Source organism: Aquarana catesbeiana, linkage group LG06 (genome assembly GCF_042186555.1).
Source record: "Aquarana catesbeiana isolate 2022-GZ linkage group LG06, ASM4218655v1, whole genome shotgun sequence".
Taxonomy (NCBI): domain Eukaryota; kingdom Metazoa; phylum Chordata; class Amphibia; order Anura; family Ranidae; genus Aquarana; species Aquarana catesbeiana.
Genome location: NC_133329.1, coordinates 230,673,865 through 230,745,953, shown reverse-complemented (window position 1 = coordinate 230,745,953; position 72,089 = coordinate 230,673,865). Strand labels below are relative to the sequence as shown.

Here is a 72,089-nt window from a genome sequence, read left to right as displayed (position 1 = left end):
GTTAAAAGAAAAGCACAGGGAGCAGCACGAACGTAATAAACATAAAAAGAATAGGAACACAGCACAAATACTGACTTTTTTGCAGCACTCTCCAGATCTTTCTGTACTGCTCATGCTCTCTTAATTTCAGGTCCGACCACCGCTTCCTGAGCTGATCTTTCGATCGTCGTACCCTGAAATTCCGGTGCAGACTTTTGACCACTTTCGCCATGATCTTGGCCTTTCGGACATTGGGGTTGGGGTAAGGTCCATACTTCCCGTCATAGTCGGCACTCTTCATTATGTCGACCATCTCCAACATCTTCCCAAAGGACATATTTGATGCCTTTTATCGTCTCCTTCTGGATCAGGACGTTTCTGCCTCCGGGCTTTCCTCCCCCTCCTCCTCGTTTCTGTAATTAGCACGCATCTGCTGTGTCTCCGCCATGTGCTCTTCCCCCACTGCGCCGAACGAGAAGGGGTGGGGAATAGACTAGAAAGAACGTCAGGGGCGGGCGGAGTTACACGCATGTGCAGTGTCTATAAAGCGTAACACGCCTGCGTAGTACGTACGATCTGTGAGCGGAGGACGGAGTAACGGAGGCGCCGATCGTGATAACGAGGGTAAGATCTAAACTTGGGCCTATACTGCTTCTAGATTGAGGCCTATATTGTAACAAGACTAGGAGAGTTTTGCCTGAAATTAGGGTTTGTCTTGTGTTGTGTCTTGCAGATAAAATGGGTGGCTTCAATGACCACAATTTCCTCCCCCTGTTCATAGATAAGTACAGGGAGCTGCCCTGTCTGTGGCAGGTGAAACATCCACATTATAATAATAAACAAAAGAGGCAGGCAGCGCTGGAGAAACTGCTAGAGTTGGTGAAGCCGGTGGTCCCCACAGCAACCATCCCCTATTTAAAAGCCAAAATTGGTGGCCTTAGGATCACTTATCTTAGGGAGCACAAGAAGGTCACGGATTCCCAGAGATCCGGAGCTGCAGCAGATGACATTTATGTCCCCAGGCTGTGGTACTATGAGAGACTTCATTTTCTGTCAGACCAGACTGAAATCAGGGAATCCCTCTCCACTCTTCCTTCCATTCTTCCTTCCACTCTTCCTTCCACCCCAGCTGAGGCTTCCGATGTCCAACCTGGGACTTCCAGCCAGGAAGAAGTGGAGGAGCCCAGCTTGAGCCAGGTATAGCATTCTTCTACAGATTTCTGGTCAATAAATAAATGAGGTTTACTAGATGTTATTATTGATCACTAATTGCTGATTTAATAAAGTTTTTTACATACATATCAATAGACAGTAGTGGGCAGAACTAATTGGGACAAGAATGAAAAATGCTGGGCTCAGAATGATAGTCTGTTATGTTTGTTAACATTCAATTTGCAACAGTCATGAGATGAAAATTGTGTGTGACTGATGAAGAAGAAACTAAAACTATGTCCCTTTTTCATACACAGGAAGACCTCAGCCAGGACGAGGCTCTGGAATGTGGCACACAGGAGGAGGCTGTGGAATGTGGCAGCCAGGAGGAGGCAGGGCTAAGTGGCAGCCAGGAGAAGCCTCGGCCCAGTCAGAGCCTGACCGAATCGCAGGTTCCTCCCCTCCGCCTTCCAATCAAAAAACCCTGGAAGGGGAGTCACTTTCAGGATTCAGCGCTCAGGCTCATTCAGGAGGCTTCTGCGTCCCTCAGAGCCTTACCCACTCCTGAAGAGGCTGCCACCAAACTGCAGGGCATGCAGGAGGGTCAACACAAGCTGTGTGAGGACCTGCTTTAAAAAGTCCTAACTAAGGGGGTGAGTGGCGAAATCACACCCAATACCCACCTGAGTGAGTTGGCCCATACCCCTCCTTCTCCTCCTGCCACAACTCCACCACCAGAGCCACAGCATGGAAGGAAGCGTGGAAGGAAGACCAGAGAGTGATGACCTGGGTTCAGTCTGGTCTGACAAAAGATGCAGTCTCTTGTATGACCACAGCCTGGGGACACAGATGTCATCTGCTGCTTTGCGGATCTCTGGGACTTCTGGACCAGACTGCACTCCCTTAGATATGGACTCCTCAGGCCACCAATTTTGCGGGAAAAGAATTGATGTGTGCCCTGGGGGCCAAAGGCTTCACCAATTTCTGCTGTTTCTCCAGCGTTGCCTCCCTCTTTGTTTGGTTCTGAGCCCTTAATAAAGGAATTTTTGGTTCAATTATACTTGCCTATGTGTGTTTTCCTTCAAAAAGGACAGTTTGTTGGTGAGGAGGCAGGTACAGTTCAAAAATACAATGTGAAATTAACAAGGGACACCAACACCAAACAATCTTCTTGAGATTAAATAATAAAAGATAATAATGGTGTTGTGGTAACTTGACACACAAAACACACACAAAAATATTATGGAGTAAAACCAAAAAAAACAAAAAAAAACCATCAGCCTTGAAAAAAATACAAACCCAAAAAAAAAACCATCAGCCTTGAAAAAAATACTAACCCCAAAAAAAATAAAAAAAATAACAGCCTTGAAAAAAATACAAAACAAAACTATAACAACAACAAAGAAATTTGGTCAGATGTGACAAATCAAAATATATTGAGGGAATCACGAAAAATAATAAAGAAAGAAGTTTGGGAGAAGTCTGTGTAAATATGAGCAGCAAAACAACTTCATTCTTCTCACATTATAAAGAAGAAGAGAGTGCGCTGTATTAAACAATTTAAAACATTGCAGCATGACGAAAGTGCTGTATCCATTCCGAACGCTAATTTTACCAGACCGAGCTGTTCCGTCTCAGAATTTTTTTGGAGCAGGCGTGGCACTTTGTGCTTCGGAACTGGCCAACACAGTCGTAATTGATGCAATCGGATTTTGTTGTCGGAAAATTTTATAGCCTGCTCTCAAACTTTGTGTGTCGGAAAATCCGATGGAAAATGTCCGATGGAGTCCACACACGGTTGGAATTTCCGACAACACACTCCGATCGCACGTTTTCCGTCGGAGAGTCCGACCGTGTGTACGAGGCACTAGAAATAAAACATGTTTCAAATCATTCCGACAGACTCGAGTCCGGTCGAAAAGTCCGCTCGTCTGTATGCTAGTCCGACGGACAAAAACCGACGCTAGGGCAGCTATCGCCTACTGGCTATGAACTTCCTTATTTTAGTCCGGTCGTACGTCATCACGTACGAATCCGTCGGACTTTGGTTGATCGTGTGTAGGCAAGTCCGTTCATTCGAAAGTCCGTCGAAAAGTCCGCCGGACCTAGTCCGTCGAAAAGTCCGCCCGTGTGTACGCGGCATTAGAAGACGAAGGTTGCTTACCACCTTGTTTGCGAGGAGGAGATGGTGAGTGTATCCGACGTACCTTGTGAATTCTGCCCCTGGAAAACACTGTAGGGGGAATAGAGCCAGAGCCAGGGCGAGAAGATGGAAGGAAGGAGCGATGGGAGGAATCACTTCTAAGATCCTCAGAAAGCGGATGCAATGCAGCATTGACAATATGATGACAGCTGTCCCCAGTGAAGGAATCCTGCATCATGCAGGCGCCCTAAGCAGATACAGACTCCGGTCTGATTAACAATGCAGAGACGTCAGAGGAGGATAGGTAAGAGGGAGGAGGAAACTGCACAGATGAACTGGAAGAGGAAGTACGCAGGTCAACTAGTGGAGGAAACTGCTGTGAATCTTGGGTAGCAGAAGCAGTGTAAGAACGGAAATTGGAAGAGGAAAGAAAGCTGACGTAGGTAGATGAGAAACAGCATCAACATCAGAGGAAGAAAATGACAAGCAGTTCTTCGTCCATGCATCTCCGTCAGGTGCTCCGGCCCTCTCCATTATCTGACGCAGCAGGGTCTTCATGGTAAGCAACAATCTCAAATAATAACTGATGCTCCTTCTTCTTTCTTGATCCGCTGCTGAATGTTGCCTCCTATGCACTTTAATTCCTTATATATAAGGGCTAGCTCGTGCCACTTTAACATGTGACCTGCTTTTAGCCAATAATAATTTCACTACTAACTGCCAACTTAACCCTTAGTCTGCCCCGGTCTCATAGGTGGGAGGAGCAAATTTCTTTGCTCCTCCCTTTTCCCTTCCCGACATCCCTGACCTAGTGGTTGTGGGGGCCTGTGGGCAGGGGTCTCATCTGAATCTAGAAGTCACCATTAAAAAATAAGGGGCCCCTGTATACCGAGAGATCATGTCATTCAACGATGCAGATCCACATTAATCAGGATGAATGGAAAAAAACAGATAGCCAACGGACACATCCAATGCCATCGCTACACTTCACACGAATGGCAGCTCTGGTCCCTGCCACTTTGTAAACAAGTGGGGGGGTATACCCGGTGATGTGAATTTCTTTACCAAAATATTCAGTGAGGTCAGTGCTGTCCCTGGCACATTATTTATATGCCAAGGGTTTTCCAACCAGCAAATGAATGGCGCTGGGTGATGTCACTGGTTGCTAAGGACATGGTGCTGGTGCCCACTACCATATTTGGTCAATGACATCATTGGGTATACCCCATCCCTTTATTTACAAGAAGTTGGGGGACAGGTGCTGTCGATCACGGCAAGTGTAGTGACAGGAACATTGGTCAGTGTTTTTTTTTATTTCAGCGTGTTGGACATTGTTCATCATGATTGACATGGATCTGCATCACTAGACAACATGATTGACAATGGATGTACAATGTGAATCTGTCAAAAAAAAGTATGTCTCTTTATTTATCTATGTGAATGTACTAGATACCCCTTACTCATTCACCTGGGTGGGACAGTATCTGCCCTCCCCCTATTTTTAGAGGGGGCTTTCAGATTCAACCTCACAACCACTGGGTCTGGCTTGTGGAAAAGAAGCATTTGTCTTCTTCAACATGGGGCAAGGTGCTTTGCTGAGGAGTAGGGATGAGCCGAACACCCCCCGGTTCGGTTCGCACCAGAACCTGCGAACGGACCGAAAGTTCGCACGAACGTTAGAACCCCATTGACGTCTATGGGACTTGAACGTTCGAAATCAAAAGTGCTCATTTTAAAGGCTAATTTGCATGGTATTGTCCTAAAAAGGGTTTGGGGACCCGGGTCCTACCCCAGGGGACATGTATCAATGCAAAAAAAACTTTTAAAAACAGCCGTTTTTTCGGGAGCAGTGATTTTAATGATGCTTAAAGTAAAAAAAAAAAAGTGAAATATTCCTTTAAATATCGTACCTGAGGGGTGTCTATAGTATGCCTGTAAAGTGACGCGTGTTTCCCGTGTTTAGAACAGTCCCTGCACCAAATGTCATTTTTAAAGGAAAAAATCTCATTTAAAACTGCTTGCGGGTTTAATGTAATGTCGGGTCCTGGCAATATGGATGAAAATCAGTGAGACAAACGGCATGGGTACCCCCCAGTCCATTACCAGGCCCTTTGGGTCTTGTATGGATATTAAGGGGAACCCCGCACCCAAATTAAAATAAGGAAAGGTGTGGGGCCACCAGGCCCTATATACTCGGAACAGCAGTATACAGGCTGTAGGTTTGTTGTTAAGTAGAATCTCTTTGTAATTTTGAACGGGTACATTTTTAACGTGTTTAGCTCCAGCCAAAAAATCTTTTTTAAGCTTTTTGGAAAACATAGGGAAGGGTTATCACCCCTGTGACATTTATTTTGCTGTCTTTCCTCCTCTTCAGAAGATTTCACCTCACTTTTTGTCCCAATGGATTAGAAAGCATCAGTGGAAAGGAGAAATGTTTTTCCCATATTAACTCTTACAGGAGAGAATTTCCCTTCCTAGGGGTAGATTTATTCTCACTTCCTGTTGTCTCCTTCCGTTTGCAAGTAGGAGTCGTTTGTAAGTTAGTTGTTTGAAAGTAGGGTCCTGCCCTATATACTCAGCAGAAATTTGGGCCTTAGGTGTTGCTGTGGCCACAACACTGTAAGCCCTCACAGGGCTCTGCTGTGAAATATTAGATCAAGAATTGTAATTACATGCCCCTGTTGAACAGGAGCTGAAAAATTAGGCCTTAGGCACTGGTGCTGGTGCCACAACACTGCAACCCCTCACAGACACTCTAGTTGGAATGCAGGAACGAGCCCTGCTGCAAAGTATTGCATTAAAAATTGTAATTACACGCCCCTGTTAAACAAGGGCTGAAAAATTGGGCCTTAGGCACTGGTGCCACAACACTGCAACCCCTCACAGACACTCTAGTTGGAATGCAGGAACGAGCCCTGCTGCAAAGTATTACATCAAAAATCGTAATTACACGCCCCTGTTAAACAGGGGCTGAAAAATTGTGCCTTAGGCACTGGTGGTGGCACCCAGAACCAAAAATGTTCTTACAAGCTATCAGCGTGATGATTGAGGAGGAAGAGGATAATTACTCAGGGATAGTCACTCAGCATCAGCATAGGCAGTCTTTGAAGGGATCTGAGATTTCAAAAAAAATTATTCGGTTACATCAGCATCAGGTGCTTGGTAGCTGGTGGTGATCCAAGACTCATTCATTTTTATGAAGGTCAGTCGATCGACCGAGTCAGTGGACAGATGCACCCTGTGATCGGTTACCACGCCTCCAGCAGCACTGAATGTGCGTTCCGAAAGAACGCTGGATGCAGGACAGGCCAGTAGCTCAATTGCATACTGTGCAAGCTCTGGCCAGTGATCCATCCTCAAGACCCAGTAACCCAGTGGATTTTCGGTGGGAAAGGTGTCCAAGTCTGATCTTGCCCCTAGGTATTCCTGCACCATGTAAAACAGACGCTGGCGATGGTTGCTGGAACCGATCATACCTTGGGGCTGCGGACCAAAAAATTGTCTGAACGCATCGGTCAGACGCCCACCTTCTCCACCGCTCCTTCTTTGACTGACCGAAGCCTCAGCAACACGTTGTCCAGAAACAGGAGTTTGTAACCTCCCAGTCTCTGGGAACGCGTTGCACAGACCTTTCTGCAAGGCCTCCCGAAGATGTTTCATCCTCTGCTCCCTCTGCGATGGCAAGATAAGGTCTGCAACCTTACCCTTGTAACGTGGATCAAGGAGGGTTGCCAGCCAGTATTGGTCCTTCTCCTTGATACCACGAATACGAGGATCCTTACGCAGGCTTTGCAGGATCAGGGAGGCCATGCAGCGTAGGTTTGCTGAGGCATTCGGTCCGGAGTCCTCTGGGTCACTAAGGACGACATGGTCCGCAGCCACCTCCTCCCAGCCACGTACAAGTCCATGTGTTTCTTGGGACTGATCCCTTAAAGACTGCTGCTGATGCTGAGTGCCAGGCTCCACCTCCATACTGACACAATCTTCCTCCTCCTCCTCCTCCTCTTCCTCCTCGTCCTCTTCCTGTGTGATCGGCGGGCACGCAGGAACACTGTCTGGATAAAGGGGGCCTTGAGAGCTAAGGAAGTCCTCCTCTTCCTGCCTCTGTTCTGCCTCAAGTGCCCTGTCCATTATTCCACGCAGCATGTGCTCCAACAGGTGGACAAGGGGGACAGCGTCACTGATGCATGCACTGTCACTGCTCACCATCCTCGTGGCCTCCTCAAATGGTGACAGGACAGTGCATGCATCCCTGATCATGGCCCACTGGCGTGGGGAAAAAAAACCAAGCTCCCCTGACCCTGTCCTGGTGCCATAGTCGCACAGGTACTCATTGATGGCCCTCTGCTGCGTGTGCAGCCGCTGCAGCATGGCCAACGTTGAGTTCCACCTGGTGGGCATGTCACAGATTAGGCGGTTCTTGGGCAGGTTAAACTCCTTTTGGAGGTCCGTCAGCCGAGCACTGGCATTATATGACCGGCGGAAATGCACACAGACTTTCCTGGCCTGCCTCAGGACATCCTGTAAGCCCGGGTACCTGCCCAAGAACCGCTGCACCATCAAGTTAAGGACGTGAGCCAAACAGGGCACATGGGTCATTTGTCCCTGTCGGAGGGCAGAGAGGAGGTTGGTGCCATTGTCGCAAACCACCATTCCTGCCTTAAGTTGGCGTGGCGTCAACCACCTCTGAACCTGCCCCTGCAGAGCTGACAGAACCTCTGCCCCAGTGTGGCTCCTGTCCCCCAAGCACACCAGCTCAAGCACCGCATGGCATCTTTTGGCCTGCGTACTTGCGTAGCCCCTTGAACGACTACGGAGCACCGCTGGTTCCGAGGAAGAGGCCATGAAGGAAGAAGAAGAGGAGGGGGTGGAGGAGAGAGGTGTGTCACAATCATTAGCATTTTGGAGGCGTGGTGGCGGAACAACCTCCAACACTACTGCACCTTGTCCTGCATCCTTCCCAGCTGCCAGCAGAGTCACCCAATGCGCCGTGAAACTTAGGTAACGTCCCTGTCCATGCCTGCTGGACCATGAGTCAGCGGTAATATGCACCTTACCGCTGACCGCCCTGTCCAGCGAGGCATAGACATTGCCTTCCACATGCTGGTAGAGAGCCGGAATCGCCTTCCGTGAGAAAAAGTGGCGTTTGGGTACCTGCCACTGAGGAACCGCACATTCCACAAACTCACGGAAGGGGGCAGAGTCTACCAACTGAAAAGGCAGCAGTTGAAGTGCTAGCAATTTTGCCAAGCTAGCATTCAACCGTTGGGCATGTGGATGGCTGGGAGCAAACTTCTTTCGGCGGTGCAGCAGCTGGGGCAGGGAAATTTGCCTGGTACAATCTGACGTCGGTGTACCAAAATCAGATTGCCCACAAGTACGTGGCTGTGACACACCTAATTCTACACCTTCATTCCTCTCAGTGCAGGTCTCAGAGAGGACTGAAGGTCTAGTGGGGTTGGAAATCTCAGCTGATGAGGAGCAAGCAGAGGTCCTCTTTGTTCTTTGGTGTGGGTCTTTTAGATACGCTTGCCAACGAACTGCATGGCAGGTCAACATATGTCTGGTCAAGCATGTGGTACCCAAGCGGGAGATGTTTTGGCCACGCGAGATACGCTTGAGACATATGTTGCAAATAGCAGCGGTGCGATCTGATGCACTCGTCTCGAAAAAGGCCCACACCAAAGAACTTTTTGAATAAAGCGCAGAGACTGCAGCGCCCTGCACATGTGGAGCTTTGGGGTGTGATGCAGTCAATGTGCTGCCCTTAGGCTGGCCCCTGGAGGGCATCCTGCCTCGTTGGTGATGTGCCGCCTCCTCCTCCTCCTCCTCCTCCTCTCTCCTATCAGGCACCCACGTTGAGTCAGTGACCTCATCATCCCCTCCCTCCTCGTCACTGGAGCAAACCTGGCAGTATGCTGCAGCAGGGGGAGCATGACTGCCAGATTGCTGTCCTTCTTGGGCACCCCCTCTGTCCGTGCTCGTGTTACTGCCTTCATCGAGCTCAGTATCATCATCAGAGCCTTCCAAACGCTGGGCATCCTCCTGGAGCATGTACCCAACACTGTGGTCAAACAGTTCGAGGGACTCCTCAGGAGGACATGGTGGGGCTAGGGAAGGAGTCACTGATGACATTGAGCCGAGGGAAGAGGCCGCTGCTTTGCCAGACAAAGTACCCTGGGCATGGGTGAGAGAGGATGAGGAGGATGAGGACGGCTTGGTCATCCACTCGACCAAGTCTTCCGCATGTTGCGGCTCAACATGGCCAGCTGCCGAAAAAAAGGCCAAGCGTGTCCCATGGCCACGTGCTGATGAGGATGCACCGTCTCCACGACCAGCACTAGACACAGAGCCTACTTGCCCTCTCTTATTGGCTTGTGACTGTCTGCCTCTCCTTCTTGGCCTTCCAGACATACTAATGGCCTGTAGCTGCACTAAGCTGGGATATATATATATATATATATATATATATATATATATATATATATATATGTACTGATACTGCAGCTAGCAAAATCAACTGCCTGCCTGTAGTATGAGAACACCACCAACCTTCTACAGGTAGCTTTAGCTGAACACTGTGAGGTGGACGCACCCCACTAACTTGTAGGTTTAGCAGAACACTGTGAGCAGGACGCACTGCACTAACTGTAAATAGTCTAGCTGCCTGACTGTGGTACTAATAGGATCAAAAGAACACCAGCAATTTTCTTCAGGTAGCTGTATTTACTGTAACAAGACAAGCCTGCCTGTCAGTAAGAAGATAACAGAAACGGATCTAGCTGAACACTGTGAGCAGGACGCACCCCACTAGCTTGTAGGTTTAGCTGAACACTGTGAGGTGGACGCACCCCACTAACATGTAGGTTTAGCTGAACACTGTGAGCAGGACGCACCCCACTAACTTGTAGGTTTAGCAGAACACTGTGAGCAGGACGCACTGCTCTAACTGTAAATATTCTAGCTGTCTGACTGTGGTACTAATAGGATCAAAAGAACATCAGTAATTTTCTTTAAAATACTGTAACAAGACAAGCCTGCCTGTCAGTAAGAAGATAACAGGAACGGATCTAGCTGAACACTGTGAGCAGGACGCACCCCACTAGCTTGTAGGTTTAGCTGAACACTGTGAGGTGGACGCACCCCACTAACTTGTAGGTTTAGCTGAACACTGTGAGCAGGACGCACCCCACTAACTTGTAGGTTTAGCAGAACACTGTGAGCAGGATGCACTGCACTAACTGTAAATAGTCTAGCTGCCTGACTGTGGTACTAATAGGATCAAAAGAACACCAGCAATTTTCTTCAGGTAGCTGTATTTACTGTAACAAGACAAGCCTGCCTGTCAGTAAGAAGATAACAGAAACGGATCTAGCTGAACACTGTGAGCAGGACGCACCCCACTAGCTTGTAGGTTTAGCTGAACACTGTGAGGTGGACGCACCCCACTAACTTGTAGGTTTAGCTGAACACTGTGAGCAGGACGCACCCCACTTACTTGTAGGTTTAGCAGAACACTGTGGGCAGGATGCACTGCACTAACTGTAAATAGTCTAGCTGCCTGACTGTGGTACTAATAGGATCAAAAGAACACCAGTAATTTTCTTCAAAATACTGTAACAAGACAAGCCTGCCTGTCAGTAGGAATATAACAGGAACGGATCTAGCTGAACACTGTGAGCAGGACGCACTGCACTAAATGTAAATAGTCTAGAAGATAACAGGAACGGATCTAGCTAAACTGAATACAGTGTATATATATATATATATATATGCAACACCTGGGATGCATATATATATACACAATACACTTTAAGTGCAGCTAACTGACTGACTGTCCTGCCTAATCTAGCTAACTCAAATGAAATGACACTGTCTCTCTCTCTCTCTAAGCACACCGGAACACACTGCACAGGGCCGCCGTGCAGGCGGCCTTATATAGTGTGGGGCGTGTACTAAATCCCCTGAGCCATAATTGGCCAAAGCCAAACCCATGTTCGACTCGAACACGAAGCTCATCCCTACTGAGGAGTAAGCCCTGCAAGGTACCCCCGCATATTGAGTCTATGTGGCCTGGTATGGTGAAGGGGGGCCACATATTCATCCCTCCCATTTCTGGCCTGCTAAGCTGCTCAGATAAAGGTCTTGTATAGATTTTGGGGGAAACTTTTTCTTTTTTTCCACATGGGGTTCCCTATTAAAATTCATACCAGAGCCTAACAGTCTGCTATGGAATTTTAGGGAAAACATAACCAAAAGAGAAAAACTCTCTCCTGCGCTCAATTGTCTAGATACTCAGTGTGTGATAAGGCCAGTAAGCTTCAGTGGTAACTGCCGTCTTGCAGCCCTCTTCAGAATGTTGGGCATTCAAAAACTACAAAAAGAAACAAAAAGAAGAGAGGGCGCACCGACCTAGCGAATTACCACTGATAGCGTTTATTAAAAAGTAAAATAGCAAGTATATACTCACAAACGAGCATGAAATACAGGCATGGACATAAACTGCAGGTATGCAGTAACAGACATCAGGATGAAAACGGGACCGGACATCAGGTGGATACGGCAATGGCTAACGCGTTTCAGGGAAGAGCCCCTTTCCTCAGAGCCTAAGCGGGTGGTAACTGCTCACAAGTAGGAGCTCCTCTATATATGTGTGTATGCATATGACCAAGCCTCCCAGTAATCACCAGCACCAGCCCACCATGGCCACTCCCCCTTATACTGAAAGCACAACCCTCCCAGCTGAAAGGACCCTCTCTGATGTCACCATATCCTCATAGTAACACCATGGTTATAGTAATCTCACGTTCATGAAAGGAAAGTGCATATTAGTCAGTCATTATTATTGATGCAATAAATGTACACAATCATAGTGCACAAGAAAGTACCTCACCTGCGGGCTATTAGAGACTATCAAGGGCTATGATGCGGCTACACCACAAGTATAGATGTAAGTGGAGATGTAAGCAGGCGGAGGTAACAGTACCATCTGTACCACCTCTGCAATCACAGCATATTAGGAGATGTAATGTGGACAGTACGTACCAGAGGAAGCTTCAGGGAACCTTCAGGGGGCTTCAGAGGGTTTCATACGCCGGTGGAACGCACGCCACCTTGAGGACCTGGAAGTGCGGGTGCGATTGCGCTCCATCAGCGAATTCCGGCTACCTAAAGCGTCATCTCCGCCCGCGCATGCGCAGTGGACCCAGGCCGGAAGTGCGGGTGGATATGCGTTCCACCCCGCTACCTCCGACCACTTCAGCCCATACGCTCGCTGTGAGCGAAAATGTATGGGTGCGCACGCATCCTCTCTGCGCAAGCACGTAGAAGTGGAAGGATGTGGGAGGCTGGTCATCACCTGGATAGACTCAGACGGTGTATAATACAAATTCACTAGTGTTGGACCTACACCATCAGGGGGAGGGGAGGGGAAGGGGAGAAGGGAGGAGGGAGGGGAGGGCCAGAGGAGGGAGGCTGATGCTGATGCCGGGAATAACCCAAGAGACATAGGCAACACAACCACAATACACAGAGAAAAAAAAAACCTACATAAAAATTATATGTTAAAAAATAGATATACTATAAAAACCGCATCCGCATCTATACAATGCATTGCAACACATAATGAATCGCAATGCAGACCTCATCTAAAAACTCTCCATGTATGTGTATGTACACACACATGCCCTCTCAAAGGATTGGTGTTGGTGTACATGAGGGGAGTAATCTAACCTTTCTTAATCCAACATTGGGATATAAAATAAATAAGGTTAAAAGTACAAACAAAACAAAATATGAAATTCACAGTACAACCGGGACACAATAATTGCTGTTGGTGATAGAATCATGGAACGTTTTCAATAGGGAGGTGAGCACAACATATGTGCACAGATAGATGCGCTCCTGTTGACCCATTCTCAACATGTATCATATATAGCTGGAGCTATAGCAAAAAATGGAGCACCAAAAGTGAGTAATAGATTCTTAACCCAGGACTCTCTAACGCCATGTCCCCGCTGATTCTGGTAGGTCACAAATAATATGAGCTATACCCAATATAAAGGACACATATATTGTTGCAAATACACATAAGGTATATATAATAAAAATATTATAATATGCAAAAGGGGGGGGGGAGGGGAAGGAGAGGGAAACTCTAATATCACAAACGTTATGAAGCCATTGAATTGATCAATGTACTGGAATATCGTGAGGGACCAAGAGAAGGAGGGAAGTGGCAAACTGGCAAGGATGGCACATATCATAGGACACTATGTAATTCTATCTCTTCGTTAAGGCCTTTTGGGGCCAAAGTCCCCAAGGTGATATTCCAATAAGCCTCTCTGGTGCACAGTAGCTGGTACTTTTTGCCACTGTCGAGATCATTGGGCAGAGCTTCTAAGCCAAACACCCTAAGGCCAATTATGTTACTATCGTGAACCTCTAGAAAGTGCCTTGGTAAAGAATATTTATCTTTCTTAGTTAGGATGTTGCTTCTATGTTCATTCATTCTAGTTCTCATAGGTCTAGAGGTCCGACCGATGTATAGGCGGCCACATGGACAAAAGAGACCATAGACCACATATACGGTGCCGCAGTTAATAAATTGTTTTATCTTGTGGATCTTGCCATCTGCTCCTACTATGTCTTTTTTTCTATGACACATATAGGTACAGTTTCCGCAGTTTGAGCTCCCACATCTATAACTGCCCTTTTGGTCAAATATTGTTGTCCAGGGGCTATTGTTTTTGGTCTTTTTTACCCTACTTGGGGCGATAAGGCTCCTCAGGTCTTCTAAAAACCAAATTTGGGTTTGAAGGAAGGCTAGTCTTCAAAACTGGATCCGATTCTAAAATCTTCCAATTTTTCTTGAAGATTTTATAAATTAAGGGGGGCTTATTGTTGAACCTCGTACAGAAACGTACTTGTAGCTGTGGTTGTTGTGATCCATCTTCATGAGGTCTCAATCTTCTTGTGCCATCACTTCCATCATTGTCATACAACTCAAGGTATTTCTTAAAGGCTTCCTCAATGTGATCTTCCTTATACCCCTTTTCCTTAAATTTGGTCTTTAGGACAAGGCTTTGTTCCTCATAGTCTTGTTTCAGGGTGCACGTCCGCCTAAGTCTGCAGAACTGGCCATATGGGACATTGTGAATCCATCTGGGATGGTGGTTGCTGCGGGCATGGAGGTAGGAATTGCCAGCACTTGGCTTAAAATGGGTTTTAGAATAGATACCTCCAAGCTCGTCTACTCGCAATTCGAGATCTAAAAAGATCAGGGACTGATCGTTCACCACATGTGTAAACGAAATACCGAAAGGGTTCTTTGCACAATGTGCTAGAAATCCATCCAGCTCCTCATCAGTGCCGCTCCAAATAATAAGAACATCATCGATGTATCTAGCGTACAATACCAAGTTTCTTCCGAAAGGGTTATTGGCCCAGATGTAATTGAGTTCCCAATAGCCCATAAATAGGTTCGCGTAGCTAGGGGCGAACCTGGCACCCATAGCAGTACCCTTCACCTGCCTGTAGAAGCTATCCATGAACATAAAATAGTTGTGAGTCAGCGTGAACTCAATGCACTCATAGAGGAAGTGTGCTTGTGTAGGGTTAAAAAGATGTGCATCCGCCAAAAAGTGCTCGATGGCTCTTAGGCCAAATTTATGTTGGATAGATGTATACAAAGATGCTACATCTAGAGACAACCATCTATAGCCTTTCTCCCATGTATAGGTGCTCAATATCTCCAGGGCATGGCTGGAGTCCTTGATGAATGATGGCAAATTTAGTACCAACCCCTGGAGAAAATGATCAATATAGCTGCCAAGGTTACTAGTCAGGCTGTCTATTCCCGCAATAATAGGTCTACCAGGAGGCTTCTCCATATCCTTGTGTATCTTGGGGATATGGTAGAAGTATGGGACCACTGGATGTTTCGAATACAGGAATAGATGCTCACTCTTGGTAATAACTTGATTGGCTAGTGCTCTATCGAGAAGTTCTTTCAGCTCCATGTTGTAACTGGCCGTTGGATCCCAAGTAAGCCTTTCATAAGTGTCGAGGTCACTGATCAGTCTAGATGCTTCTTCTAAATATTGATCTCTATCTTGTATAACTAGACCTCCACCCTTGTCTGCTTTTCTGATTATAATGTCGGAATTATTCCTCAGACTATTAAGAGGGCCATCCAACCAGGCTTCATGGCCTTTATTGTATTTCCGAATTCTTCCACCACAAATTTTCTTAAATTCCTCCATTACTACCTCATAGAAGGTGGGTATAAAATTACCCTTATTCCAATGCGGGTAGAAACTTGATCTTGGTCTAAAGTTAGTGTTAATGATCTCTCCCTCGAGGATCGAAGGGGGAATCTCATACGTACACTCATGGTTTCCCTCTATGTAGAGTTCTTCCAAGATCTCAAGTATTCCTTCGTCTAGGGACTCCATAGGGGTGGATGGAATAGTCGTCTCAGGATGATCGTCAATTATTCCATTAAGTTCTTTCAACTTGAAATGGCGCTTAACAGTGAGGTTCCGTATAAATTTGTTGAGGTTGATGAAGAGTTCATACAGATTTGGGGGGCTCTCTGGAGCATAGTTCAGTCCTCTTCTAAGTAACCCAAGTTCTAGTTCTGAAAGTTCACACTTGGACAGATTGAAAAATGACAATTGAAACCCCCAATCAATTGTCATTTTTTAATGTTTTTGTTCTATGTAATTTTGCAACAATCACCGTGTTGTTTTTGTTGTAATTGGTATTTTTGTATTTTGTATAATAAACTTTAATTTTATCAAATGTCCTACTGTATATTTGGGTACCGTAATAGTCCTAACTTTCCCTGGTGATTTTTGGAGTAGCCCTTGTTCAATCTCCACTCCTTCTCAATCAAATCATTATAGGATGATGGTACCCTCCATTGTTTATTTTGCTAATTCCCAGTGGCAATACCCTTTGATTTTTTAAAAGTGTAAAAATTAAAAATAAAATGTAAAATAAATAAGAAAAAAAAAAATGGAAACGCCCCCCCATCCCGACAAGCTCGCATGCAGAAGTGAATGCATACGTGAGTAGTGCCCGCTATGAAAACGGTGTTCAAATCACACACGTGAGGTTTCGCCGTGATCGGTAGAGTGAGAGCAATAATTATAGCCCTAGATCTCCTCTGTAACTCAAAACATGCAACCTGTATAATTTTTTAAACGTCGCCTATGGAAATTTTTAAGGGTAAAAGTTTGTCGCCATTCCACGAGCCGTCACAATTTTGAAGTGTGACATGCTGGATATTAATTTACTCAGCGTAACATTATCTTTCACAATATAAAAAAAACATTGGGCTAACTCTACTGTTGTCTTATTTTTTTAATTCAAAATAGTGTATTTTTTCCAAAAAAAGTGCGCTTGTAAGACCGCTGCGCAAATACGGTGTGACAGAAAGTATTGCAACGACCGCCATTTTATTCTCTAGGGTGTTAGAAAAAAATGTATAATGTTTGGGGGTTCTAAGTAATTTTCTAGCAAAAAAAACTGTTTGTAAACAACAAATCTCAGAAAGAGGCTCAGTCCTTAAGTAATGTACATGTACTGCGGCAGGGCGGCCCTTAAGTGCATAATCACGTACCTGTATGTCATTGCTGTCATGGGCTCTGGGGTGTGCACGCCGCCGGAGCTGCGCTTCCGCTGTGATTGGACACAGCAGGAGCTAATCAGCGGGTCCGCCAGCCGCGATGGCCACCGGCCTCCTGCAATCGTTCAGAGGAGAGACAGAACGGCAGTCTGCCTATGTAAAAAAGGCAGACCGCCGTTCTGTGAGAGAGGAAAATGGAGATCTTGTGTTTCTGCTAAGCAGTATGTTAGACATTGTTCATCATGACTGATGTGGATCTGCATCACTGCACAACATGATTGACAATGGATGTACATCGTGAATGTGTAAAAAAAAAAAAAAAAGTTTGTCTTTTTATGCCTTTTCTGACAATCCCTTGCCTATTAGCTTGGAATATAAAAGGGACAAAAATAGTGCTCTCTGTATGGTCCGATTTTATTTTTAAAAGGTAAAAGTTGCACTTACATGAATGGCACTTCACAAGTGCCAGGACGAAAACAGCAGGAAATACAATACAGGATACAGGTGTAAAGACAGGGAGTGGAGCATGCGCGGTAGCAGCGGGTGACGTCACGCCGTTAAGGTTACGTGACATTTACCTTTTAAAAATAAAATCGGACCATACAGAGAGCACTATTTTTGTCCCTTTTATATTGCATATGCCATGTGAGAGCCATCCTCACCTACAGCCCAGTGTCACCTGACGGAATCTTAAATATCTGAAATTGGACCTCCTGTTGTTTGACCCTTATGGGAATGCTTTACTGACCCTCTGTAACTAAAGGGTCCTGGTCATCAGGTGAGAGGCCACTCAGTGTATCGGTGTTGGGCACACTCATTAGTCACTTTACTGATATGCTGTTACGTGTGGTGGAACCTCACTGAATAACTTGGACAATATCATTGCTTTATCTCATTCATGAATTGAAGGACTACATGTTATGTTATATTGAAGGACTATATGTTATGTTATATTGACATCTCTGTATCTTGTCCCTGGAAGTTTTATTTTATTATATTTTTTTATTTTAGCGCTGCACCTTCTTTTATACATATATTTCATTGCGTTACTGCAAGTTTAACGCCGTATATTTCATTGCATTACTGCAAGTTTAACGCCATATATTGCATTGTATTACTGCAAGTTTAACGGCATATAGTTCTGTGTGTTACTGCAAGTTTAACATCGTATATTTCATTGCATTACTGCAAGTTTAACACCATACAGTCAGGTCCATAACTATTGGGACATAAACACAATTCTAATCTTTTTGGCTCTATACACCACTACAATGGATTTGAAATGAAACGAACAAGATTTGCTTTAACTGCAGATTTTCAGCTTTAATTTGAGGGTATTTACATCCAAATCAGGTGAATGGTGTAGGAATTACAACAGTTTGTATATGTGCCTCCCACTTTTTTAGGGACCAAAAGTAATGGGACAGATTAACAATCATCCATGAAACTTTTTCCTTTTTTAATACTTGGTTTCAAATCCTTTGTAGTCAATTACAGCCTGAAGTCTGGAACGCATAGACATCACCAGACGCTGGGTTTCATCCCTGGTGATGCTCTGTCAGGCCTCTACTGCAACTGTCCTGTCCTGCTTGTTCTTGGGGCATTTTCCCTTCAGTTTTGTCTTCAGCAAGTGATTCAGGTCAGGTGATTGACTTGGCCATTGCATAACATTCCACTTCTTTCCCTTAAAAACTCTTTGGTTGCTTTCGTGGTATGCTTCGGGTCATTGTCCATCTGCACTGTGAAGCGCCATCCAATGAGTTCTGAAGCATTTTGCTGAATATGAGCAGATAATATTGCCCGAAACACTTCAGAATTCATCCTGCTGCTTTTGTCAGCAGTCACATCATCAACAAATACAAGAGAACCAGTTCCATTGGCAGCCATACATGCCCACGCCATGACACTACCACCATCATGCTTCACTGATGAGGTGGTATGCTTTGGATAATGAGAAGTTCCTTTCCTTCTCCATACTCTTCTCTTCCCATCACTCTGGTACAATTTGATCTTGGTCTCATCTGTCCATAGGATGTTGTTCCAGAACTGTGAAGGCGTTTTTAGATGTTGTTTGGCAAACTCTAATCTGGCCTTCCTGTTTTTGAGGCTCACCAATGCTTTACATCTTGTGGTGAACTCTGGTGAAGTCTTCTCTTGATTGTTGACTTTGACACACATACACCTACCTCCTGGAGAGTGTTCTTGATCTGGCTAACTGTTGTGAAAGGTGTTTTCTTCATCAGGGAAAGAATTCTTCGGTCATCCACCACAGTTGTTTTCCGTGGTCTTCCGGGTCTTTTGGTGTTGCTGAGCTCACCGGTGCGTTCTTTCTTTTTAAGGATGTTCCAAACAGTTGATTTGGCCACACCTAATGTTTTTGCTATCTCTCTGATGGGTTTGTTTTGTTTTTTCAGCCTAATGATGGCTTGCTTCACTGATAGTGATAGCTCTTTGGATCTCATATTCAGAGTTGACAGCAGCAGATTCCAAATGCAAATAGCACACTTGAAATAAACTCTGGACCTTTTATCTGCTCCTTGTAAATGGGATAATGAGGGAATAACACACACCTGGCCATGGAACAGCTGAGCAGCCAATTGTCCCATTACTTTTGGTCCCTTAAAAAGTGGGAGGCACATATACAAACCGCTGTAATTCTTACACCGTTCACCTGATTTGAATGTAAATACCCTTAAAATTAAACCTGAAAGTATGCAGTTAAAGCACATCTTGTTTGTTTCATTTCAAATCCATTGTGGTGGTGTATAGAGCCAAAACGATTAGAATTGTGTCGATGTCCCAATATTTATGGACCTGACTGTATATTTCATTGCTTTACTGCAAGTTTAATGCCATATAGTTCTTCGTGTTACTGCAATTTTATCGCTGTATATTTCATTGCGTTACTGCAAGTTTAACGCCATATATTTCTGTACAAAAGGTTTTTATTGAAAAAATATACATCAACAAATAAGTACAAAACGGTGATGGATACATCATGAGTTAACAGGTATAAGACTGCCGGTATCCGGCGAGTGAAACTATTATTCAAAAATTTAAGCCTGGACTCAGGTGGTACAATGCCGAGGCCAGGCGACATACCAAGACATATTCTCATCCCGCGTATTCTAGCGTAGTGGTATGGTATCAGCACATATTAATATAATTGCAAACATACAGGAATAACTAAGATTTCTAAACGAGATGTTGTTGCAATACATAACGTTTCATGCAGAAATAAATAAAAAAATAAAATAAAAAATAAAAATATAAAATAAAGAGAAAACAAAAAAAGAACCAGTACTAAAGTCAGATTAAATTGAATAACCTTAAAGAGGATAAAATACCTCTGAATGTACTAATTTGTGAAATATATTAAATTTCCGGTCCTTATAGAATTAAGCCCGAGGGCCTGAATAAGGAGAAGGAGAGAGAAATTGAAAGTGGGAAAGAAGGGGGGAAGAAAGGAGAGAAAGGAGGGGAGGACCCTGGGGTGGGGGGAACGGAGGCTTGTTATAGAGAAAGGAGCGTTTGATCAAATCTTGATAGGCGATTGTAAGTCACCCAGGGTTGCCATATCCTGAGGAATTTATCATGAGTGTCCATCAATATGGCCGTAAATTTCTCATTTACCATGATATCATTCACAGTATTTTTAACTGCTTCAAAACTAAGGTCCGGGGTTTTCCAAGCCCTTGCTATGGTGAGTTTAGTTGCAGTGAAAATCTGTGCTGCTAACTGACGTTCAGGACGAAGAAGTTCTGCAATTGGTTTCCATAAAAGGGCCTCAAAAGGGTCCCGCTTTATGTTGGTGTTAAAAAGATTACGTAATAGTGCATATACTCTAACCCATAGTCTGCAGACCCTGGGACAGGCCCACCAAATATGCGCCATCGTGCCCTCCTGTGAGCACCCACAAAAACAAAGGGGGGAGTAAGATGGGATAAAACTTGCTAATCTAGCCGGAGTATAATACCATCCATAGAAGACTTTATACGCGTTCTCTAAAAAAAGAACTAACGCCATATATTTCATTGCGTTACTGCAAGTTTTTAATGCCATATAGTTCTGTGCGTTACTGCAAGTTTAACGCCATATATTTCTGTGCATTACTGTAAGTTCAACGACATATAGTTCTATGCGTTACTGCAAGTTTAACGCTGTATATTTCATTGCGTTACTGCAAGTTTAACTCTGTATATTTCATTGCATTACTGCAAGTTTAACGCCATATATTTCATTGCGATACTGTAGGTTTAACACCATATAGTTCTGTGCGTTACTGCAATATTATAGTGTATCCGTGGAGTGTGTCTGTGTCATGAATACTCAAATTAAAGCGCACCAAACACCACTTTCCATTGATTAAAGTGTATCCACGTACACATTTACACATCTTTATTACATTTTGTTAATGACCACCCCCCCACACTCCCACCATCATGTCTGGGAGGACAGCAAGGAGAGGCAGATGTTCCCATGGCACTGTAAGGGGGCCAGCAGCATATGTGTCCACAGGCAGGGCATCATTTGCTCTGTTTAGTGATGTTGCCTGTGCTATCCAGCCACAGCAAGCAGAGGAGGTGGGGAACTGGCTTACTAAACCGTCCTCATCCTCCGTCACCCAAGCAGAGACTAGTGCGCAATCCCCTGCAACTGCCAGAGTGGCAAAACCTGCCTCCTTGTCCACAGTTATTCCTGCCATAGCCCCAGCATCAGGCATGGAGGAGTCAGTGGAGTTATTTGAACACAACATCAGCCACTTGCTCCTTGACGATGCACAGCCATTACTCGATTCAGATGTTGGTTCTGACTCTGAGGTTGAGGAAGGCCAGGAACATGAGCCTACAGAGGGGGAGAACACTGGTACACAAGTTGGCAGTCATGTTCCCCCAGCTGTAGCGTATTGCCAAGTTGTCTCCAGTGGTAATGAGGATGGAGGAGATGATGATAATGAGGTCACTGACTCGACTTGGGTGCCGGATCGAGCAGAGGAGGAAAGTGAGGGTGAGGCACAACCCCAATGAGGCAGCCATCATGGAAGAGTAGAGAGCAGCCACCCTATTCCATCACATTGTGGAGCTGTTATCTTCCGGCCCACTTCCCACAGCTCAGCTGTCTGGGCTTTTTTAGTACATGTGCAGCCGATTGCACTGTTGCTATTTGCAAACTTTGTCCCAAGCGCATCAAGCATGGCAAAAACACCAACCATTTGGGTACCACATGCTTGACAAGGCATTACACCTCCCACCACTCAGCCCGTTGGCAAGAGCACCTAAAAGCCACACAAAAGGGGCACAGATCTGTCCCTCCTCCTTACTCACCTCAGTCTGTCCCTGCTATACCTCATGACCTCTTAGCAGCCTCCACTGGCAGGGATGATATTATAGTGCATGGTGTCCCAGGTTCATGCAGCACATCAGCCAGCAGCACAACACCAGCTGTAGACTATAGCTGTCAAAATTCTCTGCCCCATCTGCTGCAGCGTAAAAAAAAATACAGTCCCTGCCACCCACATGCCCAGCGTCTAAATGCAAGCTTGTCAAAGCTGCTGGCTCAACAATTTCTGCCTTTCCGCCTGGTGGATCTGCCCTCTTCCGTGAATTTGCACAATGTGCTGTACCACAATGGCAGGTTCCCAGTGGATATTTCTTTTCAGGTAAGGCCAATGTTCTGGCATCTTTGGGCAAGGCAGTCAGCCGCAAAGTCTGCGTTACTGCTGACACGTGGTCAAGCAAGCATGGTCAGGGACGATATATTTCATTCACAGCACACTGGGTAACTCTGCTTGCAACTCGGAAGGATGCAGGACAGGGCTCAGTGCTGCAGCTTGTTGTGCCCCCACTTCTCCATACAGCTAGTGATGATGCCAGATTCATCAGCTCTACCCCCTCCTCCTCCATGCCCTCCTCTGCTGAATTGTCCTATGAACCTCAAGTACCCCCCTAAGGGTTCAAAGGGATATTCAATGAGTCAGGCTAAAAGGTGCCATGCAGTGCTTCAGCTGGTGTGTCTAGGGGACAGGACCACGCCGGAGCAGAGATTCTTGCAGCTCTGCAGGGACAGGCCCAGAGGTGGTTCACGCCACGCCAGCTGGAACCAGGAAGGGTGTTGTGTAATAATGACATAAACCTCCTGTCCACCCTTAGACAGGGAAAGTTGACACCTGTGCCATGCCTGGCACATGTCCTCAATTTGGTGGTGCAGCATTTCCTAAATAGGTACCCAGGGTTGGAAAATCTACTAAAGCAGGCCATAAGGGTGTGTAGCCATTTTAGGTGGTCAAACACAGCCAGTGTTCGGTTGGCTGAAATTCAGCGGGAATTCCACCTGCCCGTAAACTGCTTGATCTGTGAAATGCCCACCAGGTGGAACTCGACTTTGGCAATGCTGCAGCGGCTGCACATGTAGCAGAGGGTCATCAACGAGTACCTGTGTGAGTATGGCACAATGACAGGCTCAGGCTGGCTTAGCTTTTTCTTCCACGCCAATGGCTGCTCATAAAGGACACATGCACTGTACTGTCACCATTTGAGGAGGCCACAAGGATGGTGAGCCATGACAATGCATGCATTAGTGACACAATCCCTGTTGTGTTCCTGCTGGAGCAGACTCTGCGTGGCATTATGGACAGGGCACTCCAGGCAGAGCAGCGGGAGGAAGAGGACTTCCTTTCCTCTCAAGGCCCACTTTATGCAGACACCATTGTTCTTATGCCACAGAAAGCACAAGAGGGGAGAGAGGAGGAGGAGGAGCAGGATTCTGGCAGTTTTGGAGGCATTGAAGCAGAGGAAGACATATGTCAAACAGTAAGAGATGGTTTTCCATCCACAGAACCCTTAGGAGTAGTACGTGGCTGGGAGGAGGCAGTTCCAGATACTCTAATCCTCAGTGACCCCGAGGAGTCGGCTTCTCATGCCTCCGCAAATTTGCGGTGCATGGGCTTCCTCATGCTTGAAAGCCTGCGAAAAGACCCAAGAATACATGCCGTAAAGGAGAAGGATCACTATTGGTTGGCAACCCTCCTTGACCACCGTTATAAGGGGAAAGTCTCAGAACTCATCCCGTCCCCACAGAGTGTACAGAAGATTAAATCTCTTGAGGACACCTTAAAGAGAAGTTTATCAAACGCTTTTCCCGACTCTGGTAGGTTACAGTGTCGTAGAAAACGTAGCTTTGAGGCTTCTGTTGGTTAAGAGAGGAGCAGTGGAGAAGGCGGCCGCCTAAGTGATGCATTTCTCAATTTTTTTAGTCCTCGCCGCCCAGGGCTGTCAGCTTCCACATCCCATCGACAGTGTCTGCATCACATGATGGATGATTATCTAGGGGCGAAAACAGAGATGGAGAGCTTTCCAGTTGACGATCCACTGGTTTACTGGGTCATGAGAATAGACCACTGGCCAGAACTTGCCCAGTATGCTATTGAGCTGATGGGCTGCCCTGCATCCAGCGTGCTTTCTGAACGGGCTTTTAGTGCTGCTGGAGGTCTTGTTACTGAACATAGAACTCGTATGTCCACAGATTCGGTAGACTGTCTGACTTCTATCAAAATTAATCAGTCCTGGATTACCAGCAGCTATGAAGCCCCTGATGCTGATGTTGCAGATTAAGTGTTTTTGGAATGTGGAATTTCTGCAGGACTTCTAGGCTGCCTAGTGTTGTAGGTATTGATTTATTCTGGAAGAATGTTTTTGGTGTAGGTTTCATGGGCTCAATTAACACCCAAAGACAATACAATTTTTGACAGCAAGGCCAATTCTTGCTTTCATCAAGAGTGCCCCTATAGCAGTGATGGCGAACCTATGGCACGCGTGCCACAGCTGGCATGCCAAGCCCTCTCTGTGGGCACGTAGCACGCCGCCAGTATAGGGGAGGGAATCCCCCAGTAATGCAGTCACTTTCGCTGGCGTGCAGGCACGTTGTAGCCGGCTCCCTTCCTATCATGAGTGTGATCAGGCAGTGGAGCTGCAGATGTGAGTAAAGCCCCCCTGTCATGTACTGAGGGCAGCCCAGTGGAAAGGACACAGTCACAGAGTGTCTGCTATAAGCAGTGCGCGATGCCTCTGAATACCGAGGAAGAGAAGAATGATCCTCCCTTCTTGGACTTGGAGAGCCAATAGGAGAGCGGCTTCCTGTACAGGGGCTCGGGCGCTGAAGCATGGCAATGTGGAGGACTTTGGCTGTACATACACAGGTAGGACAGTGCTATGGGGGAGGAGGGGCAGAGGACACTGCTGTGTATGTGGGGGGGATGTGAAGGGGCAGAGGACATGGCTTTGGGAAGGGCCCTGTATTCTGAGCACAATGCATCCAAGTTATCTCTGTATTCTGAGCACTATCCCTGTATTCTGAGCGCAATCCCTGCATTCTGAGTACAATGCATCCATGTTATCCCTGTATTCTGAGCACAATCCCTGTATTCTGAGCACTATCCCTGTATTCTGAGAACAATGCATCCATGTTATCCCTGTATTCTGAGCACGATCCCAGTATTCTGAGCACTATGCATCCATGTTATCCCTGTATTCTGAGCACTATCCCAGTATTCTGAGCACAATGCATCCATGTTATCCCTGTATTATGAGCACTATCCCTGTATTCTGAGCACAATCCCTGTATTGTGAGCACAATGCATCCATGTTATCCCTGTATTCTCAGCACGATCCCTGTATTCTGAGCACAATGCATCCATGTTATCCCTGTATTCTCAGCACGATCCCTGTATTCTGAGCACAATGCATCCATGTTATCCCTGTATTCTGAGCACAATTCCAGTATTCTGAGCACAATGCATCCATGTTATCCCTGTATTCTGAGCACTATCTCAGTATTCTGAGTACAATGCATCCATGTTATCCCTGTATTCTGAGCACTATCCCTGTATTCTGAGCACAATGCATCCATGTTATCTCTGTATTCTGAGCACTATCCCTGTATTCCGAGCACAATGCATCTATGTTATTCCTGTATTCTGAGCACCATCCCAGTATTCTGAGCACAATGCATCCATGTTATCCCTGTATTCTGAGCACTATCCCAGTATTCAGTGCACAATGCATCCATGTTATCCCTGTATTCTGAGCACTATCCCAGTATTCTGAGCACAATGCATCCATGTTATCCCAGTATTCTGAGCACAATGCATCCATGTTATCCTGGTATTCTGAGCACAATGCATCCATCTGATCCAAGTATTCTGAGCACAATGCATCCATGTTATCCCTGTATTCTGAGCACGATCCCTGTATTCTGAGCACAATGCATCCATGTTATCCCTGTATTCTGAGCACTATCCCAGTATTCTGAGTACAATGCATCCATGTTATCCCTGTATTCTGAGCACTATCCCTGTATTCTGAGCACAATGCACCCATGTTATCCCTGTATTCTGAGCACAATGCATTCATGTTATCCCTGTATTCTGAGCACTATCCCAGTATTCTGAGCACAATGCATCCATGTTATCCCTGTATTCTGAGCACTATCCTAGTATTCTGAGCACAATGCATCCATGTTATCCCTGTATTTTAAGCACTATCCCTGTATTCTGAGCACAATGCATCCATGTTATCTCTGTATTCTGAGCACTATCCCTGTATTCTGAGCACAATGCATCCATGTTATCCCTGTATTCTGAGCACTATCCCAGTATTCTGAGCACAATGCATCCGTGTTATCCCTGTATTCTGAGCACTATCCCTGTATTCTGAGCACAATGCATCCATGTTATCTCTGTATTCTGAGCACTATCCCTGTATTCTGGGCACAATGCATCCATGTTATCCCTGTATTCTGAGCACTATCCCAGTATTCTGAGCACAATGCATCCATGTTATCCTTGTATTCTGAGCACTATCCCTGCATTCTGAGCACAATCCCTGTATTCTGAGCACAATGCATCCATGTTATCTCAGTATTCTGAGCACAATGCATCCATGTTATCCCAGTATTCTGAGCACAATGCATCCATCTGATCCCAGTATTCTGAGCACAATGCATCCATCTGATCCCAGTATTCTGAGCACAATGTATCCATGTTATCCCTGTATTCTGAGCGTAACGCACTCCTTTGAAAAAGCACAAAAGATTTTTTCTGGGCAGAATCGTAAGTTTTCTGGTCCCTTAGGGCTCATTCAGAGGGATGATCAGTCCCATCCTCTGTACAGAGCCGCTGGTAGGTTTAATTCCATGTTAGCACTTTGAAATAAATAAGTTGGTTTTGTGTCGCTGTTTGGGCACTCGGGCTCAAAAAGGTTCGCCATCACTGCTCTATAGGATTATGGTGTGAAGGCGCCATCGACACCAAAAGAACACTCTTTCCACACCTGTTTGACAGGTGCATATCATTACAATTTTTGACCGCAAGGCCAAATCATGCTTTCATCAGGAGTACCTCTATAGGGTTATGGTGTGAAGGTGCCACCAACAGAAGTAGAAATCTAAAGTCTGTTGTAGGTGTGCGCATGCGCGGGACTCCCGGGAAGACGCTCTGAATGGGAGCTCCGTCACAGCCGAGCCTTCCGTGGTCCCCAGACGCCAGATTCTTTAGCGGAACCGTCCCTGCTAAACACCCACAGGTAGAGGAGGTCCGTGGGCTCAAATCTATATGCCCAACCGCTCACATCGCTCAGCGGTTAGCAGGAAACTCTCCTTCGGCCTGCCCGACCCCACTACCTCTAAGATGGCGGCCGCGGCCTCATCACAGGCAGACACAGGAGACGGAGACCTCATGGCAGACATCCCAGAGGAGGAAAAGCTCGCCACTATCACACTGGGATCCTCTGTGAGTAACATCCCCCCTAAGACTGCTTACCCTACCAGCAAAGACTCCCTTTTTAACAGGGCATTATCTGACATGCTCCATATCCCTTCACTGCATGCTCCCGCCCCATCCCCTCCCATGCAACAGGCTGCACCTCTGAACTCTCCCCACCAGTCAGACATGGCACAACTTCTGAACTGCTTTTCAGACATGCTGGCCACAGGCCTGGCCCAAAATGCAGCGCAGATCACCACGTCTATAAAGGCCGACTTACAGAGCTTGGGGGCTCGCACTGATTTGATCGAACAAACCGTGGATCATACTGTTGCGCGCACCAATCAGAATACTGACTGCATTCAATTGATGCAGGAACAACTTGATACGGCACTAGGGAAGATTGACGACTTGGAAAATCGTAATCGGAGAGGTAACTTCCGCATTCGAGGTATCCCTGAAGCTGTAACTAATATTCATGACACAGTGAAGCTTTTCATGAAAGAACTTATCCCAGATATCTCTGACCGCAAACTAGAGATCGACAGAGCTCACAGAGCGCTGCAACCACCCAGACAGGATGGGCTCCCGAGGGATATAGTTGTTAAGCCCCACTATTACGAAACCAAAGAGGAAGTCATGAAAAGATCTCGGAACCTGGACACCTTATCCTTCCAAGGAAACAAGATTCAAGTTTTCGCAGACATCTCCAAAACTACAATTCTAAAAAGAAGAGCTTTGAAACCTCTTCTTGAAATCCTCTCTCAGAAATCAATTAAATATCGCTGGACCTTCCCTTTCCGTCTTCAGTTTCAGCATAAGGAAAGATCATATGGATTCTCTTCATTCCAAGAAGGTGAACACTTACTCCTGCGACTTGGATTCATCTCCCAAGAAGCTTCCCACCAGGATCTTCCATCCAAGTCAAGTTCCTCGAAGAGACCCCCTCCAGGCAGCCCCATCACTCCCCTCTGGAACAAACAGCAACCGAAGCGTCACCGCGATTCCTTTCCTCCAAGATGAATTCATCTTTACTCAGCCCTACAAGGACTGCGTGACTACCTTTCCCCCTCCAGGTTATACCCTCTGAACGAGGGGTACTTGTGTACATTGTGTACACCCCATCCGATTCTATATACCCATCAGTGAAATTGGTCGCACTTACCTGATCTTTTTCCACCCACCTCACTAAAATGAAGATGGAAGAAGATGACCCCTTGTTGACTTTACCCCCCCCCCCTTTTTTTTTTTTTGACAATTATCCTCGGTTTTCATAATGGACCGCACTTGAGGTTATAATGACTTCCGGGAAAACCAGGGCATAAAGTCGTGCCCCATCTCACCCCCCCCCCTCCCTTCCATATCCCTACTCCTACCCTCCCTCCCCCTTCCCGATTACTGGTGGGATATCTCCTATGGCAGGTTTTGTTATGTCATTTTTATTTAAGGCAGTGATTTGCCCATGTACCTCTTAGAGGTTGGGCCCAACTCCTCATTCTTGTTCTGTTTCTTTTATGTGGGTATATATTTAAAATTTTTGACTTTCACGTTTTTTAGGTTCCATATTCCCCCAATAGATGGGGTCCCGGCGGCTCGGCTGGGCTAGCATCGCCACTCCTTCTGTTGTGATCAGGGGGGACTCTCCCACTGGTCACTTCAGAATAACAACCTCGGCTGAGGTTGTTCCGGTTTTTCTGAGACCCTTTTTATTTTTGGGTCTCAGACTTGAACTGAACTTTTCAGTCCAGTTCATTACTTTTCTGGGCTCTTACGCCTAGACTTTTTTGAAGTTATTAGATTGTTTTATTTAATGATTCTTCCCTTCTCCTTTCATTTCCTTCTCACTCCCCTCTTTCCCCTCTTCCTCTCCTTCCCCTTTTCTCTATTTCAGGAATGTGCACAGGAGACCGGCTTTATCCAGAACCCTCCGCTGCGACAGCAAGATCTCCCTCCCAGACTCAGTGCTGCTTCTTTGGGGAACCGGGTAGGTGCGCACCTAACACACCAGGGTTACCCCCTCTGTGACTATGGCTGGTCCACCTCCTTTACAGAGGGCACTTAAGGTTGCCTCTCATAACACCCAAGGGCTCAACTCACCCGTCAAGAGACGCAAAGCTTTCCAAAGCTATCATTCAAGAGGTGTAGATGTCGTGCTCCTCCAAGAAACACATTTCCCCTCAAACTATTTGCCTTCTTTTTTACACAACAAATACCCCACTTTTTTCCTTGCAAACGCTAGCGAGAAAAAAAGAGGAGTAGCCATCCTAATCTCCAAACAGACCCCTTTTTCTCACACTTTAACCGTTAAAGATAATGATGGGGGATATATACTAGTCAAAGGATTGATTGAAGGTAACCTCTACACTATCATTTCATATTATGCCCCTAACAAAGGCCAAGCTAAATTTTTCTCCTCCTTATTGGCAAATCTCTCACCCCACTTTGAGGGTAGGGTGATTATGGGAGGGGACTCCAACATCACATTTGATCAGATCCTAAATAAAGCAGCTCAGGGGATCCCTCACCTTAAACAACCCCCCAAACAGAGCCTCCAGATTGCCAGACTTTTTCACTCGGTGGGCCTCATTGACTCATGGAGGGAATTAAACCCCTCAACAAGGGACTATACACACTACTCAGCACCCCACAAGACATATGCTAGAATCGACCACATTTTCATATCGAACTCTGATATACAAATGGCTAACCACGCCTCTATCCACGATGTTCCGTGGTCCGACCACTCCCTGGTAATCTTAGGAATATCCAACTCATTGTCCCCATCTGGCTCTCGCACATGGCGCCTAAATGAGAAAATCTTATCTAACCCCGTCCACTGTATTATTCTAGAAAAGGATATTAAAGAGTACTTCTTAATGAATGACACTGAGGACATCTCCCCTAATACTCTTTGGAATGCTCACAAAGCGGTAATCAGAGGGAAATTGATTCAATTTGCGGCCAAATTAAAGCGAGAACGGCAAATAGATATCATGAAGCTAGAGAAAGAATTCAAAAATCTCAGCAGGTCCCATAAACTGAACCCCAATCCTACCACTCTATCTAAACTTGATTCTATTAGATTATCCCTTAACTCAGCCCTGACCTCCAACGCAGAAAAGCACCTTTATTGGCTCAGCGGCAGTTTCTATCTGCGCGCGAACAAATTTGGCCCCCAGTTAGCGGCCAAACTTACTCCGAAACATAGGTCATTTGCCCTACCCAAAATAAAAACCCAATCCGGGTCGCACACCCAAAACCCAAGTAAAATCCTTAATTCATTCCAATCCTTCTATGCCAACCTATACTCCGATGATTGCCCAATTTCTCAACAAAAATTGGATGCTCTTCTAGAGAAAATCCCGTTACCTAAAATTTCTGAATCCCACCGCTCCATCTTGGAATCCCCATTTCAAGAAGCCGAGATCCGAGCAGTCATAAAAGGGCTTAGAAAAGACTCAGCCCCAGGCCCAGATGGTTTCTCAAACCACTATTACAAAACCTTTATAGATACCCTCTCTCCGTACCTGGTCCGCTTCTTCAACTCCTTAACCAAAGCATCCCCGCTGGACCCTGACGCCAATTTGGCTTTTATTTCGGTCATACCCAAGCCAGGTAAAGACCCCAGCGAAGTCAGTAACTACAGACCTATCTCACTAATTAATAACGATCTAAAACTTATGACAAAAATACTATCCAATAGACTCGCCTCTTTTATAGATACCTACATACATAAGGACCAAGTGGGGTTCATACCGGGGAGACAGGGACCGGACCAGATACGGAGAGCAATAAATGCAGTCTCCCTAATGAGATCGGGGTGGGATGGGGGATCTCCTCAGGGGGGCCTCCTCCTCTCCATAGATCTCCAAAAAGCATTTGACACAGTGGCTTGGCCCTACATCTTCACAATTTTAAGTAAATGGGGTTTTGGCCCAAACTTCATCAATATCTTGAGAGCCCTCTACCATCAACCTAAGGCACAGGTGAGATTACAAGGACATCTATCAGATAAATTTTCTATACAGAAGGGAACAAGGCAGGGATGCCCTCTCTCCCCCCTTCTTTTCGCGATGGCTATCGAATCTTTAGCCATCGCGATTAGACAACATCCAGACATCCATGGAGTTCGTTGTGGGCAAAATTCTCACAAATGCGCTTTATTCGCGGATGACGTCCTCCTGTTCGTCACATCTCCCCTAATCTCCATCCCCAACATACTGCAACTTTTACAAGACTTTGAATTAGCTTCCGGACTTAAGGTTAATGTATCCAAATCAGTCGCTCTCAATATTTCCATTTCTCCAGACATCGTTAACACCCTAAAGAGTAAATTTCCATTCCCATGGAATTCCGCATCCATCCCTTATCTTGGCATTAACCTTACGTCCGGTATCGATACACTTTATAAACATAATTTTCCCCCCATGATCAAAAAGCTCACAGACGCCCTGACCCAATGGTCGCTATATAAGCTCTCGTGGTTAGGTAAAGTGAACGCGGTTAAAATGACACTCCTACCTAGGTTATTATATCTCTTTCGTTCCTTACCCATCCCAGTCCCCAAATCGCACATTCAACGCCTACAATCTGCCATAATCCGCTTTATATGGGATAAAAAAGGCCACAGGTTCTCTAAAGAGGTGCTTTTTAGGCCCAGAAAAAAGGGAGGACTAGGGGTTCCTAATCTTTGGTGGTATTATCAAGCAGCGCAATTGAGCCAATTTTCAACTATTTATATGAAAGGACCCAAACCAGACTGGGTGAGCATGGAGCGAGAGGCGGTCCCCGGTTTCACCTTAGACTTTCTGCTTTGGAATATCCCCAAAAAGCGCCCCTCTATATTAGCTCCCACATTATCTCACTCAATGAAACTTTGTGACTCCCTTCATAAGCTCAAACCCCTCATCTCCACTTGGCATCCCCTGGCACATATCTTCAGGAATCATAATTTCCCACCTGGCCTAGATATTCGAGCCTTTAAATGGTGGCTTGACAAGGGCCTTTATAGAATTGGTCAATTCTTCAACTCCAATGGTCCCCTCACTCTAGCATATTGTATTTCCAAACTTGAAATGCCCTCAGCCGAAAAATTTAGGTTCTTTCAACTTTCACATTTTTTGAATCGGGTATGGAAGAGCAATGAGAACCATCTTTTAGTAACGCCTTATGAACAATGGTGTGCTTCGGCCTCAGACACCAAAGGTGGTATCTCTCTCATCTATTCATTCCTGGTGGAACCAACGGAAAAAGCGGCATATATGATGAGCTGGGAGCGGGATCTTGACTTCAGCTGGGACCTGGATAAGTGGCATACTAATTTTGCCCGCTCCTTTAAAGGTATGGTTAATACTTCAATTAACGAAGCAGGGCTGAAAATTCTTACACGCTGGTACCTGGTACCGTCACGTCTTGCCAAACTCTACCCGCAAACGTCGCCTCTTTGCTTTAGAGGCTGCGGTCATGTGGGGACTCTTTTACACATACTATGGGAATGCCCTAAAATCAGAATGTATTGGAACAAGATCTTCTCCCTTATCCGCAGAACATGCGGTTGTACTCTGAAACAAGATCCAACTATTGCTTTGCTTAACTGTCCCATCCCTAAAATTTCCAAACACACCCAGAAGCTGATCCAGTTTATTCTAGTAGGGGCCAAAATGACCATCACCAGGTCCTGGAAATCACCGAAAGTGTCCATTCGGTTAGCCAAACAAAAAATTACTTGGATCATGCTGCAAGAAAAAATTTCCAACACTATCCTAGACACCTCGGACAAATTCAAAATCATCTGGGAACCCTGGGCAACTCTAGTGGGGCACCCTCTGTATGTGTGATCGATAGTTCATAAGAATGGTTCATAGTTGGAGGGCTCTCAATCTCTCTCTATTAGGGGTCTCCTGTGCACTTCCTTCCCATCACTCCTGACGATCAGCTAATCCTTTCACCCCCTCTATCCCTTCTGTCTCTCCTAAATCCTTTCTTTCCCCCTCTCACTCTTCTGCTTTCTCTACATTTCAATACTGGTCCCTCAGGCTCTCGGTACTTTCTATTACCTTGGTTATTTGCCTCAAGGAGACTCTCAGGGCAGATTCTCAAAAGTAATACCCCCCTAACCCCCCAAACATAACATGCTTTGGCCCGGATCTACCGGCCAAAGTTTAACCCACCCTGAGAGGTCGACTGACCAGATGGCTTTTTTGATTAAAGTAATGATTGCATAAATACGTTATTAACATGGTATTCAGTTGTCATATAGCTACAAGCTCCCTTCAGTTTTCTCCTTTTTATTATTTTTCCGGTTTCTAAAGTTGGGTACCTGTATCCTAGACATTTTTCCACATGTTAGTGGCGAGGTGGGCTCGGGGAGTCCCGGTTCATCAGAGCAGTTAGTTCCCAGAAGGGGCTCCGGTGTCGAGACTCCCAACGCCCATAGCAAAGTATTTGTTTATGTTACAAGTCTATGACTATTCAAAATTTTACTGTTGACATTCTTTATAACCGCTGTACCACTTTTATAACTTGTACTCGATGAGCGTTGTGCTCCTCTTTCTCTCTCTTGATTGATGTATCTTTTCAATAACTTAATAAACTTTACTTTTAAAACCAAAAAAAAAGAAATCAAGGCGCAATAAACTTAACTCACTCACTCTGCTGCATATCCCTTTGTGATGGCTGCTCCAACTCTGCCACAGTATGAGCCCATGTGGGGTAGCGGAGTGGGAGCAGTCATCATCACCCCCCTAATGTTTGAAAAGCAGAGTAGAATCATCTTAATAAAGTTTATCATGCTCAGACTGTTTGTGCCACTTGTACCTCTACCCCATTCCCCCCTTCCCCTCAATACCCTCCCCCTTATGATTTTTAATGTAAGTTGTTGATTTAACAGTATCCTTGGATATCCAGTTTGTACAATCCATGTAATCAAATATACTTCTTGCTGTATGATATTTCTGTACATTTTTTTGAAAATCTCAATAAAATATGTGAAAAATAAGAATAAAAAGAAAAAAAAAAAAAAAAAAAGTCTGTTGTAGAGACACCAGAATTTATCCCAAAAATCTCTAATCTTGTTCCCCATGCACTACATTGTGGCCTCATCATACAGACTTGCTACCCAAGCCGTTGCTTACAAAATAAGGAAAGATTGAAAGAAAAATATAATTTTTTGGGCTTTATAAATGCAATTATTGCTGCAGCAGCTTTTATACACAGTACAGATGTGCCACTTTACAAGTGAACTAAGGGGATCCCCTGGGCACTTTATTAAAAGGAATAAATCACTGCTCATTTAAAAATGATGTTTTTTACAAACTTTTTTTTCATTGATACATGTCCCCCAGGGCAGTACCCGGACCCCCATAAACATTGTATGCCCAATTAATGGCATCCTTACTTCCTTCAAAATGGGCACTTTTGATTTTTCACGTTCAGGTTCCATAGACTTCAATGGGGTTCGTCATTCGGTTGCAAACTTTCCCGATGTTCGAAAGTTCTGGTGCGAACCAAACAGGGGGTCATTAGGCCCATCCCTACTTTTGACATTTAAAACAAAGACCTTTGAGTTTGAAGATAGTGTGATATTTCTGAATGAGAAACCTTGGGATACTACATACTATGACCATAGGCATTACCAGTATTTTAGAACTCTGCAGGCCGCAGCATTAATCGCTATAATGCTTTTTCACATCAATATTTAAATGGACTTTTTAAGTATCTTCTCTGAGTGAGAATAGAGTGAGAGAAATTGTATATGTTAATATCTGGTTCTCCAAGTCAGGTCGCATTAATCCAGTTAAAATGTATGGGAACACTTGCAATTTAAATATTGCTTTATAGAATCTAAGAATTCGAAACCTACATTTCAGATCATATAAGTTTGAAAATATAAAGAATGAAACATACTAAAGAAAGAACATTTAAATAGTAAATGATCATGTAATTGATTCTCAAAAGTACACACTTCTGTTATCAGTCTAAAATACAGAATGCTACTTTTTGTATTGTGTAGGCTGTGGTCAGTGTATGGAGTGATAAAGAGATACAGTATGTCATTGTATCAGCCACTATGGATCACTGACATCATTCTTTGTACTACAGATAAGAGGATGGGTGTAACTACAGAGCTAGCCAATGGAAAATGCTTAGGTGATTTTTTTTCTAACCTGTTTAACTTTAAAATAACTGGGAAGCTTAGTCGACAAAGGGACTGTTATACATCTGTGCTAACCTGAACCAACCATGATTTTCACTGCTGCTGAGAAGGCCTCTATCGCCTCTATCTGGTCTAAGGTGGCTGGTCATGAGAGCGCCATTGGAGCGGAGGCTTTGGAGAGGTAATATAAAATATAATATTACTTTTATTACACCCAGAATTTGGTCACATATCCTTTACATCCTGTTGCTGGACAACTTATAACGTGGCTTATTATTAGATTTCTATTGAGAGGCCATACAATTTGACCTAACAGAATGTTTCTACTTTGTTATTGTGTATTTTGCATAGTTCTGCTAGTGCTAACAGAATAAAAACCACTCCACTCAAAAAGTTTTGTTTTATTTTGATTGGCAAGTAATCAAGACAACTATGGGGGGGGGGGGGGGGATTGCACATACAATATATTGTATATAGTGTACTGAATTGCACATGTACCTTCATTGAGCTCTTCCCTTTTTTCAGCCAACTTAACTACACGCATAGGAGCTAGTTTACTAAAGGAGTCAATGATGTTTACTTAGCAAATTGGATGTTAACTTTAGAGGTGTATTTTTACTTTACAAAGTTAATGATAGTAAACAAGGTGAACTTGTGCTTACTTTAAATGTGTGGGGAAACTAAGAAAAAAAAAAGACACAGGATTTTTGTTAACACATGATTGAGTACTTGAACATAGCTTCACCGTATTTACTATATTTAATGTGTGTGTGGCTGTTCCTGTTCATGACAATATGGAACTGCTGATCAATATATTCTCACAGTGCGGAGTCCTGTGGATGGAGCAGTCTTTTTTTTTTTTTTATTTAGCTTGCTGATCATCTATGGTCAGCCTTAGTTTTACTTTGCAAAGTTAAAGAGGAGGGCCTATTAAAAAAAAAAAAAACAGCAGCTACAAATACTGCAGCTGCTGACTTTTAATTGGATACTTACCTGTCCCAGGGTCCAGCGATGCGGGGGATCGAAGCCCCGCTCGTCTCCCCCTCCGTTCGGCGGTGCCGGCATTGCAACTGTGGGCGCCGGGCTCTGGCTTCACAGCCTGGCACCCACTGCGCATGCGCAAGCGGCGCCGCGCGCCGTGATTGGCCGCTCAGTCAACAGGTATTTAGAGGTAAGTTAAAAAAAATTTCCAAATGTTTTTTTTTATTTTTTTTTAGGCACAGTCATGCATTTTTTTTTTTTTTTAGGGTGGAACACCACTTTAACATTGACTCTCCTAAGTGACCAGTCTGTATTGCTTTAGTAAATCAACCCCAGTCTGTCACACAGTTAAAGAGGTTCTTAACCACTGGAATTTTTTTTTTTTTACACACTGCAAGGTAAAGGCATAATGTGCTAGTAAGCATTGCATACTAGCACATTATGTTAAACTTACCTTAAAACGAAGCCCTCCTATGCCGAGATCTCAGAGCTGCAGTGGACTCCCATCTTCACCCGTCTTGCTTTCGGGTTCGCGGATTCCGACTCTGTGACTGGTTGGAGCCGTGATGCGTACGGGAGCTGCTGATTATGGCACAGGGCTCGGAAGGAATGGCACGGCTGGCCATTCCTTCAGAGCACATGCGCCAGTGACGTCACTAGCTGCATATAATGTAAATATCTGAAAAACGATGCCCGTTTAGGAGATATTTACACTACCTATAGGTAAGCCTTATTATAGGCTTACCTATAGGTAAAAGTAATGTGTGGAACTTTACTTCCAAATTAATGTCTTACCTGTGCTGATAGTATGAAGCTGATTTACTAAATGTAGAGACGGTTCACTCACCAAAGTGAATGTTCAATTAGTTTACTGAATAAGGCAAAACTGTGTTCACTTCAGTCATAAATTCATGTGCTAAGAAAAATCATGTTTCTTTTTTATTGATTGCATACTCAATCAAGAAGATTCAATACTCAAAGTGAATCCGCTAATCTCCATCATCTAAGCATGTACAAGCAAAAATTATGTTTTTGTTTTTTTTTTATTTTTCTTTTACATAATTGAGCATTCTTAGTAAATAGTGAAGCATCATAGAATTTACTAAGCTCTGGGGGCAACTTTCCTTGCAAAGTGAACAGCTTATTTGCCTTTAGTGAATCAACCCCAATGCATCAATTTTTAAGCAAATCTGTCACAAAGCAATTCATATGGAAGCAGTCACTCATTAACATAAGACCCCTATCACACTGAAGCGCTTTTCAGGCGCTTTCACGCTAAAAAAAGCCCCTGAAAATTTCACGAAAACCTATTTCCATTAAAATCAATAAATGCTTTCACACTGGGGCAGTGCACTGGCAGGGCGGTGATAAAACGCCCCTCTCCATTGAATTGAATGAAAAAGCTCTTCAAAAGCGACTGAAAAGCTCTTCAAAAGCGCTCAGTGTTTTACTGGCAGTTTAGAAGTGCCTCAGTGTGAACGGGGCCTAAATGTCAAGTGTTAGGTCTGGGCGTATTTACATATAGGCAGGACTTTAATTAATTTTTTTTTTTTTACAAAACAATGCTGCCAAAATAAAGCCTTGCTTGTGTCCTAAAATGTCAATTTGTATTAATTTGGTATGTAATTTACAGTATTTTCAAATCAGTCCATAAAATTAAATGAAAAACTTGCACTGATCCATAGGGAGTATCTGGTTGCCCAAGGAGTAAAAGAAATTTAAACAAAACATCTTGGCTTGTCAAAGTTTTCAGTGAATTTGAGTCACATTTATTGGATTTGGTAAACAACTTTACTAAACAATTAATATATTTTTAAAAGTAGAAGTCTATTGCTCAATCACACTTGTGAACTACAAAGTGCAGTAAAATGTGCACTTTTACGATCGGACGTTGATTGGACATTCCGACCACAAAATCCATCAGATTTTTTCCAACAGATTTTGGGCCAAACTTGTCTTGCATACACACGGTCGCACAAAGTTGTCGGAAAAAACGATTGTTCTGAACGCGGTTACGTAAAACACGTACGTCGGGACTATAAACGGGGCAGTAGCCAATTGCTTTCGTCTCTTAATTTATTCTGAGCATGAGTGGCACTTTGTGCGTCGGATTTGTGTACACACGATCGGAATTTAACCAAACGGATTTTGTTGTCGGAAAATGTTATATCCTGCTCTCAAACTTTGTGTGTCGGAAAGTCCGATGGAAAAAGTCCGATGGAGCCCACACACGGTAGGAATTTCCGACAACACAATCCAATCGCACTTTTTCCATCGGAGAATCCGACCGTGTGTACAGGGCATTACTGTGTGGTGAATTTTGAATGGCATCCTAATTCACTAATACAGTGACTGCCAAAACATCTGCACTGCAGAGCACTAGAATGCATATCATATGCAGTGCACTGTGGTGTGGTGCATTTGAAAAATGAATAATGTCTATTTACAGTATGTCTGTGCTGTGTGTTGTGTGTTAGTAGCTCATTCACAACTGGTTGCCTTTATGCAATGCATGTTAACAGATGACAATGTAATGTGCATGTATTAGCATTACACAATGCTAAGGTGTAAATAGGCCTTAAACCCTAAGTGGATAATGCTTTTTTTTAGCCTATATTGCATCTTATCACTGTTGATTTCCTCCAGCCTTATTCAATCACTTGCTGTCTACTTGCACTCGCTTTAGCAGCAGCTGCACATCAGGAATGACTGTAGCCTCTATCAGGGTGACAACATAATGTGACAAGGTGACAATTGGGAGAGAGTTGTAACCAGGGCCGGACTGGGAATAAAAACCAGCTCTGGAAGAAAATTCATACCAGCCCCATAGCATTTTTATACCAGCCCAACAGCACAACGTCATTATTTTCTGGTTCATGAAAGGGAAAACCATGCATTTTAAAGCACATTTGAAGAGTGTATTATATATAGAGAAGACAGATATGAAAGCACATAGGGCTTTATATATATATATAATATTTAATAGTGCTAAAAGTGGTTAATCAAGGGGGACCCCAGGAACTCTGGGAACGTGGGGGGGGGGGGGGACTCTGTTGACCAGAGACTACCTTCCACAGAAAGAATACACTAAGGCATACCTCCCAACATTGAGATGGGAGTTGGGAATGAGGGACACCTACTAACAAACGTATGTAGGCATAGCACACGCCCCTTGCCACACCCCCTTAAGGGAGAATTAACAAAAAAAAAGATTAATTAAATCCACAAGGGTTTTCTTTTACCACTACTATTCCTTTATATTGGCTTTTAAAATGTACAAATGCAGCAATTTAGAAATTGGATGCAAGGTTTAGCACTGGGAAACACTTTTTGAAAGATAAAAAGTGCATTTTATATACAACTATATAGATGAGACCAAAATGAGGGACAAATGAGGAGGAAAGAGGGACATTGCTCCAAATCAGGGACAGTCCCTTGAAATCAGGGACAGTTGGGAGCTATGCACTAAGGTAGGGGGGGTTTACTAATCTAGGAGGAAACCTTTATGTCAGTGCCCCCTTACATTGTTGTATTCACTCCCCCCTTACATCAGTGACCCCCCTCAGACTGGCCTGGCGGTGCTGTCACTGACATCCTCTCAGGTGCACCTTGCAGGGCTTAGTCAGTTGGCTCCAGCTTGGTGGCTCTGGTTTTATCCTATATTCTCCTCTTCACAGTCCACACATGTCTGACTTCTCCCATCCTGGCAGCTCTCCCTCTCTTGACTCCTCTCCAGACTCCCTCGTAGACTGCAGACGTGATATAAGATTAGAGGTTGCAGACATGATAAAAAAGATGGTCAGAGACAGCAGACATGGTACAAGAGATGGTCAGAGACTGCAGACATGGTACAAGAGATGGTCAGAGACTGCAGACATGGTACAAGAGATGGTCAGAGACTGCAGACATGGTACAAGAGATGGTCAGAGACTGCAGACATGGTACAAGAGAAGGTCAGAGACTGCAGACATGCTAAAAGAGATGGTCAGAGACTGCAGACATGGTACAAGAGATCAATGCAGCCTCATCAGTGCCCATCAATGCAGCCTCACTGTGCCCATCAATGCAGCCTCACTGTGCCCATGAATGCAGCCTCACTGCACCCATCAATTTAACCTCACTGTGCCCATGAATTCAACATCACTGTGCCCGTGAATGCAGCCTCACTGCACCCATCAATGCAACCTCACTGTGCCCGTGAATGCAACATCACTGTGCCCGTGAATGCAGCCTCACTGCACCCATCAATGCAACCTCACTGTGCCCGTGAATGCAACATCACTGTACCCGTGAATGCAGCCTCATTGTGCCCATCAATGCAGCCTCCCTGTGCCCATGAAAGCAGCCTCACTGTGCCCATGAGTGTCCATGAATGCAACCTCACTGTGCCCATGAATGCAACATCACTGTGCCCATGAATGCAGCCTCATTGTGCCCATCAATGCAGCCTCATTGTGCCCATCAGTGCAGCCTCATTGTGCCCATCAGTGCAGCCTCCCTGTGTCTATCAATGCAGCCTCACTGTCCCATGAATGTAGCCTCATTGTGCCCATCAATGCAGCCTCACTGTCCATCAAATGCAGCTTTACTGTGCCCGTGAATGCAGACTTACTGTGCCCATGAATGCAGCTTCACTGTGCCCATGAATGCAGCCTCACTGTGCATCAAATGCAGTATTACTGTGCCCGTGAATGCAGCCTTACTGTGCCCATGAATGCAGCTTCACTGTGTCCATGAATGCAGCCTCACTGTCCATCAAATGCAGCATTACTGTGCCCATCAATGCAGCCTCACTGCACCCGTGAATGCAACCTCACTGTGCCCATGAATGCAGCCTTACTGTGCCTATGAATGCAGCCTCACTCTGCCCATGAATGCAGCCTCACTGTGCCCATGAATGCAACATCACTGCGCCAGTGAATGCAGCATCATTGTGCCCATGAATGCAGCCTCATTGTGCTCATGAATGCAGCCTCATTGTGCCCATGAATGAAGCCTCACTTTGCCCATGAATGCAACCTCACTGTGCCCGTGAGTGCCCATGAATGCAACATCACGGTGCCCGTGAATGCAGCTTTATTGTGCCCATAACTGCAGCCTCATTGTGCCCATGATTGCAGCCTCACTGTGCCCATGAATGCAGCCTCACTGTGCCTGTGAATGCAGCCTCATTGTGCCCGTGAATGCAGCCTCACTGTCAATCACATGCCAGTTTACTGTGCCCATGAATGCAGCCTCACTGTGCCCATGAATGCAGCCTCACTGTGCCCATCATTGCAGCCTCACTATGCATATGAATGCAGCCCCGCTGTGGATATGAATGCAGCCCCACTGTGGATATGAATGCAGCCTCACTGTAGATATGAATGCAGCCCCACTGTGGATATGAATGCAGCCCCACTGTGGATATGAATGCAGCCCCACTGTGCATGGCACTCACCATGGCATTGCCTCGATCACACACAGCGGGTATCTCCCAAGGTGTGTGTCACGGAACAAACAGGAGCTGGCTGGGTCTGTGTTCTGCTGTGCTGTAGCAAGGTCCCGCCCCCCTAGACCAGCTTGTGTGATAGGTGAAACACTGATTCAATCAGTGTTCTATCTACTATCACACAAGCCGGTCTAGGGGGGCAGGACCTTGCTACAGCACAGCCAAACACAGACCCAGCCAGCTCCATGACACACACCGCGGGAGATGCCTGCTGTGTGTGTGACACATATGAGAAAGAGAGCGAGGGAGGGGAGCGCTGCAGTCAGCCACAGCTTAAAGCGGCCCCAGGGCAGGCGGCCTACCGGAAAATTTCCCGGTATCCCGGTAGGCCAGTCCGGCCCTGGTTGTAACCCCACAACTGAAAGTACCTGAAAAGGGATCTTTGTGCAAAGATCACAGGTATGAATTTAGTGAAAGCAACCATTAAAAAAAATTTTAAAACAACTTTTGAAATTATATTAACATGTTAACCAGTTCCCGCCTGGGCCTATAGTCAAATGACAGCTGGGCGGGACCTTTGTCGTTACTGGTGGATGTTGTATGATGTCCTCCCGAAACACGCCTCACGTGCACCCCACAGGCTTTTTTAGCAAAAAATAAAAAACCCACCGGTGATTAAATACCACCAAAAGAAAGCTCTAATTATGTGAAAAAAATTATAAAAATGTCATATGGGTACAGTGTTGCATTATCGCGCAATTCCCATTCAAAAAAAGTATGACAGCGCTGAAAGATAAAAATTGGCCTGAGCATAAAGGTGGTAAAAGTGCCCTGTATTGAAGTGGGTAAAGCTTACATGATTTTAGTCATTAAGTTTATATCTACTTTAAATAACACCAAATCGCAATAGGTTAACATTAGTTTTACAACATTTTAGCACATTGCCTTTCAGAGTGCTAATAATAAGTAATAAACATTTGGTTCTTTCCAATCCAGGTTGTTTCTGAGCTTCCCTCAGTCGAAAACCTACTTCAGCCATTTTGACGTGAGCCATGGCTCTAAGGATCTTCAAAGCCATGGTGGAAAGGTTTTAAAAGCTATTGGAAGTGCTGCTCAACATCTGAATGATCTTGACTTTGCTCTGTCTTCCCTCAGCGAGCTTCATGCCCGCAAACTCAGGGTTGACCCTGGTAACTTCAGAGTAAGTTAAACTTTCATATACATTGAATCCCTTTAAGCATCTAAGAAAAACAGAGAAATGCCAGTCAAATTTGTATAAGTATTTCAAAGGCCAATCCAGTGAGAAGATCAATGCAGCTGGATTTCCCTTTTCATACCTGATGCCTCTATTATAAGGGCCTCACATCCTTTTTTTTTACATTTATTACAGGTATTTATATAACACTGCTAATTTACACAGCACTTTACATATATATTGTACATTCACATCAGTCCCTGCCCTCAAGGAGCTTACAATCTAAGGTCCCTAACTCACATTCATATCTACACATACAAGGCCAATTTGCCTACAAGCACGTCTTTGGAGTCTGGAGGGAAACCCAGGGGAAACCCACATAGGCACAGGGAGAGCCATGATTGGGATTAGAACCAACAACACATGTTCTACTATGCAGAAGTGCTAACCACGTAGCCACTGTGTTGCCTATATGTCTTCATTTATCTTACTTTGCAAAAATTGCAGCACCAGGAGACATACCAGCTTAAACCTTGTCTAAAGCTGCTTTAGACAGAATGTAGAGTTATAACTTCTATTTTTTGCTGCTTTGTGCCTCTGCTGGATGGATTTAGGCTGGGTTTACAGCAGGGGTCCAGTGCATCCCTGTTCTACATTTCAGGGACAAATCAGGGCCAAATTGTTGGCTGGATTTGGACCTGAAATGGACCAAAAGACACACAGGACTCTTCTGCAAACCGTTCCGCAGCCGTCCCAGGGATGTGTGAACCTGCTCCATTGAGAGCCTGTGTTCTATTGAGAAATGGCCTCCATCGAAAAATGCCTCAGATGGGTCTGTGCATGCGCAGTACGCAATGTCACTCCAACTGATATGTTGATCATCTAGCATGACGTCAACAGGGAGCATGCATAGATCGTCTGAGGCAGTATCTGACGATTTGCTAAGCGCCGAGAGAGAATGAAATTGTCAGATTCTGCCTCACTGTTGCGGGGAGGGGTTTGGCTGTATTGAACGACATGTTTTATGTCTGTTGCACGGCGGCTTGAGTGTGTTAAATGGCGGGTTTGGGCTGTGTCTAAGGGCGGGTTAAAACACACAAAACCCACTCTTCAACACACCCACAACCCGCTCCGCAATAGCGAGGCAGAATTGTTGGATACTGCCACTGATGATCTGCGCATGTGCCGTGTTGACATCACGCCAGCTGATCAACATATCAGCTGGAGTGACGTTACGTACTGCGCATGTGCAAACCCATAGGAAGCATTTTTCGACGTGGGGCATTTCTCGATAGAACACCGGTCACAGTCTCCTGACATGCAGATTGGATGCGGGGGAACCAATTTGCACTAGTGTGAACCCAGCCTTTCCCTCTCTATATACTCTGAAGTCTATTGTAACAAGGGCAGAAAATAGCAGAAAATCCTAAACTTCACAGTTACCACTAGAGGTGAGGTGAAAACTATCTCACCATCCCATTAGTGAAAAATAGGAAAAACAGCACATGTAAAAAGGTGGGCATATAACAAAATAAGGCTGGCTATACAGTCTCGGGCAAGATTCAAACCGTTAATGGGTAGGCTGAATGCAGTGGCGGATGGTGAAGTTTTTGGATGGGGGGGCGCCAGACCCCGCCCATCGTTTTTGACCCCTCCCACTTCTCATAAACCACACCCCTTATATAATCCACCCACTCCATACCCTGTATTCCACTTGCTTCCACACACAGTGTCAGGAGTATACAGCTCAGATCACAGGACAGAGTATACAGTCCCAGCATCACAGGACAGATTCTATATCTAGATAAGATATTGAAAATGTTAATGTTTTTTCACTATAATCAAATGTACACTTGAAAACTCCAAACGCGCCTGAACACTGTGTTTATGTGCATCAAGCATTTTTTTCTGCCCATTTTTTTTTTTAGCCTGTAAACGCTCCTCTTCAAATATGTCTGTAAACACCAAAATGTGCATGGACACATAGGTTAACATAGAGTTCTTGTTCAAAACAAAATCTTATGTGCCTACTGCATACGTCTATACGCTGGCTGAACTTGGCATTGTCTGGCTGAACAAGCAGTACCAAATCCCTAAATACCATTAAGGCCCGGTTTACACTACTGCGATGCGGGAACCCTGCGAATCCACTGCGGTTCCCGCATCGCACCTGACTCGCACGGCAATTCACACTGCCATATGAAAACTGCTGGGGAGTGTCAATACATTGTTAATGACACCCCCATTTCAGCTTGCATATTGCACTGCGAACTGTCAGTTTGGGCATGAATCGGATTGCATAGGTGTGAACAACCATGCAATCCGATTCTGGTGCGGACCAAAAAAGGGTCCTGTGCGAGTTTAGTCCGAATGCAATGCGATTTCAGCCATACTATCTATATTATTATTATACTATATTAACAAAACAATTAGAGAATGTATATTGAAGAAAAAGAGGGGTTGATCAATAAAAACACACACAAGGTATGATAAACAGCATCAAATCAAACCAAGGAATAACCTAGGAGTCAGCTGTCTGGGTGAGACAGAAGAATTCCAACGCGTTTCAACATAAACAATAGGAGTCTTCTTCAGGGACAATAGGTTATATAATTTCCAGATTTTTGCAAAATCAATCTACAATTATAGAATGCATATAATTACAAACATGAACAGACTTCAATGGTGTTTATAAAAAAGGTCATATACAGAGACAGTCATATATAAAACTGAACATACTGATCCTATGTGTTAATGATTCAACCTATGGAAGTCAAAGCTCAAAAACAAAAGAAAATACACAGCTGGAGCTGCGACAAACAAGCCGGGAAGGAAGGAAACACCAAATGTCGAACTGTAACTCTCCAACAGGGGCCGGGGCATAAGAGGACAAATGTGTCCGAAGCAAGATCATCAAGCATCTAAATTGATACAAATGTTTAAAAATAATTAAGTAGAAATATATAATAGAATTAATAGATAAAAGTATTCTGTGATGGTTCTAAACCTACTTGTATCATATAAAATGTGAGGAGTGACAATGTAAAGAGGTAGTAGGATTACACTGATCCAAACATAGATGGCAGTTTAAAATTGTCAAAGGTTTGAAGCCATAGGCATACAGCACCCAGATGAAAAGAAGTGTGTGTGTGTGTGGGGGGGGATGCGCAAGTGTACTCCTAAATGAGTCCAGGTCTGTTGCATCTAGTTGTGATGCTCTAACGTGTCTATAAATACAATAAAAACACGTTTTGGTATTGCATTACTGGGAATAACAAACCCATCAAACTAAAACAGAGGGTACCAAATAGAAAATGGACACGATTAGAGCAGAAAGTCAAAATGGTTGATAATATCTTAACATGCAGCAGAACAAAGATGCAACTGATTTCTTCCATATGTAGCAAGGGAGTGAGCACAGGATGGCATTTATATCCCTTCCTGGTTACACATAGGGCGTGGCAAGACTGGCGTTACAGAACAATCTTCCAATTAAGCTCCTGGATGCCCCCCCAAACTGGCGGCGCACCACATGGCACCACGGAGCCAGAGGCAGCTGGTCTCCATCATGCCGGAGGTCCGAACGCTGGGAGATGGCATCACCCAGGGCGTCGAACCCTCCAATTACGTGACTGTGTAGCGTGGTAAGTCTCCCGCCCACCGACGCACGTTAGGTCCCATGGCAACCAGGAAGGCTCCTGTGATGCCAGACCAAGTGAATGCCAGCGTCGCTGCCAGAGGGCATCTAGCAGTCAAACAAAGAGGGGAAGGAAAGCGAGAACTCGCTACCAAGCAAGCAGGCGCAGAACAACATGCAGTGCATCTCATCTAAATCAGACATTAGGAGAAGATGTATAATGTTAAGTAAGAATCAATCACATGTCGAAAGGTGTATACTGACAAGGAAAAGGAGGGGAATGATACAAGAATAAGATCCAATGGAACATATGAGGGGTACCTCTTAATGATTAAAAACTGAAAAAAGGGGAAAAAGAGGGTAAAGGAACATTGGAATGAGTCGGAAAATCATGAAAAATTTGTAATGAATTAAGTTGTCTCTGGCGGACATCAAGCGGGTAAAGGAACCTCCAATATATCATCCCAGTCATTGTGTCAGTATCTAACCCTGGAGCAGCAGCTTCCTAAGCAGCATTAGATATGCTTTAACCATATTAGTAGCGAACAAGGAATGAGGATGTGCTTTGCGCCAATACATTCCCTGAAATATTTGGGAGCCCATTGCTTATTTGGCCATACTATTCTAAATTTATTTTCCACTTGTGGACCTTGGGTGCTAGAGATATGCCCTAAAAAAGTTTCTAGGGTGTATCTAGAGCTGCCACCTGTCCAGGATTCACCCGGACAGTTTGGGTTTTGGACCATGTGTCCGGGTTTCAGACTGCATGAAACCCGGACACATTTATTCACATTTATGAACTGTGGCTAACTGTCCCGGGCAGGAGGAACACTCTACTACCCTCCCTCCCCCCCAGTCAGTGGGATCTCTGCTCCTCCACAGAGTCGGGCGATCTGTTGATTCATCACACAGAGCACTAATCAGAAATGGCCAGATCCTCTGGCCCCCTCCCCCTAAGGAGGGAGGAAATTCCTCCATCCACCTAATTTGTGTGGATAGAGGATTCAGTTTTTTTCATTCAGTCTACAAATCATATGTATTGGAAGAGTTTTATTTTTTAATTATTGTTCTGAGGTTTATACATGTCTGTGAGAGACTTACTTGTGGCTCAGCATTGTAAGCATATTTTATGGGTACAAGAATGTTCAGGATTGGCTTGCAGAAAAGGTGGCAACCCTAGGTGTATCTCCCATGCCCTGCTCATCTCCCCTGCAACTAGCTGCTATTATCAGCAATTCCCAGCAGTCAAAATGATATGTATCACATATCAACAGCTTATGTGTTAAAGCTGAACTCCAGCTTTTGTCACACTTTACATAGTTCCTTTGGGCCAAGGTGGCCCAAACAAACTATGTCCCTCACTAACTTATGAGGCTGCTGGATGTGCGGTTATAAACTGAAAGTAGGTGAGGCTACATACAGCATACAGCACTGTGTTCCAGATGTAAGCCAAGACCTTCCTGCCTCATACTCGGAACACAATAGAGTTTGTCTAAACGGCGCTCAGCCATTCATAGAAAGCATTGTATTCAAGCAATGAATACAAAGTTTACTCTGATTGGCTGAGTCAGAGGTTGTGACATCATCAGCCCACCTCTCCGACTCAGCCAATCACAGGAAACTTTGTATTCATTGCTAGAATACATCCCTTTCTATGAATGGCTGAGCACCACTCAGACAGACTCTATTGAGTTCCGGGTTGTTAGTGAAGGACATAGTTCTTTTGAGCCAGCTAGGCCCAAAGGAACTATGTAAAATGTGACAAAAGCTGGAGTTCGGCTTTAAAAGACACTTGCAAAGTATTCATTACTCTTATTTATTATTTTATATCTTTTTTACTATTTTATTCAAAGTGGTGACTCTTGATCTGCATATAGCATAAGTTGAAGCAACTTATTAATAAAAAAAATAATAATTCAAATATATTACTATTGAAGCAAGGGAGGGTTATAACCCCTGTCAGATTTTTTTGTTGCCATCTGTGTCCCATTGCAGAGATTTCTCATCATTTCCTGTCCCATAGCCAAACAGGAAGTGAGAGCAAATCCTTGCAAATTAAAGTGGAGTTCCACCCAAAAATGGGACTTCCACTTTTTGGATTCCCCCCCCCCTCCGGTGTCACATTTGGCACCTTTCAGGGGGGAGGAGGGAGCAGATACCTGTCTAATACAGGTATTTGCTCCCACTTCCTGGCATAGATCACTGCGGAGCTTGCGGTGACCTACGCCACTTCCGGCGCCTACACTCTCCTCCACCGCTGTATTCTGTGAGACACAGAACACAGCAGGGACCAGAGATGACGCGCAGCGCGACTCGCGCATGCGCAGTAGGGAACCAGGAAGTGAAGCCGCACGGCTTCACTTCCTTATTCCCTTACCGAGGATGTCGGCAGCAGCCGAGAGCCGACGGATGGATCGGCTTCGGCTGCCGACATCGCGGGCTCCCTGGACAGGTAAGTATCCATATATTAAAAGTCAGCAGCTGCAGTATTTGTAGCTGCTGGCTTTTAATTTTTTTTTTTCAGCGGACCTCCGCTTTAAGGGAATTCCTTGGGGACCCCCAGGTCACCAGAACTAGTGTCCCCATTGGAAGATTTCCCCTCTATTACTTTTTTGGGGACAACCCAAAATGTGGCATTTACTTTTACTTTCAATGATAATGATAAACAGGACAAATAGACAGGGAGAATCTTCTTAACTGAGACACAGACAGCAATAAAAACCTAATAGGTGTTCTAATACCTCTCCACTCTAACAAAAAAAAAGTATTATTATGTTATCTTGCGATATAACAAAGTTATTTCTGACTTAAAGTTGAGTTCCGCCTGGGAAAAAACAAATTAAAAGTCAGCAGCTACAAATACTGTAGCTGCTAACTTTTAATATAAGGACACTTACCTGTCCAGGGTGCCTGCGATGTTGGCACCCAAAGCCGACCCGTCCCTCAGCTCCAGGTGCTGACGCCAGCATCCTTACTAAGGGAAACAGGAAGTGAAGCCTTGCAGCTTTACAGCCTGTTTCCTACTGTGCATGCACGAGTCGCGCTGCGCGTTCTGAATGGTCCCTGCTGTCTTCTGGGACCTGTGTGTCTCCCAGAAGGCAGCGGGGGTGGGAAGGAGGAGGGGCCGGACATTGTGTAGTTTCTTTCCCCGGAAGTGGAAGCAGATACCTGGATTTGACAGAGATCCGCTCCCCCCTCCTCCCTGAAAGGTGCCAAATGTGGCACCGGAGGGGGGGGGGGGGAATCCGATCTGCAGAAGTTCCATTTCTGGGTTGAACTCAGCTTTAACATGGCCATACCAGGAATGTAAAAAAATGACTTCATCCATAAGGGTATAGAGGTATGGAAGCTTAAAGTGGTGTTCCGGCCGAAATTATACTTTTTAAATAAAAATACCCCTATAATACACAAGCTTAATGTATTCTAGTAAAGTTAGTCTGTAAACTAAGGTCTGTTTTGTTAGTTTATAACAGTAGTTTGTTATTTTATAAACTTACAGCAGGCCGTGGCCATCTTAAGTGTAGGCATCTGAAGCCAGACTGCATTTCCTCCTGGATCTCATCCTTGCAGATCTCGCACATGCTCAGTGCAGCACAAGCAGTGTAATAGGTTTCAGGTCAGGTTTCCATAGCAACGGCAGTTTCAGAGGAAGTTGCCGCCCCTTCCCAGAAGGCATTGCAAACAGGAAATGATGCGATGGGCCGCGGCCAGGGAGGAGGAAGTGAAAAATGAATACAGCAAATATACAGTAGGTGCTGAGAAAATAAATGTAAAAATATCCAATTCTTTTACAGTGCACAGTTTAGTGAGGGATGCTGAAGAGTTGTAAAAGTGGGTGGAACTCCACTTTAAGTGGTTAAAAATACTATGCATACATATATACACCAAAGGCAGTTTTTCTAAACTGGAATTCCAGCTTACACTTAATCAGCATTAAAACTGCCCCCCTCCAACACGCATGCTAACTTATCTGTGCAGGCAGGGCTGCTGTTAGAAATCAAAGGGTCATGTGCAGCCTGGCTGACAGACCCCCCCACACACACACACACACACACACACACACACAAACAACATAGGTTACAAAATGCCTGATAAATCTAAAATATAAAGCTGTATTGAGTTCTTATATAAAGCTCTGTGTGTAAATCAGGTCTTGAAGCTCATTCACATGGGCGCTGTGGTCTCTACAATGTGAAACAACATTTTTCTTATGTGGCTTGAGCTGTGTGCAGGCAGCCTATGTCCTCCCCTATGGGGACACAGCAGCTGTATTAACACAGCTACAGGTCCTAATTTGACAAAGGTGTGAATGCAGGTGTAGGGCCCAAAACACAGAGAGTGTGCATTTGGGGCCACTCACCCACAACCTGCACACCTGTCAAATTAGAACCTGTAGCTGTGTACATACAGCCGCTGTGTTCTCATAGACCCCCTTCACACTGAGGCAGTTTTCAGGTGTTTTAGCGCTGGAAATAGAAAAATGGTGTTACCCTCTAAGGTGGGATTTTAAACGGCAGCAACACTACCAAAGTTGTATAAAACAAATTTTAAAGCATATAAAATTTGATCAATCACACATGTGATGATCTAAAAACAGAGCAGGAGCAAATAACAAGATCCTTGCAACCATTCAAAGACATAGATACATATGATGTTACTCTCCAATAGCTGAGAACAATCTTCGGTACCCGACGCGTTTCAGGTTCAAGCCCTTCATCAGGGGTAGTTATACAGAAGAAAATCTACATTCAATAGCTTATCAAATATATGTCGTTCAAGCAGAGATTGAATCATTACTGCAGCAGATGGTGTAGTTGGAGGTCTGTGATGCGGCCCCCGAGCCCAGGCAAAATTCCCCACGGAGGTCTCCTTAAACAGCGGTAAAGCGCTGCTAAAACAAGAGCCATGTACGGCTAACACACAGGTGCCCCCCAGTGTGAAAGGGGTCATAGAGTAACAGGTGGCTCCAGCTGCACAAACCGCTCATTCACACTGTATGATTTAGATAGCCTGCATGAATGAGCCTTTATTTTTTAAATAGTTTTTTAAAATTTTGTTTTTATAACGCTGTGTGGGGGGGGGGGGGGGGGGTGAAATTTCAGGTGTCCATGCAGACTTTCTCACTTTTGAGAAAGAGAAAGGAATTGAGGCCATAGATCCACAATATTTTCTCTGCAACTTCAGCTACACTGCAGATGCATGAACAGGAAGCACTCTGTTCAGAGGCTCCCTGTTTATTCACAAACTGAAGCATAGTAAACACATTTTACTATGCTTCAATTATGAATGAACACTGTGCGTGATTGGTACTGATCACTCACTGTGTTCATTCAGAAAAGGAAGGGGTCGTTGCCCCCCAGCCCCCTGCTCTCCATCCTGAAAAGATCCCCTTGTGAGCCCACAGCATCCAGTGGGCGGGAGAGGAGGGAAATCTAGCAGAGCTGCGGGGGAAAGAGGCACGCAGGGGGGCCGGGCAACAGGAAGAATTGGATTGTATCTCTCCCTACAGCAGTTGAAAGTTGGTGGGAGAGGAGGAGAAGCCAGCTTTCAGCTGCTGCAGGGAAAACCACACGGGGGATTGGTTCCAGTAATTGCCCCACACCGCACTGATCACCTGCCCTGTCCAGGATCCGATCCTGCTGCTTGTCAGCTGCCAGGGTCCCCCTGCTAAACTGATGGGGCCTGGGCCCCATGCAGGAGGACTACTGGTATCCCCATATCGGTAGCCCTGTGTGTAGGAAAGATGTATATACTTATCTATTTTCAGACCACTCTAGTCCGGTCAGGTGACCCGGCTTCCCTGTGTCAGTCAGCTTGACTGCTGGGGAGAGGAGAGAGCACCAACAATGGACCATTGAAGTCTATGGTTGACATTACTGCCCCGGGCTTTACTAGTCTTTATTGGAAAACTCCTCTCCCCTGCAGCTGCCTCTTGCTGACACAGGGGATAGAAAGACTGGAGCGGAGTGGGCTGAAAGTAAGGAAGTACATACACTACATCTTTCTTACACAGGTTAGTTAACATAGGTGTTAGGAGGAAGGAGGGGACAGTTTTAGGGCTAGTTAGGTGAAAGTTAGAATTCCACTTTAATAGCATTTCCAATAATTTTACATTACTCTATCATGTTCTCTTGCAGCTTCTGTCCCATGCCATTCAGGTGACTCTGGCTGTCCATTTCCCTAACCAATTCACTGCTGAAGCCCAAGCTGCCTGGGACAAGTTTCTGTCTGCTGTGTCTTCAACCCTGGTGTCTCAATACAGATAAACTTCATCGCTCATTATGAAAAAGTCAGTTGAAATTATTAGTCAATGTAGAAACCATTAATAAACTTCAAATGTCTGTAGTTGTCTGTGTTTTTTTGCTGTCTCTTTAGATGCTTATTTATAGATCCCATTTCCATGCTTACTCTCTGCATAGGTAATTTGGGGTATGGTCAAAATAAATTGCAATTCAATGCACTGCAGTATGTATGTTGCTGTGCCTTGTGGTAACACACATTAAAATACATACATTTCTGCAAGGCATAGGAGAAAAGTTGGCCTTAAGGTCAATTAGGGCCCACAAATACTGGAGATTTAATTACGGTAATAATAGTACAATGCTCAACATTTGTGTGTATTACGTTCAAACTACGATGTGCTAACAATTATAGGTGATTGCACATACAAACACTAGCCATGGGCCCAGTTATACAGTATACCAACAACCTCTACACCCTACAACACCTCCACTACCTTCAATGTATGGCTGTAAGGCAGCCCTGTCAACCAGACACGTCATCTTGTGGATTGTTTTGAACATCCATAATACATGTGAAGGGGATCGGTGCTGTGCAGTATAGAAACAATTTCACAGTTTTTGTAGTTCTCGTGTCATTGATTTTAGACAGTGTGTGAGGGGGGCGCTGACATATATACACGTGTGTGGGGGGGGTGACTGACATATATACAGGTGTGTGTGTGGGGGGCGTTGACATACATACAGGTGTGCGTGGGGGGGCGCTGACATATATACAGGTGTGTGTGGGGGGGCGCTGACATATATACAGGTGTGTGTGGGGGGGCGCTGACATATATACAGGTGTGTGTGTGTGGGGGTGCTGACATAAATACAGGTGTGTGGGGGGGGGCGCTGACATATATAAGGGTGTGTGGGGGGGCGCTGACATATACACAGGTGTGTGTGGGGGGGTGGCTGACATATATACAGGTGGGGGTGGCTGACATATATACAGGTGTGTGGAGGGGTGGCTGAGATATATACAGGTGTGTGTGGGGGGGGCTGACATATATACAGGTGTGTGTGTGTGTGTGTGGGGGGGGGTGCTGACATATATACAGGTGTGTGTGTGTGTGTGGGGGGGTGCTGACATATATACAGGTGTGTGTGGGGGGGCCCTGACATATATACAGGTGTGTGTGTGTGGGGGTGCTGACATATATACAGGTGTGTGGGGGGGCGCAGACATATATAAGGGTGTGTGGGGGGGCGCTGACATATACACAGGTGTGTGTGGGGGGGGTGGCTGACATATATACAGGTGTGTGTGGGGGGGTGGCTGACATATATACAGGTGTGTGGAGGGGTAGCTGACATATATACAGGTGTGTGTGGGGGGTGCTGACATATATACAGGTGTGTGTGTGGGGGGCTGACATATATACAGGTGTGTGTGTGGGGGGGGGTGCTGACATATATACAGGTGTGTGGGGGGGGCGCTGACATATATAATATATACAGTTGTGTGTGGAGGGGGCGCTGACATATATACAGGTGTGTGGAGGGGTGGCTGATATATATACAGATGTGTGGGGGGGCGCCGATATATATATACAGAGGTGTGTGTGTGTGGGGGGGCTGAAATATATACAGGTGTCTGAGGGGCTGACATATATACAGGTGCGTGGGGGGGCTGCCATATATACAGGTGTGTGAGGGGGCTGCCATATATACAGGTGTGTGTGTGTGTATGAGGGGGCTGACATATATACAGGTGTGTGTGAGGGGGGCTGCCATATATACAGGTGTGTGTGTATGGGGGGGCTGACATATATACAGGTGTGTGTGAGGGGGGCTGACATATATACAGGTGTGTGTGGGGGGGGCTGACATACATACAGGTGTGTGTGTATGTGGGGGGCACTGACATATATACAGGTGTGTGTGGGGGGGGCACTGACATAATTACAGGTGTGTGGAGGGGTGGCTGACATATATACAGATGTGTGGGGAGGGGCGCTGATATATATATATACAGGTGTGTATGTGGGGGGCTGAAATATAAACAGGTGTGTGAGGGAGCTGACATATATACAGGTGCGTGGGGGGGGGGCTGACATATATACAGGTGTGTAAGGGGGGCTGCCATGTATACAGGTATGTGTGTGTGTATGGGAAGGCTGACATATATACAGGTGTGTGTGAGGGGGGCTGCCATATATACAGGTGTGTGTGTGTATGGGGGGGCTGACATATATACAGGTGTGTGTGTGAGGGGGGGCTGCCATATATACAGATGTGTGTGTGTGGGGGGATGACATATATACAGATGTGAGGGGAGCTGACAAATATACAGGTTTGGGGGGGCTGACAAATATACAGGTGTGAGGGGGCTGACATACATATATACAGGATTAGGGGGGCTGAGTGTGTACAGGTGAGGTGGTCGGTGTGTTTATTTGGTGGGATGGCCCATCGGCAAGCCCTAGGGAATGTTGGTGGTTAGGCTCAGAGGGGAGGGGGGTTCCCAGGTCTAAAGCTGTGTAAGGGGCCCAAAAATGTCTGATGGCTGCCCTGCTCCTGTAATCTATTCAGTCTGTGCAACACCCTCCAGTGGGACCCAATCAGGGGTTCCAGGACAATGGACGTATAATCTGAAAGGACCCGGCGTCTATTCAGGTATGGGCAGCACCATGAGAGAGGGCATAGAGAGAGTATACAGCTAATTGCTAATTAATTCTATTGCACATCCTAGAAAGGGCTTTGTTATCTGCAATGTTCTTGATGTTAGAGAAGGATTTATGTTACTTGAAGATGTATGCACTTTTTGTGAGACTATCCTTGCATGTGGAAGAGTTTGTTAGTAAATTTAGTTTTTACTGCAAGAAGAGTTGCTTGGTCTAAATTACTAAAGGGGAAACTAGGGTATTTCTAAAGTCAGTAGGTGCCACTGGTACCACAGGACAGTGTGAGAATTACAACTAGGTTGAGCTGTAATGAATATTATTTTTCAGGAAACAGCCCAGTAGGAGGTTCCTGTCCGCTGTGCAGTCTGGGAAGGGGTATTTATTGGACATATGCCATGTGCTCGAGTCAGTTCGTACCTCGGGGGCCCTTCTGGCCTGGAGGCTGTGCTGCTGCATCTTCTGCAGTAGGCCCAGAAGCCTGTCTGGAGCCTACTAATCCTGAGGCGGTCCTTAGGCTGTCTTGCCCGAGTGGAGGAAGCCGAGCCAAGCCGAGGAGATCCAGGGGAGGACCCTTGCTGGAGAGAGCCAGGATGAAGGCTGGTCTCTCAGAAGGGTCTGGTGACTCATTTGGAGGATGCACCTATATCTAACTACCCTTACAGTACCGCCGGGTCAGCTTAAAGGTTCTGGTACTATCAAGCTGCTCTACATTCTAATCAAGGTAATACACTCCTGGCTGCTAAGTTTGTGAGAGAGACTTATCCAGGCATCTCCTGGCTGCTAAGTCTGTGAGAGAGGCTTATCCAGACATCTTACTGGTTGCTAGGTCTGTGTGAGAGACCTACCCATGTATTCAAGATCTGCTGAAAGAAAGTTGTTTGTCCTTTGATTCAAGGAGTCTGTAAGTGATCTGCTAAAAAGGGTATATTAAACCTCCCCTCAACCCCTTTCCTACAACCTTTCTCAAGTTCTAATTAAAGCATTGAAAAATAGCTAAAGTGACTGGCGCCTATATTCTGTTCGAACTTCCCATTATAGCCATGGACTCAGCCCTGGGGTGAATGTAAGCCCGCTCCCTGTATCTGGAGGTACCTTCCTGCTCCCAGTAGACCCAGGGGGGCGCTACATGTTAAAAATTACAGGAAAAAGCATTTTTGCAAAATTTTCTCTATTTCTTCAAAATAGATACCTAGGGAATAAAAATATATGTAACCCACTTTACTATTAAATTTAAACACTATTAAAGGCAATTTTTAAAAATTTAATTAACAAACATGTTATACTCACCTGCTCTGTGCAAACCTCCTCTTCTGGAGATTTCCACTGGCGCTCTAGGCTTCTCCTCTTCTGTGTCTGCCCCATAGCAAGAAGCACTTGCCGCTGCCTCTGAGTCCTGTGAGGAGAGTGAGGACAGTGACCTGCTGCTCTCAAACAGAGGGCTGGATCAATACATAATTCAGGTAAATATTTTGGGGGATGTTGATACTCAGAGGTTTTTTACCTTAACGCATAGAATGCATTAGGGTAAAAAAACTTAAAGTGTAAGTTTACCTTTACAGGAAATCTGTAAGGTGAACATACACTTTACCCCATCCCCTTCGGTCCCGCTATACTAGAGGCCAGCGATCACCCGCTAAGAGACATCGGGTCGCCGTTTTACTGGTCCAGGGATTTGAAATCCTGCGGCTTTCTCTCTTCTCCACCACTGACGGGACGTGCTAGGAGGATTCTGATTGGTCGGCGCTGATCAATTAGAATGACTCCTATACGTATCTTTACGAGGTACGTTTAGGAGATTAAGCCTTGAAGATCTCAAATCCCTGGACCGGTGAAGTGGCAACCCGATGTCTCCTAGCGGGTGATTGCCAGCCTCAGGTACAGTGGGACGGGGGGGATGGGGAGGTGGTCCGTGTAAGTTCACCTTACAGATTTTCTGTAAAGGTGAACTTATCCTTAACGCTTTTAGAACCACTTTAAAGTCATATCTGTCCTAAAAAAACACTAATAGAGATGGGCCGAATGACCCCCTGTTGGGTTAGGGGCAGAACTTTAGAACATCGCAAAAATTCTGAACCGAATAAGGAACCCTATTGAAGTCTATGGGACCCGAACTGGAAAAATCAATAGTGCCCATTTTTAAGGCTTATATGCAAGTAATTGGGCATACAAAGTGTATGTGGGTGTGCATGTACTGCCCTAGGGGATATGTATCAATGAAAAACAAGTTTGTAAAAAATGTAATTTTTAAATGAGCAGTAATTTACTGATGCTTAAAGCGAAAACATAAAAATGAGAAATAACAATAAAAGTGAAAAATTCCTTTAAATATAGTGCCTGGAGGTCCCCTTTAGTCTGCCTGTAAAGTGGCACATCTGTACTGTGTATAAACATGCTGCAGCAATAATTACCTTTTTAATGCCAAAGAAATTACATTTTCCATTCAAGCTTTCTTTATTTTATAAACAGCGGTTTGGAGAGCCAGTCTGTTTGATGAGGCCACAATTTAGTGCACTCGGAACAAGATTAGAGATTTTTCAAATATAAATTGTATTATTATTATTGTAGAGCACACAACAGGTAAGGATCAGTTACAATCATGACATACAAAAGGGGAGGAACGGTGGCACATTAGTTTAGCTTTCACATAAGTTCCGAGATACTCCTGGAGTTCCTCTTTTCAACACATAGAATAAACCGCAATTATATATTCAATATTGTCTGTCCATTAAAGTGTGAGTTCCTGTCTAAGTACTGTTTCGTCTTGCAATGTTTAGTCATGTGAATAGCATTTAGCACAATACAGCCTAGGCTGTCCGATCCCTGCATCAAGTGAGCCCCCACTTATATAAAGGGGAGAAAATTGTAGGAAATCTCCAGAACAGGAAAACTGGGTTCCAGAGAGAGAAAGAGGATGAGAGTTCTAGTTGAAGAAGAAGAAGGGAAGGGGGGTGGGTACTCAAGAAGGGAGGTTGTTGAGGGGGGTAGGAAATGGGATTGGAGGTTGGTGGGAAGGTGGAGATCCGGTGGCGTTAGATTTACACTCAGCAGTATTGTGAGTGTATCTTGTGGTGGCTGGTCAGATATCATCTGAGCAGTGCCACTTCTTCGTCCAATAGAAGAAACCTGTTCCATAGCCTCCACGCCTTGGAGTGCTTCTCTTGTTTGTTTTGGGCCGTAAGAATCGGGTCCTCTAGCTTTTTAATGTCTTCCACTTTGTGCAGCCATGTCCCAATAGAGGGTGGCATGCTGTTCTTCCATAAGAAGGGAATGCAGGCTTTAGCAGCGTTCAGTAGGTGTCTTACAATTGATTTTTGGTAGCATTTCGCTGGGATCCTGGAGGTATGGAGTCTGAAGAAAGCCGGGTTGTCTGGGATCTTATGGTCTGTGAATTTCTGAGTGACATGTCGTACGGTTGTCCAAAAATGATTTAACCGAGGACAGGATCAAAAAATATGGAAAAGTGCCCCTCTGTCTGCCTGGCATTTCCAACATCTATCTGAGGTGGCTGGGTAGTATTTATGCAAAATTTGGGGGGTATAATACCACCTGGTTAGGATTTTATAGTTAGTCTCTTGAATTTTTGTACATATAGATGACTTTAAGGAGAATCTAAGGATGTTCTGTATCTGCGTTTTTGTAAAGGTCCATTGTAATTCAGCTTCCCACTTTCGTAGAAAGGAGAGGTCTGGCTGTTCGGATGGGGAGTTAAGCAACGCATATGTTTTGGACAACACCTGTGGTAGTTTTCCCTCATCCAGGCAATAGTTCTCGAAGGTCGTCACTGTACGTTGAAAGTGGGTTGGGTTTGCAAGGGAGTGTATGAAGTGATGTAGTTGAATAGCGCTCCAAAATGGCAATCAGAAGATTAGAGATTTTTTGAATAAATTCTGGTGTCTCTTTCGCAGACTTTGAATAGAAGTAACTGGTGCGGAAAAAATTGGTCTTTGGGTGTCGGTGGTGCCTTCACACCGTAACCCTATACAGGTACTCTTGATGAAAGCAATAATATGCACCTGTCAAACAGGTGCACAAAAATTGGTCCTTGGGTGTTAATTGTGCCCATGAAACCTACACCAAAAAATTTCTTGCAGATGAAATCAACACCGACAAGCTAAGCAGCCTAGACAGTCTTTCAGAGATTCCAGATCTAGAAAGCACTTAATCAGCGACATCAGCATCAGGGGCTTGATAGCTGCTGCTGATCCAGGACTGATTAATTTTGATAAATGTCAGTCAGTCCACGGAGTCTGTGGACAGACGCACTTTTGTATCTGTCACAAAACCTCCAGCAGCACTGAATGCCTGTTCAGAAAGCACACTGGATGCAGGGCAGCCCAGCAGCTCTGTTGTATACTGGGCAAGTTCTGGCCAGTGGTCTATTCTCATTTGACCCAGTAAACCAGTGCATCGTCAACTGGAAACCTCTCCGTATCTGATTTCGCCCCTAGATAATCTCCCACTATGATGAAGACGCTACAGATGGGATGTGGAAGCTGACAGCCCTGGGTGGCAAAGACTGAAAACATTTTGAAAGACATCACTGAGGCAGTCCCCTTCTCCACCGCTCCTCTCTTGACCAACGGCAGCCTCAAAATGACGTTTTCCACCAGACTGTAACCTACCAAAGCCGGGAAAGGTGTTACATAAACTCCTCTATAAGGTGTCCTCAAGAGGTTTCATCTTCTGCTTCCTCTGTGGGCTCGGGATGAGTTCCGAGACTTTCCATTTGTAATGGTATTCAAAGAGGGTTGCCAACCAATAGTGATGCTTCTCCTTGATGTCACATATTCTCGGGTCCTTTGGCAGGCTTTGGAGAATGAGGGAGCCCATGCACCGCAAGACTACGATGGCATGAGAAGCAGACTTCTCGGGGTCACTGAGTAATATAGTATTTGGAACTGCCTCCTCCCAGCCATGTACTACTCCCAAGGGTTCTGGGGATGGAAAACAATCTGTTAAGGGTTGACATATGTCTTGCTCTGTTTCAATGCCTTCAAAGCTGACATTGCCAAAGTCGAGTTCCACCTGGTGGGCATGACATAAATGAGGCGGTCTATGGGCAGGCAGAATTCCTGTTTAATTTCCGCCAAACGAGCACTGGCTGTGTATGACTGCCTGAAATGGCTACAGACTCTTCTGGCCTGCTTCAGCAGATCTTCCAACCCTGGGTACCCGTTTAAAAAATGATGTACCACCAAATTGATGACATGTGCCAGGCCTGGCACACGTGTCAACTTTCCCTGTCTAAGGGCGGACAGGAGGTTTGTGCCATTATCGCACACCACAATTCCTGGATCCAGCTGTCATGGCGTGAACCACCTCTGGGCCTGCCGCTGCAGAGCTGCCAGTATCTCTGCTCCGGTGTGGCTCATCAGTGCAGCCTCATCAGTGCAGCCTTACCTAAACAAAAGAACTCGCTGCTCCAGGTGAGACAGAAAGCCTAATGATATTACGGGTGCCCGCCTCGGCTCGCCTCCGCATACAATCAACACTGAAGAAATGGCTGCACTCCAAGATCCATCAAAATTCTTATTTAATTAACGAACATCCCAAGTGTTACAAACAGTTCAAATGGTAGATGTGTTTCACACACTAACAGGTGCGCCTATTCATTGCAGCCTTACCAGTGTCCCATCACTGCAGCCTTACCAGTGTCCCATCAGTGCAGCTTTACCGGTGCCCATACAGTGCAGCCTTACCAGTGCCCATACAGTGCAGCCTTACCAGTGCCCTGTCAGTGCAGCTTTACCAGTGCCCCATCAGTGCAGCTTTACCAGTGTCCTATCAGTGCAGCCTCATCAGTGTCTCATCAGTGCCCCATCAGTCCAGCCTTACTAGTGTACCATCAGTGCAGCCTTACCGGTGTCCCGTCAGTGCAGCCTCATCAGTGCCTCGCCAGTGCCCCATCAGTGCAGCCTTACCAGTGTCTCATCAGTGTGCCATCAGTGCAGCCTTATCAGTGCCCCATCAGTGCAGCCTCACTGGTGCCCCATCAGTGCAGCTTCACCAGTGTCTTATCAGTGTCCCATCAGTGCAGCCTCAGCAGTGTCCCATCAGTGCAGGTTCAGAAGTGCCTCATTAGTGCCTATCAGTGTAGCATCATCACCACACATTCGTGCAGAAGAAAAACATTTTTTAATTTACTTAGCAAAACATAAAATCCCACTGGTAATTTAATACCACCAGAAGAAAGCTCTATCTGTCTGAAAAAATTGTAAAAATGTAATTTGGGTACAGTGTTGCATGACCGCGCAATTGTCATTCAAAGTTCGACAGCACTGAAAGCTGAAAATTGGCCTGGGTAGGAAGGGGGTCATAGTAATCAGTAGGCAAAAAAACTGGCTCCTAACTTTTTTAGCTGGCTCCTAGATTCAAAGAAAATTTGTCAAGTCCTGCACTAACGTATTGAAATATACTGCATTAAACGTGCAGTAATGCACTCAAATGTACTGCATTAAACGTACAGTAAAGCACTCAAATATACTGCGTTAAACGTGCAGTAATTCACTCAAATATACTGCGTCTAATGTGCAGTAATGCACCAATATATGGAAATACAGCTATATATAGCGCTACAAACAAAAGCATAAAAATATGCAAGAAAATAATTATAAAAAAAGTCCACTGATGGTTAGCATGAAGAGTCCATATTCATAAAACTGGAATCACCCACGGTGTATATAGGACAAAATAAGGTGAATTGAAATATCCTCCACCGAGCATCAACACACCGGGCCTCTTACCGTAAACAGTGGACCACTAGATTATGTGGTCAAACAGGCATAATGTGTCCATATTATCACAAATCCACTCAGATAACATACAGCTGGATCTCGTACAGTCCCCACAAGTAATGGGTCCACAGGTTCTTGCGTTAAATAGAAAAAAATCAACTCCTCATGGTGCAGTATGTTGAACCAGGGCAAATTTATTCCATAAAAAATATCCAGAATACACACATTTCATGGATTAAAAACGAGCATGTCATGAGCTAAAAAAACGATCCTAATGCCGCGTACACACGGTCGGACTTTTCGTCTAAAAAAGTCAGACGGACGCCGACGGACAAAATACGGCTGACAATCCGATCGTGTGTGGGCTTCCCCGGACTTTCAGCGGACTTTTCCAGCCGCAAATCTGACGGACTTTAGATTTGAAACATGCTTCAAATCTTTACGTCGTAACTACCCTGGACCCAGAAATCCGCTCGTCTGTATGCTAGTCCGACAGACAAAAACCCACGCTAGGGCAGCTATTGGCTACTGGCTATCAACTTCCTTATTTTAGTCCGGTGTACGTCATCACGTACGAATCCGTCTGACTTTTGTGTGATTGTATGTAGGCAAGTCCGTTCGTTAGAAAGTCTGCCGCAAGTCCGCCAAAAGTCCGCCTAAAGTCCGTCGAAAGTCTGTCGGACAGGCTGTCGGACTTTTGTAGCCGAAAAGTCCAACCGTATGTACGCGGCATAAGTTTCAAATGTTTCCAACCAACAAGATAGCCACGGTCAGCGCGTGTAGCGTCGTGACGTCAGATCCCAGGCTCCACCCTACACGTTTTCTCCACTAAGGAACGTCATCAGGGGCGTGGCTAGAGATAGTCACTTCCTCTATATATATATACATATATATATATAGAGAGAGAGAGAGAGAGAGAGAGAGAGGGCGAAACACGCTCCTTCTCTCCATTGCACTCCAAGCCTCACTCTCAAGCGGAAACACATCACAGCCGGATATTGACAACACGGCTGAGACGTATACAGCCTATCCCACCAGCGGCAGCCATATTTAGGGAGACCAGAAGCAGAGACAACAAGGATCTCATTATTTCGGTTCCTGAGACTGGGCTGGATATAAAAAACCGGGTCTAATAGAAACAAAAATATGAATATAAAAGCCTCTTAATGACATCTATAGAAATATATAAAATATATAAATATCAAACTAACTATAAAGGACCTTGTCAAGGACCCAATAGGGAGATAAAAAGGTGCTGCCATCTTGTGGTTGAAAACAAATAATACAACAATTCAAACAAATTCTAAATATAAACCATTAAAATCAATAAAAAAATATATATCAACAACCTGGGGATTCAACTATTATTAACAAAAGGCATTAATGTCCCATTCTATATTCAAACCATGTGGTCTATAGGATTTTAAACAAAAAATCCACCAGGTTTCCATCTCTCTCCTGGTATGACTACCTCTCCATTGGGAATTAAACTTGTCTATGCCCATAAAAGACGTACCTTATAGACTTTTGTCATGACTTAACGCATAATTTTTTGACAGACTATGATTTAAAAAACCTTTATGGATATTAGCCAAGTGCTCCTTAAGTCTGGTCTCTAATTTGCAAATAGTACGGCCCATATAATGTAGGCAACAAGGACATGTAATCAAGTTGACCACGTTCTTGGTCAAACATGTAATAAAGGAGTCTTCTTTATATGTTTGGCCAGTAACGTTGGAGCCAAAGGAGAGATATTTTCTCTCCCTTAGACAATTATTTTGGCAAACCTCACATTTCCTACATAAATAGTAGCCTTTAAAATCCCTCAAAAAACTTGGTCTAGTCGGGGGTCCGATTATATTAGGAGCCACCTAGGGTCTAAGAGGGTGGAGAGGCACCTCTATAAGTAACCCTAGGGATCTCTGGGAGTAGAAGACCTAGTATTCAATAATTTTTTAAAACATCCCAATGTTTTCTAAGGATCTTCTTGATGGAAAAATTATTTTTAATTCTTGGTTTTAATAAATCCTCTCTCACCTTTGAACCTACATCAGCAATGACCAAATCAAGTTCATTAGCTGCATACCCCTTCTGAAGGAAGCAAGTTTTAAGAAACTCTGCCTCACTTAGATACTCTTCTTGGAGGAAGCAGTTCCTCTTTAATCTTAGAAACTGTCTCATAGGGACAGATCTGAGCCAAGAATCATGACAACTGTCCGTCCCTATGTAGCCATTGTAGTCTGTATCCTTAAAATAGGTAGATGTGTTTAATTTATCATCCTGTACTCTAATATCAAGATGCAAGAAATGGATAGTATAAGTACTAGCCTCATGTTGGAGAACAATGCCCCGATCATTGATATTTAGCTTTCCGATGAACAGTTCCAAAGAGGCACGGTCTCCATTCCAAAGGAGGAGGACGTTATCTATATATCGTCCCTAGAAGACCAATTCAGTCCTCTGTTAACCATAGATGATATCCTCCTCCCACTTGGCCATGAACAAATTGGCCATGCTGGGCGCAAACTTGGCACCCATTGCCACTCCATGACCCTGCAAATAGTAAGAGCCATTGAATCAAAAATAGTTGTGGCTCATCGCAAAGTCGAGGAGCTGGAGAAGTAACTGTTGTTGCAACAAGTGAATGCCAGAATTTCTCTCCAGGTAACACTTCACAGCTACTCTACCTTGGCAATGGGAGATGATGGTATACAAAGAAGCCACGTCTGCAGTGGCCATTATGTATCCCTCTTTTCAAGTGATCTGTTTCAGGATAATAATGACTTGTGTGCTGTCTTTCAGGTAAGAGGGAGTTTTAGAAATGAGAGGCTGTAAGAAATTATCTATGTACCTCCTGATTCTAGAAGTAACAGAATCGATTCCGCTAATTATAGGTAGGGATGAGCTTTATGTTCGGGTCGAACATGAGTTCGAATTGAACATCGGGTGTTTGCCCGTTCGCCGAATATCAAACATTATGGGGCGTTCAGGGGAAATTTGAGCGCCTGTGGAACACCCCATAATGCACTGCGAGATCGCTAAGAGAGCCATAATTGGCCAAAGGCAGGGTGCCCTTGGCCAATCATGGCTCAAGGGGAATAAGTTCATGCCCCACACTATATAAGGCTGCCTGCACGGCGGCCCTGTGTAGTGTTGTTGGCGTAGACGGAAACATAGCTTGATTTAGCAGGCAGGTTATTCAATTAATGGCAGTGTATTTAATATATATATATATATATATATATATATATATATATATATATACACACACACACACATACACAGTCAATCTAGTATACAGGGCCGGACTGGCCTACCGGGATACCGGGACATTTTCCGGTAGGCTGCCTGCCCTGGGGCCGCTTTGAGCTACGCTATGGCTGCAGCATAGCTCAAAGCGGAGTCACGCTGTGTCACGGAGCTCAGTGTGAATTTTTCGTTCTCGCTATGACAAAAGTCCCGCCCTACTCCTAGAGCAGCTCGTGTGATAGACGCAGTGTTCTGTCTATCACACGAGCTGGTCTAGGAGGAGGGCGGGATTTTTGTCATAGCGAGACCGAACATTTCCAACTGAGCTCCATGACACAGCGGGAGATGCGCGCTGTGACTAATCCACTGGCACTGACTGGAGAGGGGGCAATGATTGACACAGTAAGGCGGTAATGATGGAAACGGTGAGGTGGAAATGATGGACACGGTGAGGCCAAAATGATGGGCATGGTGAGGCAGCAATGATGGGCACGGTGAGGGTGCAATGATGGGCATAGTGAGGCGGCAATGATGGGCACAGTGAGGCGGCAATGATGGGCACCGTTAAGCTGCAATGATGGGCACCGTTAGGCTGCAATGATGGGCACAGGGAGGCTGCATTGATGGGCACAGTGAGGCTGCATCGATGAGCACAGTGAGGCTACATCGATGAGCACAGTGAGGCTACATTGATGGGCACAGTGAGGCTACATTGATGGGCACAGTGAGGCTACATTGACGGGCACAGTGAGGCTGCATTGATGGGCACAGTGAGGCTGCATTTGATGGGCACTGGTGAGGATGCATTGATCTCTTTTATCATGTCTGCAGTCTCTGACCATCTCCTGTATCATGTCTAAATTCTCTTACCATCTTTAGTATCATGTCCTCAGTCTCTAATCATCTCCTGTACCATGCTCGTAGCCTCTGACATCTTGACATCTCCTGTAACATGCCCACAGCCTCTGACCATCTCCTGTACTATGCCCGCAGCCTCTAACCATCTCTTGCATCATGTCCGCAACCTCTGTCCATCTCTTGTCTTATATCATGTCTGCAATCTCTGAGGGAGTCTGGAGGGGAGTCAAGAGTGGGAGTACTGCAGAGATGGGGGTCATGGGAGAAGTCAGACATGTGTGGACTGTGGAGAGGAGACTATAGGAAAACCAGTGCCACCAAGCTGGAGCCGACTGACTGAGCCCCTCAAGGTGCGCCTGAGAGGAGGTCAGTGACAGTGCCGCCAGACTAGTCTGAGGGGGGGTCACTGATGTAAGGGGGGAGTGAATACAATAATGTAAGGATATAAAGGTTTCCCCCTATATCAGTAAGCCCCCCCCCCTTACCTAAAGTGTATTCTTTTTGCAGAAGGTGGTCCCCCCCCCCCCACATTCCCAGAGTCTCAGTTGTCCCCCTTGATGATTGCTCCACTGTTACTACTTTTAACTGAAATTTGCTGTTATATATTGTGGGGAAATTAGCTCGTGGGGATCACCTTTTTCTGAATGACAGTCAGCAAACGGGTACTTTCCTAAAAATCTGGCGGATGCCAGGTTTATTTTCAAGAGGTTTGCAAATTAAAACAAACAAACAGTAACTTAAATCCTTGCCGTCCGGCGCCAACTAAACAAATAGTCTCCTCTCTATACAGTGCGGGGCTGGTCCCCGTCACCCCAAAAAACATGCAGAAAAGCAAACCTTTTAATCCAACACCCAGAGCTCCTCTCACTCAGGTTCCTTTCTGAGTCTCAAAACCAGAGCAACCTGCTGTGCTCTTCCTGCATATTTAAAGACCAGCTGACTGTGGACACTAGTGGACCCGAACATCCGGACCGGAACCCAGCCTGCCACCAGAAGCTGAAAAAACCAGGCCGGATTCCGGTTCAGTTCCTTACAATGGTACGAATGCAAGGTGAAATGGACCTATTATCGTGTATCTCACCTCGCATACCGTCACAATATATATATATATATATATATATATATATATATATATATATATATATATATATATATATATATCCCTAGCCCTATGTGCTTTCATATCTGTCTTATCTATATATAATAAGCTCTTCAAATGTGCTTTAAAATGCATGATTTTCCCTTTTCTGAACAAGAAAAAAATGACATTATGCCGTTGGGCTGATATAATAATGCTATGGGGCTGGTATGAAATTATTTCCAGGGCTGGTTTTTGTTCCCAGTCCGGCCCTGCTAGTATATATATATATATATATAATCTGCATCCAGTCAGTGTAGCCTAGAGATCTACATTCTACAGTGCATTCCATGGTGTACTATTTCTAATCTACTTCAGGCAGTGTAATTGATATATACACTGGGGACGGAAAGTATTCAGACCCCCTTAAATTTTTCACTCTTTGTTATATTGCACCCATTTTCTAAAATCATTTAAGTTCATTATTTTCCTCATTAATGTACACACAGCACCCCATATTGACAGAAAAACACAGAATTGTTGACATTTTTGCAGATTTATTAAAAAAGAAAAACTGAAATATCACATGGTCCTAAGTATTCAGACCCTTTGCTGTGACACTCATATATTTAACTCAGGTGCTGTCCATTTCTTCTGATCATCCTTGAGATGGTTCTACACCTTCATTTGAGTCCAGCTGTGTTTGATTATACTGATTGCACTTGATTAGGAAAGCCACATACCTGTCTATATAAGACTTTACAGCTCACCTTGCATGTCAGAGCAAATGAGAATCATGAGGTCAAAGGAACTGCCTGAAGAGCTCAGAGACAAAATTGTTGCAAGGCACAGATCCTGCCAAGGTTAAAAAAAAAAAATCTGTTACAATTAAGGTTCCTAACAGCACAGTGGCCTCCATAATCCTTAAATGGAAGACGTTTGGGACGACCAGAACCCTTCCTAGAGCTGGCCGTCCAGCCAAACTGAGCTATCGGGGGAGAAGAGCCTTGGTGAGAGAGGTAAAGAAGAACCCAAAGATTACTGTGGCTGAGCTCCAGAGATGCAGTCGGGAGATGGGAGAAAGTTGTAGAAAGTCAACCATCACTGCAGCCCTCCACCGGTCGGGGCTTTATGGCAGAGTGGCCCGCTAAAAAACACCTGAAGGACTCCAAGATGGTGAGGAATAAGATTTTTTGGTCTGATGAGACCAAAATAGAACTTTTTGGCCTTAATTCTAAGCGGTATGTGTGGAGAAAACCAGGCACTGCTCATCACCTGTCCAATACAGTCCCAACAGTGAAGCATGGTGGTGGCAGCATCATGCTGTGGGGGTTTTTTTCAGCTGCAGAGACAGGACGACTGGTTGCAATCGAGGGCAAGATGAATGCGGCCAAGTACAGGGATATCCTGGACGAAAACCTTCTCCAGAGTGCTCAGGACCTGAGACTGGGCCGAAGCTTTACCTTCCAACAAGACAATGACCCTAAGCACACAGCTAAAATAAGGAGTGGCTTCACAACAACTCCATGACTGTTCTTGAATGGCCCAGCCAGAGCCCTGACTTAAACCCAATTGAACATCTCTGGAGAGACCTAAAAATGGCTGTCCACCAACGTTTACCATCCAACCTGACAGAACTGGAGAGGATCTGCAAGGAGGACTGGCAGAGGATCCCCAAATCCAGGTGTGAAAAACTTGTTGCATCTTTTCCAAAAAGACTCATGGCTGTATTAGATCAAAAGGGTGCTTCTACTAAATACTGAGCAAAGGGTCTGAATACTTAGGACCATGTGATATTTCAGTTTTTCTTTTTTAATAAATCTGCAAAAATGTCAACAATTCTATGTTTTTCTGTTAATATGGGGTGCTGTGTATACATTAATGAGGAAAAAAATTAACTTAAATGATTTTAGCAAATGGCTGCAATATAACAAAGAGTGAAAAAGTTAAGGGGGTCTGAATACTTTTCGTCCCCACTGTATATATGTAGCACTAACTCTCCCTGGAGCTGCTGGTTTAAGCGGGTCTGTTACCTTCACTCTGCTTCCCTCTGTTTCACCGGCACCGGGTCTAGGGTTCCGTTGAGTTTACCTCTGGACGACACACGCACCAACACTGGAGTACGTTTTCAATGCTTTATTAAACACTTGACTTAGGAAGTAGCAGGAAAGAGGCGGAAAGGAAACTGCAGAAGAAACTCAAATATATTCTTGTAGGGTTCTTTTGACAAATGTCCTGGTAGAGTTCAGATATTATAATAGAATGCGCTCCCCTCATGGGACACACTCCTTGCTCGCCTGGATAGGCTTCTCTTACTAGCCTAGCAGCCAATACGCAGCACGAATCAAAGTCTCTGCCCCAGACTTGCTTGGGAACAAACCCGTATGATCCTCTGCCACAGGATGTATCAGATTTTCTGTAATGAACGTCAGCCACAGTGCCTGAACCTTTAAGCCAACCCGGCAACACTATGCTGTATAGTTACTTTCAGATATGTCCTCCAACCGAGTCACCAGGCCCCTCTCTAGACCAGCATGCCGCGTGATCCCTCCAAGGCGGGTCCTCCCCGACAGCTCAGGACCATTCCTCGGCCGCGGTGGTAGGCCCCAGACAAGCCTCTGGACCCACCTCTGCGCTGTAGTATCGTGGGCCTCCGGAATGGAGGACCACGAGGTAGCTCCTTAACGCATACCTGTCGGCCAGGAGGGCCAGCAGGTGGCTGTAAAACGAACCCCAAAATATGGCGTCTGTCCCATAAATACCCTCGCCCAGAATGCAACTCGGAGGACCACCTCCACCGAGTTGTCTCCCGGACAGAAGAGCATCCATACGCTTCAACACGTTGCCTTTCCAACACTAACCGGTGATAACAGCGACACCCACTGGCCAGCACGGAAACACACACAACGTCAGCCAAGCTGAAACAGAGGCAAACTTAACCTACCTAACGAACAAGTTACTAAATTTACCTAACATGCGGTAGATTGCAAATCTACCAGCGCTACATATATATATACAGTCAGTCTTATATATATATATATATATATATATATATATATATATATATATATATATATATATACACTCTGCACCATCCAGTGTAGTGTATATCTACAGTGCAACCGTAGTGCAGCTGCTACTACTTTTCTGGTGGTGTACACATTACACAATTCAGTGCAGCCGTAGTGCAGTTGCTACTACTTTTCTGGTGGTGTACACAGCACACAATACAGTGCAGTATGGTGCAGTTGCTACTACTTTTCTGGTGGTGTAAACATTACACAATACAGTGCAGTTCGGTGTGGTTGCTACTACTTTTCTGGTGGTGTACATAGCACACAATACAGTGCAATAGTAGTGCAGTTGCTACTACTTTTCTGGTGGTGTACATAGCACACAATACAGTGCAACTGCAGTGCAGTTGCTACTACTTTTCTGGTGGTGTACACATTACACAATACAGTGCAGCCATAGTGCAGTTCCTACTACTTTTCTGGTGTTGTACACATTACACAATACAGTGCAGCCGTAGTGCAGTTGCTACTACTTTTCTAGTGGTGTACACTGCACACAATACAGTGCAACCGTAGTGCAGTTGCCACTACTTTTCTGGTGGTGTACATAGTACACAATACAGTGCAGTGTGGTGTTGCCAAACAAAATATACATCATGTCCGGAAGGCCACTAAAGGAGGGCAAGCAGGCTCTGTGTCTACAGTCAACAGTGCTGGTCGTAGACATGGTGCATCCTCTGCATGTGGCCGTGGGGCACACATGTCCTTTTTTTCTGCTGCTGGCCGTGTTTTTGAGCCAGAACATGCAGAAGAGTTGGTGGAGTGGATAACAAAGCCGTCCTCATCCTCCTCATCCTCTGTCACCCAGGCTCAGTGTAGCTTGCATTCCAATGCAGCTGCCAAAGCGGACTATTCTACCTTGTCCAGAGTCACTTCTTCCGTAGCCCCACCATCATGCACGGAGGAGTCCCACGAACTATTTGACCACAGTGTCGGGTACATGCTGATGGAGGATGCACGTGTTGGTTCCCAGGTTGAGGAAGGGAGTAACGTGAGCCTAGAGAGAGGGGGTGCCCAAGAAGGACAAGAAACTGGCAGTCCAGTTCCCCCAGCCGCAGCATACTGCCAAGTTTGCTCCAGATAGCATTCCTGGGGCCCGCCAAAGACACAGGAAGAAGAGGAGGAG

The 72,089-nt window shown here is 45.0% G+C and overlaps 1 protein-coding gene across 1 annotated transcript; it reads left to right on the top strand.

Moving 5' to 3' along the window:
* The first annotated feature begins 35,860 nt into the window (after positions 1–35,860).
* LOC141147717 (hemoglobin subunit alpha-5-like) lies at positions 35,861–53,407 on the top strand. The gene is made up of 3 exons (XM_073634909.1): positions 35,861–35,999; positions 43,227–43,431; positions 53,200–53,407. Exons 1-3 carry the CDS (start codon positions 35,905–35,907, stop codon positions 53,326–53,328), a joined length of 429 nt encoding a protein of 142 aa, XP_073491010.1. The 5' UTR covers positions 35,861–35,904; the 3' UTR covers positions 53,329–53,407.
* Positions 53,408–72,089: the final 18,682 nt, after the last annotated feature.

Bases quoted from the DNA above. Each gene is read 5' to 3' on its own strand.
- LOC141147717 (XM_073634909.1), top strand. From the start codon at position 35,905: ATGATTTTCACTGCTGCTGAGAAGGCCTCTATCGCCTCTATCTGGTCT. The intron at 36,000-43,226 runs GTAATATAAAAT...TTTCCAATCCAG, and splicing joins GGAGCGGAGGCTTTGGAGAG to GTTGTTTCTGAGCTTCCCTC. The intron at 43,432-53,199 runs GTAAGTTAAACT...GTTCTCTTGCAG, and splicing joins TTGACCCTGGTAACTTCAGA to CTTCTGTCCCATGCCATTCA.